Raw genomic sequence first — 60,948 nt, 5'->3', positions numbered from 1 at the left:
GAAGGAAGGGAATAGATGAGGACACGATGATAGGCTATAAGGGCAGGAAACAGAGAGATGAGAAAAGGACAGGGGAAGTGATGAGAGAGGAAAAGAAAGTGCCACAGCTCGACGAGATGTTGCTTCATTAAAAAGCTTGTCGCAGCTATTTCCCTGTCATCCTTTCCCCACTATTCAGAGCTTTTCCCTCGCTGTGAATACATTCAATTAGAGGAGTCTGAGTGATGCTATGACCGTTAGACCAACAGCGTGTCCCTCCTCTATCTCCAGCAGGCAGACCTGCGCCTAATTTTCCCATCTGCTCGATGAATATTAGCCCAATTGCCGTCCATATCGATTTGTGCTAAGGTTAAAAGCTTGCAAGACCTTGGCTTGAATATGGGTTGCCTGGCAACTGCTCCATTCGACCCCCCTAAACCCCACCTTGTTCCAGCCTACACGGACAGCTTCACGTGGGATGTGAATGAGGCTGAAGGTGATGGGGGTGGGCGGGTCCGGCCTAGCCAGATAGCAGAAGCCCGGACCTTGATTTCCAGCCCCATCAGTGATTAAAAGCTCCCCCTTCTGCCTGACACTGTGACCTTAACCCCCGGACCTCCGTGCTCCAGGGTCACTTAACCTTGAACCCAATTACAAGATAAGGTTACTTAAGTGTGACCCGCACCGTGCTCCTCACTCAGTTAATAGGACAGGCTCTGGGAGAAAAGGGCCAGCGTGGCTGATACGCCTCTCGGTTAATTCGCTGGGTTGACAAAGGTCGCGGGCAGCGGCCATAAAGAACGGGATTGCACTTCGATTTCTCATGCAAAGTGAGACTCAGCAATACGATATCGCGGTGGGAGCCAAAGAGCAGAGGCAGCAGAGCCTGTGTTCTGATAAGATGGTTTCATCGCCATCGCCAGGTGCCATTGCTGAGCCCATACTTTGGTCCAACTATGCAAAAAGCTGCCTCTGCATAGAGTCGCTCATTCTAATAACTTCATAGATGTCCCTATGGATACACTACTTTAATGTTTTGTATGAGTGTGCTGTTTGAAAAGTTCATCCTCAAAAAAAAAATTATATTACATATATACACACACACATTTTGAATTAAAATTACATGAAGTGCATTTTTCTTTTTTTTTTCTTTCATCCACCCAAGACCCCTTAAAGGAACATTGTGTAATACATTAAAGAAAACATACTTATTAACGTTATATTCCATTTCTGCCCGTAGATCCCCGAATTGTTACACACTGGTCCTTTAAAGTTAGCCATTAATTCCCTGGTTTAAAACAGTGAATGTTATTTGTGAACAAGCAAATTATGCACAATAAAATAATCATAAACAAGATCAAACCAAAAATATATTATCAGCTAAACAATGATTCTTTTTTTTAACATTAACTAGTGTATGTATGTTGTGTGGGAGACATATTCTTCAAGTACTATGTCATGTTTTGGAATAAACAGTAAAGCCTCTTATACTATCTCTTCATATTGTTACCAACTAGTGCAACATATTGAGAGTTAAGGCGTCTCTGCTTAACTAAGCCAATAACGTGTGACCGGTTTGTTTTGTCCGGTGTCACGTCCTGGCTGTATCGTGGTAAACTCTTACACTGCCTCTAACCCCTTCAATCTGGCATTATCCCTCTTGGATCAAAGCCAATGGCCTGGCTTAACAAGCTCGGCCACATCAGAGCAGACAGGCATGGGGGGTGAAGGGTTGCAAACATGCACTGTATATCATGGCAAAGCCCGCTGTGACATCGCCAGTGATTTGGTGAAGCCGAAACAACAACAGTTCACTTTAGCACTTACTGTAGCAGTTGCTTATTGAGTTGTTCTTCCACTGGGGAGTTTCCTCTTCAACCACAAAGTCGGTGGTAAAATTCACCCAAGAGCAACAAAGCCGAGGTCATTCTGTCCAAAAAGAAAAAGGCGAGATGATCAGTAAAACATCAAGAAATTGATAGTTAATCTCCAAAAAGTAAGTAAAGTAATTTCTCTGGTATACAGGCTAAAACATCTGGTCAATTAAAGTGATTCAACGATTTATTTTAGAAACAAAGCCTCAATAAGCTTCACCTTCGTTCTATGTTTTGTTCTTTTGGCTAGTAGTTTTTGGCCGAACTGTCAGGTCAGACAGGAAACAGCTGCTTAGAAATAATAAAGCTGGTCATTGTACATAAAGCAATTAGTTATACAGTGCATTTGCCAGACAGACTGTATTAACATTAACAGGATAACTCAATATTTGTTAAATGGATGAGTGAAAACGTGAACACTAGGGCTATTCTGGGTAAAGTCAGCCTTTGATTTATAACAAGAACCAGTGTTTGAAGTGGAGAAACAAATAAGTGCCAGTACTCCTCTTATTCACATACTGTATGTATCGGCCGGTATCAGTAATATCCTGTGATTTATTCCTGTTTATTCATTATTTCTTTAAGCGTGTTACACTGTGTCAGTCATAACCAGCTGTGGTTTTATTGCTATTATTATACTTGGACTATGCATCTTCTACAGTAGGCCTATAATACTCCAATAATATTCACATTGGAACATTATAGGGTTAAGGTGGTGTGTTTAGTGCTAATAGTTAAAGTCCTTTCCTGTGTTATTTGTAGCCTATAGTAGGGTATCATTCAGGTCCCAGTCAGGATGCTCTTACATACTATGCAACAGGATGAAGGGACACATTCTGAATTTCTACAGTAAATAATAAGATAGTGGGAGATATTGGGTTTGGGGGTCCTCCCACCAAGAAAATCTGAAGGTTTTTGACATAAAACTATGCAATTTTACATCATTTTGGACCATTATTATTATTACAAGTTAAATGATTATTTCATTATTTACACATCTACACCAACTCATTTAATTAATCTAGAAATGTTTGCCCTGTAAAATCATATTATATAAATCAGTTCACTAATTAATTTACAAAAATGACGTGAACATTGTATATATGTATAAATTACATCACCGAGCTATAGAGTGAATGAAGAGAGGGAGCGGCGTTAGTGAGTAGGGATGTCACAAGAACCGGTGCTAGGTCGATGCCAAAATTCTGAAAACGTGACGTTACTCGTGTTTTAATAGTATCGCAGGTACCGTCAGGATTCGAGACTATCGAGTCCTGTCCTGAAAATGTGTAAAGGACGCAAACTAATTTTTCCCTGATAATGATACACTGCGAACAACAAATCCGTGTTGAAATCGGCAGGACGAGAGCTGGTTAACGTTAGCTCCGTGCAGTACTGTGCTGCTTACCGGGTGCTAACAGCTAACATTAACTAGCCCTGCTGATTTCAACACAGGAGTTGCAATTGATGTACACTATGATGCGTTCAGTTCTATTTAGTAAAAATGAGCAAAGGTACATTCTAGCATTATCATGATGTATTCAAATGCAATCATGAAAAATTTTATTTTTTGGTGAGAAACTTGAATAAATCCAGTTGTTTGAAGGAGAACAAAGCAGTGAATCAGAGAAATAAAATGTTATTGCTGAAGCCCAGAAACGTCCCGAACACAGCAAAGTAAGAAGAAAAGAGCAAATACAGGAAGAGGGCTGCGTCTCTGCAGATAAAGACACCACAACACACTCCCAGTGGGTCAGAAGTGATTATTGAGAGGGATTATTTTAGTATCAGTCTATACATTGTTTTTTAAGGAAATTCCTGCATATCATACCTTTAATCTTAGTCAGGTCAGGTCGGCCACTTTGCGCGGCACTGCCCAAAAACAAGGCTCTCAGATCGAGTCCCGACACTCTCGGCACCACTTTGTTTGAGGTCAGCTGCTGAAATAGGTCATCGTTTTCCTGTAATGAGAGACAAAGGGGTTTCTGATTAAATTTCTGCAGCCATAACGGTCATCAGGCTCACGGCACACGCTAGTCAAGCAGAAAAAGGACTGTATGTCCTCATCAAAATTCCAATCATAAAACCAAAACAAAAGCTTTCAGGTTCATTTATATGATGCGGATAAATGACCTGAAAAAAAAAAAAGAAAAAAAAGGATTAGTGTTGAGTCAGTTCAAGCCACCAAATCAAAACCTTTGGCTTTCAGGGACAAGCTGTTTGCATTATGTGCTGAAAAAAAGAGGAAAACAGAGGAAAATCATATTAAAAATTAACTCTCAATTTAACAAACTATTTCTGCAACAGGCAGTGAAGGACTTTCTGCGCTAACACCTGCACATATTTTCACTCATTGACTCTGAAGTTTTATTTCTCAGCGTTCGTTTGATCGAAGCTGAGACACGAATGTTAGAATGAGTAAAAAAAAAAATTGTTTTTGTAGACTTTTTCTGCCACCTGATTGATTCACAACCTGGGTCAAACAGAAGGCAAAAGATCAGCTGAGAGAAACATCGAAGAGGGGAAGAGTTTGAGTAAAACAGAGAGCTGTATGCAAAGAAAGAGAGAGTGTGTGTGGGTGGGTGTGTGGGGGGTTGGTATTAGAGAGTAAGAGCAGAGAGAGAGAGAGAGAGAAGCTGCTCTAACAGTGGCCCGCTGACCGCCAGCTGAACCTCTCCATGAACTGAAGATGAACTCTAAACTTGAGGATCTTCGGTCACGGATCTCCCTGGGAGCTACAAACCGCGGCAGCTAGCCTACGGGATGATGCTCACACACACACACACACACACACACACATAGAAAACAAACAGCGCACACACTTTACCAATGTTACACGCAGATAATTCCATCATCACTGTGGCGGAAACAACTCCACTCATTCTACTGGTGTGAAATTTGCACACACACACACACACACACAAAAACACCCACACATGCACACGCACACTCATTGATCCACTGAACATGCATGTTCACCTTGCCCTTTGCCCTACGCACCCTTATAGCAGGCAGATGCTAATCCGCAGAGCTTTTGCAATCATGTAGAAAAGTAACACGCACACGAACCTAAAGGTGTGCCATGTACACGCACACACCGACACAAAAATACACGCACGCTTTTGTGCATATAACAAAACACACCACCAGACGTGTCAGAGGTTGTGGTAGCTCTTTATCTACCCCCACTGTGGCACACCCATGAGGGCACAGCAGAATGCACTGTGGGGTCACGGACCGGTCACCACAACACATAATGATCCTGGTTCTGTTTTGTGCTCAGCTGACAGACAGACGGAGAGAAGAGGGAGGGGCGGCGGGGGGGGGTGATGATGGCTGAGGTTAAAAAAAAAACACAAGGGCATTTACTGTTTCATTCTGCATTCAAATCTAGAATTTTACATCGCTCTTTTTCGTTTTTGAAGGCTGCGGTAGAAGATGTCGCCCCGGGGTGTAAAGTAAGGTTTGTTTTTTTGTGTGTACCCTCGCCCCCCCCTCTCAGGCCACTCCTACGCTGTCAGTTCTGCTTTAGGACTGACTTAAGATGTCAACATGCCACAACAAAGTGCTTACACATACCAGATCTACACTGTCCTTCCAATCCCTGACTCAGATTTCTTCTTTTTGTTTTTCACCCGTTTATTCTTAAATCCTTTGTAAATTCTGGTGAGCTGTCGTCTCAAATCTGATTGGATGCTGCAAAAATGTCGGGGTGTAACAATACATCGATCTGGGTCGATGTCTCGATTCAATGATCAACGATACAAAATATCATTGGTGCAAAGCAGGGCTGGGCGATAGGGATGCACCGATCTGACCTTTTCAGTCCAGAGTACCGATCTGATACCAGAGTTTAATTAATCAGCTGGGTGCCTCACTTTTATGTGTAAGGCAACATCAGGCTCGACTTAAATATTGCTTTCCTAACTTTGTAAAACAAAATGTAACAAATAAATACATCGATATAAATTTACTGAACTGTTATTTATTATCAAAATAATCAATTGTACATCAACAACCTGGTAATTTTTTTTTTTTTTTTAAATTAACAGGAATTACAATTCAGGTGTGAAACTTTTTAATGCAACAAAATTGGTCAAAACTTAAAAAGGTAATTAAAATTCCAGTCTATATTGTATATGGCACTGAATTGAATAGATTGACCCCATTTTCACCGATACCCGATCCAACTATTTGAGTCAGTATCAGTATCGGTGCATCCTTACTGGGCGATATGGAGAAAATCAAATATCACGATATGTTTGACCAAACACCTCGATATATCGATATTGATATTGCGACAATATTGTAGGGTTGACTATTGGTGCTTTTACAAAATATTGCTATATACGATATTACGATATCCAAAATCTAAGACGATATCTAGTCTCATATCATAATATCGATATATTGCCCAGCACGAATGCAAAGTGAAAATATCGCTACTTATCATCTTTAAGATATGCCTTTATTTTGAAATTTTATATTTTTTATTTTTATCAAAAATAGATTTTTTATTTAAATGTCTGAAAGAACCCAGTAATACAATTTGTCAAATCATATTTTAGTGGCTTTTTTTGAGTTGATATAAATGTAACTGATTGTGTTAAATGGGCGTATGATATTGTCTCATATCAATCGCAGGCCCCTGAATTGATATAAATCAAAATCGTATTGTGGCAGATTTTGGGATATTAGCAAATATCGTTGTCCAAAGAATCAATATATTATTATTGTATCGTGATGAAACTTTGATTTAAACCCTTACTAAAATGGTGCTTGTTTAAACAATATTCAGACTAGTGAAAAACATGGAGGATGGGGCAGTTTGTAATTAGATCAAAATTGATGATGCCGTTAATTACAGACAACGTAGAATGTAAAGGTAAAACGTTATTATGGGTCTGCATGCTACATCCTCCTATCCACAATATTCAGATGGAAGTTCTATATTTGCACCTTAATGACGTATAGTACTGCTGCCCCATTACAGTAGATATGCATTAAAAATAAATATGTTAACATCAATAATTTAAATAAATGATAAATGTGTAAATTGAATTCCTGTAAGTCGCAGAGTGGTGTGTGTCCTCTGCTCCTTTATTTGACAGACTTCAAACACTAAGCAAAAGAAATATTTCATGGCAACAGAAACACATTAAACAGCTCCTCGTATGGGACACAACTACCCCCTCACCTTCCTCTTTGAGCTGGGAGTAACCTGAGTTTTACATTCAGCTAGTTGGCGAAATAAAGACTTCCCTCTGATGACTTATTCATATCCCACAGGTACAACGCCAGGTCGAAAAGTGCCATGAGTGGAAGTCTGTATTTCTACAAATGGACCTTAAAAGGAAATGGTAAGTCAGTTGTCAATGTTAAAGAATTTTTTAACCTTTATCCTGAGAGCATGCATGCTCAGTTTCATTTTACCAGCATGCCTCACAGTTATACTTTTACACACATTCACTCCAGGGAGCTGCTCAACACAACCACAGCCTACGACTGCAGGCTGCTGAGCAGCTCCAGCCAGGCAACTGGGGGTCAAGGGCATCTCGACGGTGGTTGTTGAGGGGCAGATTGGCATCTTAGTTATACAAACATTTCTCAGAGCTTCTCTGGAGGCCAAAATAATGTCCTTGGTTGAGTTAAACCACAAAGTGCAGAGGCAAGGAAAGCAAGTTTCAACAGGGCGATTCAAAGTAAACTGCTTTACATGAAACATAAAAAAGGCATTAAGACAACATATAAAAGAAACAAGGTGATAAAGGGATAGATAAATAGGATTTAAATGATTAAAATAAAACCGATTGTACCGTTCGCTACTCCGTTCGCTACTCCGTTCGCTACTCCGTACGCTACTCCGTTCGCTACTCCGTTCGCTACTCCGTACGCTACTCCGTACGCTACTCCGTACGCTACTCCGTTCGCTACTCCGTACGCTACTCCGTACGCTACTCCGTACGCTACTCCGTACGCTACTTACTCCGTACGCTACTTACTCCGTACGCTACTACTCTGTACAAAAAAAAATAAAAGATATACCGTGTGATAATATTATACATTAACTTCTTTTTATGCAACACTGCTCATCTATATTAGTTTGTCTTTGTTCTAAAAGCTGTGACTGGAATTATATTATTTCCCCCCCTGGTGGTTTAATACTGGTGGGAAAACGATTTTCTATATTATTATCAGCACCATCATTAAGTGCAGGATGGGAAAGGATGCAGATGAAACATGACAGTCATCGTAATATTTCATTGTTGTGTTGACAGCCGTGTGCCGATGTTGTGTGACAGCATTGCGTCCAAAAGCCACAAACCGCTCGTGTATTAAAGCTAATGATGTTTCACTAAATCTATATTGTATTGATTTTAAAATACTTTTAATAAAGACTCAACACTCGTCAGAATCCACATAGAGAAACTCCTCTTTCACAGAATAGCCCAAATCTTCTTCTTATTTGGGCTGAAAACTTTACGGACTGTTGTGTGGCCGTCCACATCACATGTCTAAACTAACAAATTGCATCAGCTGATTAAAGGCTGGCCGGACAAAGCTCAAAGAAACAATGTGTGAATTCAGTTTGAAGCTCCTTGAAGTTCTTCTGAACAGAGCGGAAGGATTTGGTCACTGTGGCAACACCGCTGTGAATACAAGGCAGCTTTTCTCAAAGTCAATGAAAAAAAATACAAACAAATGTCCATCCGTCCATCCAGTCTCTTAACATATACTAATATAAAGTTTATCTTTAAGGCACCACAGTGATCAATTAGTAAATATAAATTAACTTTTAAAGGTTTAAATGTTCCTTTCTGTTTGGGTTTCTCATCAAAATAACAAGGTGTCTCTTTTTTATTTGTGTTTTATAGTCTGTTGGTGATGAGCCATATGTGGCGCAAGGCAAGTCTATTTGTAAAGCACCTGTCAAACACAGACGCAATTCAAAGCGCTTTACATGAGGTGAAACAATAAAAATAAAAATAAAAATGGAAAAAAAATCAATTAAATTATAACAAAATTAGATAAGATAAAAAATAAAAAATAAAAAATAAAAATGGACAAAAAAATAAATCAAAAATAGAATTACTACGTGGTTACTGGTTACAGTGCAATAATAAGTTTGCCCCTAATTCCATTAATCAAGTTTTTAATTTACAATAGGACAGACATGGACAGACAGACAGACATACCCTCTGAAAAATTAATAAAAAATGACTAGATTGCTGACAATTAATTGATTAATTAATTAGTTGTCAACTATTAAATTAATCTCCAACTATCTTGATAATCAATTAATCAGTTTGAGTAAATATTTTCTTTTCTTAAATGTGAATATTTTCTGGTTTCTTTCCTCCTCTATGACAGTAAACTGAATATCTTTGTATTGTCGACAAAACAAGACATTTGAGGACGTCTTCTCGGGCTTTGGAAAACACTGATCAACATTTTTAGTACATGTTTGTAAACACTGTTGCTAAGCCTATTATAGAGGTTATTGAGAGGTTATTGAGAGGTTATTGAGAGGTTATTGAGAGGTTATTGAGAGGTTATTGAGAGGTGACTGTATGTGGTGGCCCAGCTCTGTATCATACCCTGTAATGACCCTGCTGTTTGTTTAGACACTGACCATGTTAAATGCATTACTCAGTCATATAAACATGGACATTTGCATTTCAGGCACATGCTGGTGGATATTAAGACGGCCGTGTGGGATGAAAAGAGGATTTCTGATTGATCCCCTTGTTGTTTAATAACTCTGCATCAACACTGTTCTCTACTGTAAGGTCACAGAGTGTGTCAGCCAGAGGTCACGGGGGCGCTGTGTGCGTGTGCGTGTGCGTGTGCGTGTGCGTGTGCGTGTGCGTGTGCGTGTGTGTGTGTGTGTGTGTGTGCGTGTGACACGTGGACCACATGCTGGTGTCCAGCCTGGAGGGCATCACAACAGAGTTCTGCCAGAACAAGTTGTGTTACTTGTGCTACCACACACATCGTATGTGAAAAGGTCACAGAGCTGTCCCTGGAGGAATGGCTGGGAGACCCTGTGTTGGTCATAGACTGACACCGTGTCCCACTTCTACAACATATTTACTAACACTGTGAAGTCCATGTGTTTTTTAAGTTTGTATACAATGAATGAATGTGTTGTAACACCGTGTTAATGCCTTCAAACTATAGAGAAAAGTCAGAAGAAATAATCATATTTTGTTTAGCCGGCTTTTTTCAGGTCCTTTTCCTGGTAATTATCTCGAGACCCCTAAAGGCTTTTACACACCGGCAGCGTAGTTTTCATGCAATTAATTCGCACATCAGTATATGTTTCGAAACTGTTGTTTTTGTCTTGAGTACTTGATATTTTGCGGCAAAAAAGTTACACTTTTTTTTCAAAAGGAGGTCCATTTTTCGGAGCTTTCGCACCGCTAATAAAAGGCATCAACCAATCACGTTGAGCTGAACGTGTTGAGTTGCCCCTATATTCATGTAACAACGACACGGAGGCTCCGTAGTCCGAACCAAGTCGTCAACCTTCACAAAGGCAGCGCAGACCAGATCCACTCCTTCCGTTCTTAACTTTCACAATAAAAGCCCAAGACATATGATATTCACAGGCGAGTATTTTTCATTTTCTGGCCACATGCGAGCGCGCATGGGATCCCGACCCAGTAGATTTGTACGTGTAAAAAGTTACAAACAGTCCCTTTAACTAAAAAAATAAAAAATAAATAATAAAACATTTTTTAGAAATAACTATAAATAATTACTAAAATATCAGAAATAACAACAAAACCTTACATTTTTTAAGCTTACTTTTCGTTTTGTGAGCTGTATCAAGCTGAAAACTTGTATTTGATTGCTGCACTGTACTATCTGAAATTTGTTTCCCAGTTTTTTTCCCATCGTGAGTAATATCCATGGTGTTGCTGCATTGTGTCCATGAACATAAGAGTGTCCTACATCAGCGGTTCCCAGATGAAGTAATATCTGTTTTTGACCCCTCCTCACTGGGTATTGGCTGTGACCATTTCACAATGTGATTTCAGTCTTTACTTTATTTTTAGAGGCCTTAAGAGATACATTTCCCCAGTAAAAATAATCATATTTTGTTTAGCAGACTGTTTTTTCTGGACCATTCCCTGGCGATTATCTCACGACCCCTCAGATTTATCCTACGACCCTTGTGGGGATCCTGACACCCAGTTTTGGAATCAACATCCCCATGCTTCAACATCAAGCTGAAGCTGCTCTAACATACATGCATTTCAGTATACTTCATTTTGTAATTTTAAAAATAAGTTCCAGTTAATGATCATTGACTGGAAACTAATGACCATTATTAAACAGGTCAACAATCAAGCAATCTGATTCATAGCCGTGATATAATAACCACATGCAACTGCTATGATGTCTAATTCCTTTGCACTTCAGTATCACTCCGCGTCTGAGAAAAAAAAAAAAAGTCAAGACTAATGTGTTGTCATGGTTGCTTAGCGACAGGGTCACAGGGAGGGCGATCACTTCCGCCAACACAGAACAGGTTACAGATAGAAAGGAACACAGTTAGCTGCTAAAACTCGTTACAAAATGGAAACATTTAAGTTTAACTTCTATGGAGGAGTGAATGCATAGACGTATAAAGAGAACTGGATCCAGCGTTGGAGGCGGGGCCCCATTCATTCCTATGCTCAGTGGCGCATTAAGCCAAAATGGCTCGACTTCCGTCTGGAAAAGTACCCAGATCTTGGGCACATGGAACATGCGCAATAGCGTCCGCTCGGTCACATGACTCGATCACGGGGTCCCAACGTCACGCTGTCGTCAAAGCTTACTCTGTCGTCACAGCCTACTCTGTCGTCATGGTCTGGGTCTCATTCACATGAACGGAGGAAGGGAAATAACTCAGGATTCGGCTATTAGTGCGTTTTACAACATTTAGGACCTAATGATTTAAATAAGGACTATTAGAGTGTTCGTACAGGAAAGTTGATTTACCTAAAAGAAATTATCCGCTGAGTTACAGACGTCTCTTTCCCAATGTAAGTCTATGGGGAAAAGTCTTTTTGGGCCCAATGGCATCACGTGACGGACACGGAAGTTGCAGTACCACCGTTTGGCCACTACGAAAATTGGGATCAACGACCGGTGCTCTTCCTGGGGTCTTGGGTGGATGGAGCAGTGCCCATCTCCAGAAAAAAATCCACCTGCTAAACCAGTGGGCTACCTCGGAGTCTGAAAAGTGAAGCCAATGCTGAAGTGCCTTAAACTTGCATTCTTTCTAACAGCCAGCAGGGGGCGACTCCACTGGTTGGAAAATGACGTCAGACTGTATAGAAGTCTATGAGAAAATTGGCCTACTTCTCATGATGCCCACAACCACTTCCCACACACAGGCTGCCCTTTCCCCTCTGCCCTGCAGGTGTCACTGTTGAGGCATTTTAATCAGAATTTGAATAATGGATTTTTTCCAAAGAAGAAAGAAAAATTATTTCATAAATGATACGGAGATTTGGTGATGGTTTATTTTAACCAATTACTCTTTTTTATAATTCAAACTCCCTCTTGCCTCTCAAAAAAATAGAAGAGGAGAAACCTCCTCTGCCTCTATGGACCAGCCTCCACTGATATATATATAAACTGTATATGGCAAGTTTTTTTTATTTTGTATTTCACTCTTTTCTTTTTTACTTTTTAGAGCAGCTAGATTTTGTATTGGTGGCAATGACCTGGGTCTGAACTTTGTGGACAGCTCCGAGTAAATTGGCCCAGACGTGAGTCAAGCCGTTGTCAGTGTCCCTTGTTAAACCCAGGTCCCGTAATGTAAAGAGGATTAGTCTAGGTCTGGGAAATCATGTCTCTATCTCTCACTGAAGGATTTTGGACAGATCATGCTGAACTACTAGAGAGCTAGTACAAAATGTTACAGGCTTTACGCTGCTAAATCCTCCAAGACTGATGCCTCACTCCTACGCTATTAGTGACTATTCCATTAGTCAGTGCACCCTGAGGTCATGACAGGTGGTGGTGTCCCGGGGCTGTGACAGTGGAAACAACTGCCATGGAGACCAGGCAGTGGACTCCCAGGCCGGGTGTAGACTGACAGGTGGTCAGTTGGGGGGGGGGGGCCGGTGTCGGCATCACCTATCATGACCTGGGATGGGGTTTCACCTCTAGGGCCAAATGGGGGTCAGTGTTTCCAGGTCCAAGAAGTTTCCATTGTAAATCTACTTTTCTTGGTTTTCATTGCATTATTTTGTTGATATCATTTCTCAACGTGATTCTAACAACATGGACAAATAAGTGTCCTGATCTTTATAACTTTCATAATCTTGAGTGTTTTTGATGTATTAATGTGGTTTCATTTGAACTGAGGCCGGTGCTACGAAGCAGGATCTGGGGTTAGCGAGGTAACTTCAGGTCTAACTCTGGGTTTTCAGTCCTTCGACGGTGGTTCATTTCTTACCGCCATAGTAACTTATACTGAACACCTAACCTGCTCCGAAGCAGGCTGCAACCCCGGCAGTACGGACTTGGGAGCAAATCAAAAATAGAACATAATGGCTTCATTCACAACGTTGCCATTCAAATTTGATAAAGATAAAAATAACATTTATATAACAACATTAACACAGAATCAGTATTTATCCTCTGATATATTCAGATCATATATCCACTTACGCTATCGGAATCAGTTTCTTGAGCTGTACAGTATGTAGCTGTGAGACACGTCGGTTTTGGTGCGTTTAAAGTCCCGCAGACATTGCCTTGCGTTACTTTGCTACCGGTACTTTTATGTTGGTGACCATAAGATATGAAAGTAAGCCTGCTTACTGCTTTGGGAGCAAATAAAAATATATATAAGAGCATAATTCAAAGTCCGTTTCACACCGTCCGGGTTACAGCTGACGTAAGAAGGCTAATATTGTCATACGCGGCATAATTTACCCAAGTGGATGAATAAAGTGTCTTTTATTCTATTCTATAAGAATACATCTAAGCAACACATCAACAGAATACACAAATGTAATTATAGTCAGATCTATCGTGCACTAAATGGGGCAGTGATATTACAAAACTATTAATTGACACATTCACACAGTCGGGGATCTTTGCCAGCTGTCCTTTCTTCAAGTTCACTGGCGGCTGCTTCCCCGCGTTGGAAAACGACTGACCATTCAGAGTTTAGGAAGCAGGATTAAGAACAGGGACATCATTCTTCTACATGGCTAGCTAGCTACGTAGCTACATCCAAATTAGTGTCAAGAAAAATAAATAAAGTACCAATCTAATAAGATACAGTTTCAATCTGTTCATCTCAGAGTTTTCATCCACATATCTTGAGACGAGAGGTCGAGGGACCCATTTGAAAATGGCCATGCCAATTTTTCCTCACCAAAATTTAGCGTAACTATGGAATGTCGATCTCGAAAGATTGAATATCGGCTGGAATTTTTTTTAAGAGGTTAATTAAAAATACAGTTTTTTTGAGAATCGATACAGTATCACAAAACATGTAATCACGATACTCCTGTGTATTGATATTTTCTTACACCCCAAATACCATTGTCTTTACTCTAGCTTTAAGACTGATTGGATTGTTAAGAGGTTAATAGTTTATATAATAAAAGATCGTTACTTGACGTCCCGATATTGCCACGCAAAATATCGCAATGCTGTGCTTTATCGATTTTTTTCCCTCCAACCCTAGGAAGAGTTGTGTGTGTCTCACAGTTTACCTGTTTATTTATACCCCTAACCTTAATCCGGAGTGCCCTTCACTGCTGCGAGTGTGGCTTCATGCAGAGTGACAATCTGTAGGTGGAGAGGAAGCAGTTTGGGTAAAAGCCAAGCTGAGTTCTGATCTTCCCCTTATCGTATTTCTCATAGTCTGAATGCTAATAGCTGCCACTTCTACAGAGATAAAGCAGTGACTGTGTGGTACACTCACTTTGTTTTTAGTGGTCCAACAAAGGTGCACAGTCTGTAGAGCTCATGTCTTTGTAGCTCAGGGACAGAAGAGGCAACTCTGGGACAAACTGTCAGTCGCCAACACTGAAAAAAAACACAAACACTAGCCAGCAACGAGAGCACCCGCATACTGTCCGTATACAACCGGTGTAAGTCGGAACAATTGTTCACAGATTGTACTGTACACACACGTACACACACAGCTGCATCACCCAGCACCAATTACCACAGCTGTGACCTCACACGTCCGGGTCAGTGATTCCCACAAAATGGACAAAAAGAAACTTGTCCTGGAATCTCGGCTCCCAATTACGCTGCACTGAGCTCCCCGGGCGGACAATGCTGCAGGTGAGAAGTTGGACGGGGCCCTGTCACAGCTTGGCAGAGGCACAATGGAGCCCTGTGGCTGCGCCTGGGATGGCTGCAAGTCTGTTTACAGATGAAGTGCCAGGATAGAACTTCTTTCGAAACAGGGTTTGCAAAATGTGCTATCTTTATTCTCTGTGTTTTGTTTCCATGAGCTTTATTTCACTGTGTTTGTGAGCAAAGACCGTCGAGATGGTTCCACTTCATTTTAAGCATTGACAGACTTCACATGCTGAAGTGAGTGTAAGTGCCAGGACAACAAGAATCAGAGGGAGTTGTTACCCTTTGAAACAATCAAAAGGATAAAGTGAAGACAAGTCATTTTATCTAATAAAACCCTGCTACTAATATGCAGCCTAGTCATACTCATAGTGCATAACTCTAATTTCTTTAACGAATTAACACGCTTGTGATTTTTCGGTTGTAGTTGGCTCAGTTTTAAATAGAGTGAAGATCGAATATGGTATCACAAAACATAATATCGCAATACTCATGTGTATCAATAATTTCTTACACCCCTACTACTATGAGGAACTTTCATTTTGTGTTGATTTTGGCGGTCCCTGTGGACAGAAGTGGGAGTGTTTCCGAGCACCAGAGTCCCTTTAGAAAACCTCTAATTTTACTGCAGCGGGGTCTGACAGCCCCGCGCCGTCCTGGTTCCAGTTCTCCCGTGCCTCCTTTCCCTCCAGCGGGTCCAGCAAAGTGGCCTGGGCCTCCAGCAGCGTGGTGTCGCTGTTGGTTCCCAGCGAGGACCGGCGGAGCAGCGAGGCCAAGCTCTGCTCCTGACCGAAGGAGGAGCCGCTGCTGCAAGGCACGGAGCTCTTCACCTCCCACCAGAGCTCCGACTGCAGGTCGCTGCTGGAGGCCCCGCTGCGAAGCCGCATGCCGCAAATGGATTTGTCTGATTTTGTGGGGAATCGGACCCGATGACAGGTATTAAGAATAACTACATAGAAATAGCAAATATTCTCGCTGATGGTCTTGTTTGCTTATGTAGGTCATAAAGAGGCGTCAGTATTAAATTGAGACTGAACCAGATAAAAGTTCCTTGTATACTTTAAACTATTTATGAATTTAATTTTAACCAATTTTGTAAGGAAAAATCTTACCATATAATAGGTCGTATTGAGTAGAATTTATTTTTACTTTATGAGGAAAACCTAAATGGAATGAGGGCGGGAGAAGAGAGAAGCAGAGCAGGGGATGAGCATGGATACTGTAGGAGTTCTGTCTTTAGGAAACAGAACAGCAGTATGTGTTGCAGAGAACGGCTAAGGTCAACAACAGAGCCGTGCATTGATTCCACATATGTGGTAAGGTCAAAAACTATCATGGGACCTTTGCCCCTGGGCAGTTTCCAATCGTTCAGTTTCTCATAATCTGTGGAAAACTTGTCTGCTTTTCACAGTTCAATGACCACTCGTCTCTGCAGCAATTACAGTGCCCTCTTTGCACCCAGTCGGGTCAATGCCATGTACAAGTGATCTAATGTCATTTAGATTCCCACTGCTTTAAGCACACTGAATAAGATAAGATAATCCTTTATTAGTCCCACAGTGGGGAAATTGCAAATATATTATATTTACACTACTCTTCAGGACGATTATATTCACATTACAGTGAGTAGATGCAAGCAACCTAATAAAGAGTTGTAAAAGAAGATAATGAATATGTCTCCGCAGACAGCTCCCTAAGGAACAGTATGGTGTTTAAAGAGTTTAATGGCTCATTGATTTGTAAACACAAGCAGCTAAAACTGAGCTTTATGGAAACTAGCACACAGTGAACCCTGACTGGTAGATAACTGACATTACAGCCAAGTATAAAGTATGTTTAATGTCAGCACAGCCGATACATGTCCTGTATGTTGTTGGATGTGTTAACAGTCAGTTGGCAACCAATTATGGTGGCCCCCTTCTGCACACAACACTCAATTGATAAACCCCGGGGGCCATGTGGAGATGACTTAGTGGGTCAAATGCAGCCTGCAGTTATCGCAGATAGTGAGAGATGCACCAACACACACACACACACACACACCGCGCAGCGCATGCACAAAGTGGAAACAGACGGCGCTAAAAATAAACCATCTGAAATATTTAACTTACTGACCCAGAAAACAGCCTCAGTGTAATATGTTTGCACAAGCAGAGGACACCACGGCGACAGAGCCATGATATCATTAGGGCTGACGGTAACTCTTGATAAAATGCATGCTACATGCTGTACCGTCCGCCGCAGGTTAATGCATCAAAGTCACATGCAAATGAAGCATGTTGTTTAGTCAATTATGTAAGGATGACAAAATCATGCAAAGAGTGATTCAATCAGGTCACTTGGCTCATATGTCCTTAAAGGGGCACCCCAGCATTTTAGTACTGCACTTCCATAAAGTCACAAGAGACAGATTAAGAAAAAAGAACATCCCTAAGCATGCTCCAAAAACACTGGATCCTATGTTTCACATAATGCAATCAATGGCATGCAAGTGTGAGGACCTAATGACTTAGAAGCATCTTATGTTGTAATTTTTTATAGTAAATGCAGATACAGTAAATATAACATTTATGCTACAATAAATACAACAAATCATGACTTGTTCTGTGTTTGCTGAGCCCATGGATCAAACATTTCCCAATCCAGTGCTCTTAGTATCTAAGGATTACATCTTTGAAATCCCAAACCCAGAAGTTGAATGCCATCCACCTTCAAACAAGACTAAAGGTCTTTGCCCAACAAGACAACACAACCAACACATTAGCAAGAAGCTATCGTTTAGCTGCCTGGAGGACAATCACTACTATCTAATCTTTCCAACATCCTTTGTTTTGCAACCATCCCTGATTCCAAACTGTTCTGCAATCACCTGCATCATCAATCTATCTTTATCTATCTATCTTAATCTCTCTTTAAATTCTGCATCTACAGTATGTATTCATTTATTTCTTTGTTGTAAAATGCTTTGTGCTGGGATCATCAGTTTATCAGATGCCAATTTGGATGATGACGTTTGCACGGACGGTGGCTTCGAGTGGTCAAACAATCATCTTTTGCCTTTTCCACAGAAAAATCCGTTCCGAAAACTTAAATGACGGATGAAAGTTTCTGAGTCGGTGTGTAAACATGATTGTGAGGTTGTATTTATTTTTAAATGTGCAACAATTTCAGATAGGGATGTTAATAATTAACTGTTTAACCGTTAACTGACATTAAGCATTTTAACCAATTGACGCTATCGGTTAAAACGGTTAAAATAAACATTAATAATTAATTAAGTGCGGCTCATCAGTTTAAGGAGAAAAGCTGGTTAGCAGCTGGTTAGCAGCCCACCTTAAGAGAGTCTTAGCCGGCGTTGCAAGATACAGGAAGTTGGCTCCGGTCTTGAGCGGAGCACAGAGCGGAGAAGTTGTAGCCTCGTAGCATTTATTCACCGACAAATAATCTGTACATAAACATTAGCTAATTAGCAATAAACAAAAAGTGTTCTGCTGATGTGTTCATTCGTTGTCATTTGTTTTGCAGATATTTAGTCATAAACCAAAGTATTGGACAAATTAAAATTCACCTTGGCACTAGAGGAAAAGTCAGAGGATCTCCAAAGTTATTACAGTTCCTCCTGGGGAGACCATGAATGTGTGCACTAAATTTCATGGCAATCCGTCCAATAGTTGTTGAGACATTTCGATTAAAACCAAAAATGTTAATCGTATTGTGGCACTACAGAAACCATCAGGGGATCACCAAAGTCAGTCGGCTTCATCACCATGAATATTTGTACCAAATTTCCCAGCAATCCATCCGAACAGTTGTTGATATATTTCAGTCTGGACCCAAGTGGTTGTTGGACCGACTGGCTGACAGACAGGCTGACATTGCCATCCCCAGAGCCATGGCTAAAAAGACAAAATATCTTTTCAGCCATCCTTGCCACAGGTAAGACCCATGAAATGAATTTAAAATGATTCTTGATGGTACGTCTTGGTCGGGTCTCCTTTGAAAAGCATCTTTAATCTCATTGGGCCTGTCCTGGGAAAAGTTCATTAGAAGAATCAAATCAAATGAAGTGAGAGTCAAAGTTCCTCAGTGACCCCCGACGTGCCCTTCTTAGGTTGGTCAGGTTGACGAAGAGGACACGATGATTGGCATGGCCTCCCGTCCTGCTTGCTGCTAAACAGCCATGTCCATATTCAGCAATGATATTGGCCTCTAACCCCTAGTCCAGATGCCATTACCATTTTAGAGCGTCCGGGCTGGTGCACAACACTATCAATATTAATGTTCTGTGACTGAGGCGGCTTTGGAAGAACTTTCTCCCACATCAATATTGATGGTGTTGCCATACATTGGAGTCGGGGCCCTCTTTAAGGATTTATAAGAGGAACGCTGGTGGGGGGGGGGTGCTGTCTGTATGAGAAGGGGGCCAATGACATTTTTGGTCTGCACCTCAATAATGTACATTTTCCTGCCGTTCAGAGCAATTTCCGTGGGAGAGCGGTGACTCCAACCCACGCTTGATGAGATCTGAGTGGAGAGGGGCGGTGCGCAGACAGATCCAATTCCCCCGCAATGCTTTGCCGGAGATGATAGTTATGGAAAAATGAACGTTTCATTTCAGGGGATCTGGGAATGCTAAATGGGGGTCTGTTGATTCTGGAGAAGGGGGTATTGCTTTTGGGACATCTTCACAAACAGTCCACTGTTGGGCCACACACGTAGACACAGATCCAATTCATTATAATATTAGCTTTGGAGACGCATTGCTCTATATATCAAGTGTCGAGAGGGCGTGCTCGCTAAAGAGTTTCAGGCCTGGCTCTTTTGTCATGCATTCAAATATAAATCATACAGAGAAAAAAAACAAGCGGAAATTAATGAAACTCAAAATGAACTTTGGCTTTGTCTTGTTCCCTGAAACCATTTGCAAAGCCTACACTGGTGGTTGACATTTTCAGCTGCATTTGTCATGCTACATGAAATATTATGTGTTGTAGAAGCCATGGAAAGCTAAAGGACTCTGAGTGTTTTGTAATGCGGTGACATGTAAGCAAAAGATGTGAAAATAACCATTTCATTGGAAGCTGTTGAATATCACTCAGACTAGTAAAATAAGGATTATTAAAGCAGTATTAGTAGATGTTTTTGGCCATTTGGGGACAGCGGAACGAGCTGTAAACACAACAATGACATACCGTATTACTGCCTTACGTGTATAAAGTAAAAATGGTGTTTACACAGTGAGTATAACTAGCATTAATTTGGAGTCATGTTTCTGGCCACCTGATGAATGTAAGTCCAGTATTCACTCTCCTTTAGCTCAAGTCTGGTCTCAAACAACTCCTAAGAAATATATCTGGCTCTTTAGCTGCTAAATACGTTCACCAGCTAGTCGCTAACTTAATAAAAATCAAAAATGTTATGCCGTCAATGTTGAGTAAATTGTTCCCCGTGGTATTGAAAATGGTATTGAATATCGATATTTTTCAAGCTACTGTATCAAAGTTAGAAATTCCAGTATCGTGACAACACTAGGAAATAGTAGTAATGTAGTAAAATAGTTTTATTGGGCGTCAACCTCACATTTACACGCGTATTGTAAAAAAAATAGACTTGAAGCGTAAATAAACACTTCAGGTTGCGATTACGCCGGTGAGACGCGAGCCTGCACGGAGCCGGTGCAGACAGCTGCATAGATTAATATCAGAGCGTATCTGTTACGTGAGACGTGCAGTAAAAAACCCGTTGGACATGTTTGCGGTCTGGACACGGGGTTACGCCCACCGACCGTACAATGATAAGAAACAGATTTTAATGCTTGTTCATTTTACTTGATAAATGACTAAAACAATGATCAGAAATGTAAATCAATGCAGTTTGTGTTGAGCGAGTCATTGATTACATCGACTCATTGTAGACTGCAATGCTTCCACCCACCTGCCACAGTCAGATGTGCACTCAGCTAAGCAGAAAGACTCCATAGTCAGTCTGTTTAACATTTAGATAGAATTAAGCAACAACAGCCTCATCACATCTCATCAGGTTATTGATCCTTCAAAAGACCAGTGTCAGTGTCAAGCGTACAGCGTCTCTCAGGACAACTGAGAATAAACATGTTGCAAAACAGAAAGCCTCGCCGCTCTGACAAGACAAGGGTCACCGATACAACTGTCCGGCCTCCTCCCCCTTCACTCCCTCCCTTTCTCTTAATACCCCGCTACATTTTGATAGTGAGCCAGTAAGTGGGACCTCTTTGGGGAGACAAAGAGTGACCTCAATTCAATCTGACATCCCACCTATCGATCTGAGCTGCCGTATCCCCCAGAGATGGACGTCTAGCTCGACTTTGTACTGCCAACATTCACATTTAGCAACAAGACAAAACATGCCTTTTTTTTATTAAACAAAATCCGTCCACACGTCTCGCCTCCTCTACCCAAGTCTAAATTACACACACGCCGACCTGCTTTCCCAGGCCTTTCTCCTCCCACGAAGGGCACTGTTCATCTTCGGTGGGGCCCTTTTGCTAAATTGAAAGTGTGTCATAACAAATAGAGGAGGTGTCTGGCTTAAATGCATGTGACTGGCGCCGATGTCATCTCTGTCAAAGGAGCATCCCTTGTATTTTTAACAGGGGGGACTGTGACACGGACCCAGGACAATTACTGTCAGAGCACACGGGGTGATGAATCTGCTGCCTTATTGTGTTTGTCATCTCGACCTCTGGCTGGGACCTGATTGGTATGGTCGTCTGCCTACAGACGGCTCGGATGGATGCATTGTTTCTGTCCTGCATGTGTAAATGTGTGCATCATAGCACTGCGCTGCAACCTAATCGACCCTCCCTTGGTTTGGTGGAGTACTCTCGTGTCATGGGGTGAAATATGGACGCCAAAATGAGTCATACATGTGAAAACAAATGTGAGAACTGCGCTTAAATGATCGGTAGCAGCATACACTATGTGTATTAGCTTTTATGGACATATTATACAGTAGTACTTTTTAGTACTTTTTGTTGGGACTAGAACATTTTCTTAAATTTCGAAAGTACTTAACACTCAGTTTTTTAGTGTGGGCTACCTCCGGGTCTGAAAAGAGAAGCCAATGCGGAAGTGCCTTAAACTTGCATTCTTTCTAATAGCCAGCAGGAGGCGACTCCTCTGGTTGCAAAAAGAAGTCTGATTGTATAGAAGTCTCTGAGAAAATGAGTCTACTTCTCACTCGATTTATTACCTCAGTGAACATTGTAAACATGAGTTTATGGTTTCAATCACTAGTTTCAAGTCTTCTTCAATACAGCATGATGTTCATTTAGTAAATGATGGTCCCATTTAGAGTCAAATAGACCATAAAGCAGGGGATGCTTTAGGGCGGGGCTACCTTGTGATTGACAGGTCACTACCACGGCCTTTTCGTCGTAGAACTTTAACCCTTTCACAGTGTGCTTTCAGTTCATGAAAGTTAATTGTAATATTTTGGTTGCTAAAAATGTTTTATTCAGCGTTCGGTTGTACTTAGCTCCACCCTCTCGTGTCACTTCTGGTTGCAAAAAACCCAGATGGCGACAACCAAAATGCCAAACTCGAGGCTACAAAACGTCAGTTCACAAACCAATAGGTGACGTCACAGTGACTACGCCCACTTCTTATATACAGTCTGTGCTTTTCACCCAGATTGTTGTGTTTTCTGGTGCAAGAAGACTATGAATATGATCACCATATTTTACCGTGCATTATTACTGAGAATATGTTTCCACGGATAGAAAGTGTAGAGGGACATGGAGAAATGGTTAAAGTAGAAGAGCTATTTAATTCCAAATTATATGTTTAAAAAACTATTTTCACCTAGTCTGTGGTATTATTGATTTTCTGCTCACTTTTTTTTGGTATTCAAAATAAACACGAGTTGTTCCAACAAAGTAAGAAATCTGCACTAAATTCCCACATATTAGCGCATCATGTAGACCTACAATAATAACCACAGTAATGTAATACGCAAAGTAATTTTACCCACAAACAAATAACCTGCAACCGCTGCACCTCGTTCGGATATTTACTGGCTCTGATTTGTATCTTGAAGCAACATATTTTGCTTTTATGGTTTATGCTGAGCCCAGTGTTTGCCATAAATGGCAGGTGTGCAAAATTGAAGTGCAAAAGTAATTCAGCTCCTGCCATTCAAAGGAGCTGTGTCAGTTTGATTTACCTGTACACATAAACATGCGCGCGCACACACACACACACACTCACGCACACACACACACACAAACACACACACACACACACACACACCTTTGGGCCACATGTGTTTTTTATATTCATATGGTGAAGGGAAGAAAAAAAATGTGCCCCTCCAAAATGGAGGTTGAGAGGTCATGGTGTTTGGCCAGGAGTGACAGCTCCGAAATGAAGGCATAAGTCAATCGGCTACTCTTCATACGCACGCACACACACACACACGCACACACACACACACACTAACACACACACATGGGGAGGCGGGATGGCGGTGGGCGTGCAGGATCGAGGGTGGGGATTGGGGGAGGTAGTTGGAGGAGGGGAGGCTGGGTGTAAGGGGCACAAGGTTACCATGTGGGGGGAGTGTGTGTGTGTGTGTGTGTGTGTGTGTGTGTGTGTGTGGTGGGAAGGAGGGAACTTGACATGTTTGAGAGTCAAAATGCACAAACCTGTACTTGTCTATGTCCCTGTCTTTCTTTTTAGTCTCTGTCTGACTGTTAACACTGAGAGCTACCAGCAGCTATATTTACCCAAACTTTAACACACAACCACACACACACACACACAACCACACACACACACACACCTTGAACCCAAAGGTCAAAGACCATGTGTGTTCTTTCTCTCTCAGTGTCTCCCCCCTCCACACACACACACACACACACACACACACTGGGTCGTGGTGTTTGCTTACTTTCTGTCACGCACCAAGCAGGCCTGTATCAACATTTGGGCTGCATCCCAGCGTGAGTACGGGGCGACCCCCACTTGGTTTAAAATCATTGACTGATCCACACTATTGATTGGCACATGTGCCTCTTTTTCCCTCATCGAATCAAAGTGCTCTTTGGATAAAGAAAATATCTACGAAGCGAGCAGCAGCAGGGTTCTCCTTCTTTTCTAGAGATCCTTTTCCAGGACTTTTCCAGGACATTGTCAGTGATGATCTCTAGCTGCTATGACAGACAGTAATCACGTAATACACCAGTATGTTCCCCTCTCTGTGGAAGTCTGATTTAAAAGACATGCGGATATTACTTATCTATGAAATCATTTCTTACATGCTTAGATATTATGACAAATTGATCATATAATAATGCAAACACACCTGCAGATGTACAACACTTCACTTGATTGTGAAGCTACTGTTACAAAAGTTAAACATGTCATGTTATGGTTCGTTTTACCTCAAAAACGCAGCGTTGCATTTGAAGAGACAATGCTAGCGAAGTCAAAAAGTAACGTTTATTTGTCGGTGAATAAATGCTACGAGGCTACAACTCCTCCGCTCAAGCGAGCTATAGACGGGAGCCAACTTCCTGTATCTGTAACGCCGGCTCAGACTCTCTTAAGGTGGACTCTTAAGGTGGATCAGCTTTTCTCCTTAAAGTGACGAGTTTTTCTCAGCTTCTTAATTAATTATTAACATTTCTTTTAACCGTTTTAACCGATAGTGTTAATCGGTTATGATGCTTAATGTCGGTTAACGGTTAAACAGTTAATTATTAACATCCCTAATACACAGTTGAGCTCCCATTCATTGTCTTGACCCCGGCTTCCCATTCATTATTATCCAACTCTCTCTCAACAATGCCCAACTCACATTTGGAACCATTGCTCCGAGCCAGAGTTGAACCACAAATCTTAAACCCAGGCAAAACGAGCTAGCAAGCAACTGAACCAATTTAACATTGTTCAACTGTTTAAAACAAGTTGGGAAGAAAGTAACGTTCAAAAATAGCAATGTCATGTCATTCTGCCTGTATGTGCTACCATGTGATGGGACTTGGGGGTGTGTTCACTGCGTGTCCACAACATGACCGAGAGAAGCCTATTCAAAATACTCCTGTTCATAAACTACCATTTGAACGTTAATATGATCCTGAACATAACTTAAGCCTTTCAGGTGGCAATGTTTGGGGAGCTCTGATAGATAGCCTAGTAGTTCATTCTTAACTAGGAGGAAAATAGGAATTTTCATTGACTGGAAAATTGGTGAACTGTTTTACACGTTACAAGTAACTACGAAAGTATCAGCATCAAAATGTATGCGTAAGTACCAAAAGTAAAAGTGCTCATTATGCAGAAAGGTCCATTTCAGAATCATATATATATATATATATATATATATATACATATATTACTGGATTATTTCATTTGTGCTTTATTGTGTACATCACTTTAATGTTGCAGCTGATTGAGATGAAGCTCATTTTAATTACCGGTATTTAATACACTGCTGTGTAGCTTAAACTATAATAATACATCATAATTTATTAGTTTTATTTATATTTTGTATTAATAATCTGAATCTGCAAAGTAACTAAAGCTTTAAGATCAATATAGGCCTAGTGAAGCCGAAGTCATACTGATTGTTATAATTATCTCACACTGATGGACTTTTTATGTATTGTGTTGTTTTATGTAGTGTAGCCTATTTATTGTCTACCAGGGACAACAGATGTAAATTTGCTTCTAGCTAACACTAGTGCAATTAGTTTTTATTTTGCACTCCCTACAAAAAATAAACCAAAAATAAATAGCATAAAATGGAAATACTTACTTAGTACAAGTAAGTCAGAATTGTACTGTGCAGCTCTTGAGTAAATGCACTTAGTTACCCTGCCAAACCAACAATTAATTCATTTTCTAATTGATATTTGCAGCCTGTGCATACTGTATGTCTGATTTATCAAATATAGAAAAACAACAACCACTTTCTGTACAGCAGCCCCGCAACAACTCACAAGAGGAGACAAAACTTAAAACAATAACACTGAAATGGCCGACAATAAATAAAAAGAGCTATGGACACACCGTACTGTTGTTGTACTCACCAGTCTGAACTTCATTCTGGTGGTCCGGTGCTCCAAGAAGTCCTCCTCAATCTGCAGATAAACTTCTCTGCTCGTTCATTCTCCAAGCATTATATAACCAGGCCTCTCTGTCCCAGTATAACCAGTCCACTCAGCCTCTCTGTCCCAGTATAACCAGTCCACTCAGCCTCTCTGTCCCAGTATAACCAAGCCTCTCTGTCCCACTATAACCAGTCCACTTGGCCTGGCAGTCCCAGTATAACCAGTCCACTCTGCCTCTCTGTTCCACCGAGCTTCCCAAATTCAAAAAGCTCAGGTGTATTTGATTTTGTTTTGATTTCTTCTTCTTCTTCTTCTTCTTCTTCTTCTTCTTCTTCTTCTTCTTCTTCGGTGTTTATGGCGGTTGGTAAACTAGCTTAACGATGCATTACCATCACCTACTGGACTGGAGTGTGGAGCAGTAGATTGGCAGGAAAAAAATAATATATAAATAAAATAAATAATAATAATAATAATAATAATAACTACTAAATCTAAAATAATAATAATAATAATAACTAAAATAAAATTAATAATAATACTAACAATAATTAAATTCTCTCCATTATTCCTGTTACCCTTTTAAGTAATTAATTAGAAGAGCGTGTACTTTCTTAGATGTCTTTCCTAGCAGATTCCCCAATGCAATATTTCCATCATCTACTCCTGATAGCAATTCCCTTCTTTCTTCGTCATACTTCGTCATACTCTATAAGAACATGCTTGACTGTTTCCGGTTTATCACAGTGCGTAGTGCATAGTTGTCCAGTTGGGTGCTTTCCTATTCTATGGAGTGTTTGGTTTAATCCTGTATGTCCTATTCTACACCGTCATTCCAACTATATGTATAAGGATTTGTATAGCCCTATAAGTAACTGTATAGTGTTTAGTTTTATTTTATTCTATTGTTATTTAAATATTTGTATATTTATGTTCCATGTGTGTGTAGCGGGAAGAGGCTCCAACGTACATTTCATTGTGCAACCCTGTGTTGTAAAATGACAAATAAATGAACCTTGTAAACTTGTGATGCAACCTCCTTTTTTGTCGAAATGAACCCAGAAATGAGTCAGCATTTTAGCACTTCCGGTTCCCTCGTCTCGAAGTCAATGTTTTTTTTTTAATGGGTTTTTAGTTAGATGCCTGAAATAAGGTCTGTGGTTAACACAACCTGAAGAGATTTTAATGTTTTGTTCTACGACATAAAATACGTCAGTCTTAAGAAAGGCGGTTGCTAACAAGTGGCTAACTGAGACTACTAAACGTCATCACACCAACAACAATACGTCGCCTCGTTGTGTATACTCGTGTTCATGCGACTGTGGTGTAGTAACGCTTTTTACTTCTGCCGATTTCATTCACACTTCAATAATCATAAAAGTGTTGTTTGTGGGGATTATTTTACGGATTAAAACGTGTAGCTTTGAGTTTATGGAAAAATCCCATTGCCTTTTTGTGGAGGGAACCAGGGCGATGGTAACTTCCTGGTTGGCCTACAAAAATATATCATCCCTAGAGCACTCTATAATGCTAATCTTAACCATAACCCATTATGACGTGATCCTTAATTTTATCGCATTGTTGTATATTTTTTTTGTACTGCTCAAACTCAGCATGTATCTCCTACAGAGAGTCAGCTGAGTGCAGACTGTCACCTCTCTGGACATGACGCTCTATGGAGCTCTTTTCACATATAATTTTTCCAATTGACAATGTGTATCTGTTTTGAACATATTGAAATTGTTTCGGATTTATATATGACAGTAAAAGACAGCAGAAAACTTACTGTGAACAACAGAATTTTATTTCAATTAATGGATAATCCATATTTCCAAACAAAAGTAGAGGGGATAAAAACAAACTCATAGGAACTTTCTGTGAATTCATTTATCAACAGACGGCTGTCTAAGGTCCCAGATGGCTTTTCCAATACCAATGTCGATACTATAGTGCCATGTTGGAAATGTGAGACAAACTTGCTTCCGCCGAGGGGAAGAAAAAAACAAAACAACTTAAAATAGTCCTAAACTAAGTCACAGTCATAAGTCCAACTGGGATAATATTGTAACATAGACTGAGGTTTTCAGAGGTTAGTGATACTTTTCTCTACGGTATCAGTACGATAAGCTCAAATGACATGAGTCAAGGGGGTTTTCCCTACATGACAATATCATCAGGAAGAGGAAAAGAACTCACATGAGGTTTAAAATAATGAAAGTGCTGATGATGTTAACAGAAATGTCTGTTCTCTCTATTGAGTTTGCATCACTTATCTATGAATTCATGTGCACGTTAATCATTTTTACATCATGCGAGTTCATTTCCTCTCCTGACGGGACATAATACCTGTTATAACAGGTAACGAGAGATTATGGCACAGTCATAAGATAAATGCTCAGTGACAAAATCTTTGTTCTAAGGCAAGTACAGCTAGTTTTGTAAAATGCTCCCCCGCCCCACCCGGTCCAAAAGGTTCCAATGTTGACAATCGAGACAATAGAACAATAATGAGGACGAGCTGCGTCGCTCCTGTGATAACAACATGTAAGACGTTTTAATGGGCCTTTTGAATAAGTAAAAAAACGTAGATCGATCAAATGGCGAAGCAAGAATCTACCAGTGCTGTGATGTTACAGGAGTGAGTAAGTGTCAGTTCTGACTAGTTTACAATGCAAGTGCCTAAGCTTTTATTTGTTTTTTTCAAACTCCTTCTCTCCTCCTGAGACCCCCCAAAAAAAGTATATAGTCAAATTATAGACAAACCAAACATTAAATTTTCATCACCAACACTACCACAAAAATATCCAAACAATATGCATTTGTCAGCTTTGGCACTGGCTGCTGATAAGTGTAAATTTGTACTGGGTTTGTCTTTTTGCTCTGCTATTGGCATGTCTGTCTGTCTGTCTACCCCACCCTTTGAACCTGAGCTTTTCCCATTGAACCCTAATATGCTATAGATGCCTATGAATCAACGATATACTGTACATATGGACACAATCATGAGTTTTCTCTCCATATAAACAGTGCTAATACAAACACACACATTAAAACATGTCCTCTGCAAAAGTCCAAGACATTTTGGCGTTTGTCTTTTTTTTTTAATGGCTTCTGGCTTTCGAAAATTGGTAAATATACAGCGGGCTTTGTGCTCTTGGTTGTAGAGTCCCATTGGCAAAGCCCTTGCTCAGTATTTGCCATACTGAGGTGCTTGCACACAGCCTCTGTAAATGTAGGCATAGCACCAGCAATAAAGCAAATGTTTTGTCTTTTTCTGCCCCTGTTTTCGTGGGCTTTGAGACTGACATCTGAAGTGAGTCCAACAGACCTGCTGGTGAACTGCGCAATAACCCGTTCTACCAACGTCTCGTAGTCACATCTCAAATGTAGGCCGTGCCGTCGGCTGAGGGACTGCAACGGGCCACCGAGTCTCTGCAATGGCCGTGGTGGATGATTGGCTGGCTTGTGTAACCGGGACGGTAACGGGCTATATCGTCAGTCTGTTTTTTTTGAGCGGAATGGTGAGGGAGATATGCTTCCTCTGGGAAAGCTGTGTGAGCGAATGAAGGGAAGGATGGATGGATGAGTAGTTAGATGAACGTTCAGCCTGATTTTCTCCTCTCCTTCGTCTGTCCCTGCACCTCAGGGCCCGTTCTCGTTGTAGTGGAGGGAGATGGGCCGGTCGCGCTGCACGGCGGGCATGTAGGGCCAGTTGTAGCTGGAGCCTGAGAGCAGCATGTCACGCAGCAGCGTCTCGATGGGCGTCTTGCCTACCAGGCGGACAAAAAACAGCTGCTCGATGACCGGAGAGGAGACGATGCGCAGGGAGGGCAGGCGGAGGAGAAGACGTCCGAAGCGGTTTGGCTGGCTGGGGTACTGGTTCCTTACGTACTCCTCCAGGGCGCACTGGGACTTCTCCTGGATGCTCTCCACGTGGGCAACGTCTGACAGCCCCATAGCATCTAGAGGGGAGGAAGATAGATCTATCAAACAGAATCCAGATTATAAAGTCTGAATCACCCTGCAAGAAGGTAAACTGAACCTACAAAATATTAGCAACAACACACTACATGGGACAAATGACACATTGTCACGTCTGTTATTTATTATCATTCCCAATGAGGTTTAGATTTAGCAAGAATTTAACTTGGACTTGGTGGATGATAAGTGGGTGGCTCAATGTGAGGTCTTGACCTGATGCTTTGCATGTACTTTGAATCTCATCTCGTTGATTGACGGGGATAAATGCTGACACAGAAGGGAAATAAAATGAAATAAAGAGCTGACGATTCTTTTTTTTAAAATTTCAAATTCCTCAAGTCAGAGGGAATCGAGGCTGTCACTGCGGAGATACGCATCTCCTACACCCCTGTGGTCCGTGTTCACAGCACACTACAGCGTTCCCTTTCCTCGCAGCTGGAGGTCATGTCCTGCCTCCCGCCTCCTCACACCTCCCCTCCTTGCTGGCCCCCGCTTTGGCAAAGAGTCTCGCACAGCCGATAGAGTGTGTAACACTGTGCGCGATACTTTTCGCACCCTCTGTGTGCAGGGGAGAGCGCGGGGGATTTAGCAAAGGAGGTCAGATATGTGTGAACTCAAAACAAAGACACATTTCACTGTACTCTGCCACATACTGTACGTTCGGTGGGAGTGCTCTCTGACTCTGCCCCCTGAATGAACCCTCATTTAGAAGACAGGTTTTTCGATGAGGCAATTTCTTCTCAAGCGCGTTCTTTCAGTCTAAAAGCGCTGGCCCGTAGGTTTTAACCTGTCGCCTCGCATCGTAGGTCCCCTTTGTCATCTCACACTTTGATCTGTCCCCTGTGTAAACCCTGCTGGGCCTGAGCTCCATACAACGGAAAAATTTAATTTACGTCATATTTTAATCGAGTGTGTCAACCCCTCCCCGCCCCCAACGGCCACTGTTCTCATCATTCTGAGTGAATAATTGCTCCCTCTTCAGCTGTATTTCCCCCCCACTCGGGGGGCAGCTGGACTGCTTTTTTGTCGGGCCGCCGTTTTGGGTCCTGCGTGACAAGGCAGTCCCTGCCTAGTTGGGATTAGTAAAGCTGTCTGTGGGACTGAAACCACATCGCGTGCCGAAGCGACAGCTCTGTGGGCGCCCTTACACGCCAAGCAGCGTGTTCTTTTGTCTGATCCTTGGGCACACACCGGGTCAGTGGGGGTGAGGGATCAGGGTGGCAGCACTGAGATGCCCGTCCTCTGATGTGGCTTGATGGGACTGGGCTTCACAGGAGGAGCGGAGGGAGGGAACTCAGAGGGAGGTGAGAGACGATTGGTGTTTGTCTAAGCTTGTTAGCTCATCCTACCAAGTCTGCAGGAGTCAGGTTTATTAACGGGTCTATCTAGTGTGTGCGTGTGTGCATGTCCGTCTCCATTAAATTCATATTTCTGTGTTAATATCTGCATGTTTCACTAAATGTATTTTCTTCTTTTGGCAAGACATTTGCAGTTTTTTTGCGACGCGTATACATGTGGGTACATCTGCGCACATACAGGGGAGTCACATGGGATGCTCAGGGCTACAGGGGTTATGTAGGTCACGGCCGGGGCTGTTGCGAATCCTCCGTCTCACTGAAACCCACCATACATAATTCAACTCCCGCGGTGGGGGCAGGGGTCCCGGGGCCTGGGCTGGGCTTGGGGTTGGGTTTGGGGAGCGTAGGGAGGAGGGGTGGATGACTGGTTTCAATAATAGATGGGATCATGGAGGAGAGATGGCTGATGAAAAGCAAGGAAGAGAGGGGAGAGGTGGCTCCACAGACACCCACATACATGGAGGAGAGACGCTAGGTGCACGCAGAGTGAATGTGACAAGGCATGCACGGAAGGAAAGAGGGAAATGCAATAAAAAAAAACAGGGACGAGAGACATCTCAGTGTTGGCTTCTTCGCCATCCGTTTCCCCCTGGGTCACAAAGCATGATCTCTCAGTGAAGTATCCCAGATGTGACAGTATTTTGGCTGGCACTGGAGCCCGGTGACTGCTGGGATAAACCTCAACAGGGTTTGTATATAAGCAGTATCAAAACAATGCCTATCTCGTGGGTTTCCTCAAGATGTAACACCATTGTATTTTGATTTAAGGGTGTCTGCAGCTCAGTGGGGAGAACATGATAAGACACAGTGGGGTGTGAGGCTCAAGTGCCCTGTTTGGTTTTAAAGAGCTTTGGATGCAAACATCTGTAAATAGACAAACCTATGGTAGCATAAAGGTATATTCTTTGTCATTAGGTCCAACTGAGAGTGATTTAATTCAAGTAAGAAATTACCATCAACATCAAAAATATAAGATTACAGACAACGTAACATGTTAACTAAATGTCACAGGGAAGCAATTTTAGCAGATCGTAGCTGCTGGCTCCTTTTTTGTGAAAAGAGGTAGTAAACATGGTTTGTTTGTTTCAGATAGCATAAGTGTATCTATTAGGGCTGTCAAAGTTAACGTGATAATAACGCATAAACGCCACTACTTTCTTTAACGCGTTAACGCAACTTGGGATATTTTTTTGTAGCTGGCTCAGTTTTAAAGCTAGAGTTAGAATACTAACATCATACGAAACTAGAAAACCTAATGAATTCATGTCATACTAACTTGTCAGGAAGGAGGTTCAATAACGCTGCAAACTTGCGCTAAATTTTGGCGGTTTCAAAGGGGTCCTTTGAACTCTGACCTCAAGATCAGTGAATGTAAATGGGTTCTATGGGTACCCACGAGTCTCCCCTTTACAGACATGCCCACTTTATGGTAATCAAATGCAGTTTTGGGGCAAGTCATAGTCAAGTCAGCACACTGACACACTGACAGCTGTTGTTGCCTGTTGGGCTGCAGTTTGCCATGTTATGATTTGAGCATATTGTTTTATGCTAAATGCAGTACCTGTGAGGGTTTCTGGACAATATCTGTCATTGATTTGTGTTGTTAATTGAGTTCCAATAATAAATATATACATATATTTGCATAAAGCGGCATATTTTTGTCACTCCCATGTTGATAAGAGTGTTAAATACTTGACAAATCTCCCTTTAAGGTACAGGAACAGATACAAAATTTGCAATTAATTTGGAATTAATCACGATTAACTACGGACAATCATATGATTAATCGCAATTAAATATTTTAATCGATTGATAGCCCTAATATCTATATAAATAATGGATATGTCTCTATGTTTCTTTTGGTATAAATAAAAAAGTAATTTACTTGTCTATCATTCTTTCCCACAAAATGTATTACATGGGCAGAAATCAAAATACAACTAAGCAAAGGAGCACTCAAAGATAAATATTGAGGTAAAAACTTTCAAATAAAACTCCAGCAAAACATAATGATCTAAGTGAGGCACGAGCAGCTACTCACGGGGTCAATAGCGGTCTTTTACAGTATGAGAGAGCGATCAAATTACAGTGAAATTCATGGAGGGTAGAGACCATGACTGACGAGTGGGAGGACTGTAGCAGCAGCATTTACATATGGAGCCAATGAGACGATATCTGCTGCAGCATTAGAGGTCACGTCTCGGTCACGCTCAGCGGAGGTGAAAAGGTTGCGGGTTAAGTGCAGTTGAAGTCGGTGAGCTCATGTGAGCTCAAACTGGATTCCAACGCAGCGGATGGAAGAAATGTTTCTTGGCGCTAAGAACTTCTTATTCTGCGGTTAAATCATCAAGTAATGGTCAAAATCTACTATCATGAGCAGGAATTTGGTTCTCTCTTGGTCTGTGTGTCACACAGTAGTCGACCCCTTTCATAACAGACAAAATGTATGCTTGAAGCTTCTCTCAATAAACAATAATGCTGCTAATTAGTGAGCTTTTTGACATAAATAAGTAATATTGCTGGCTTCATGTATGGCTTTAGACAATTATGTTCACATTTTCTCACTGATTTTTGCATCAAAACTTTAATTTCCGACCATTTTCAGTGCAAGAGATGCCCGCCTCCTCTTCTTCTTCTCTTTTACACTTTTATACTGTCCAACAGTGCACAAGACGTTAATTTAGATACTCATATTAATTCCTATTTGCTCACATGCTGTATGTAAAGCATTTTTGCCAGATATTCCTGCACATCCTGCTCTGCCGATGGATCCAACATGAGACGTATCTCCTCGACAACTTCTAATTATTAAAGTAATTCTATTGTTTTGTGCAAAGGAGATGATGATTTGAGAGATTTATTACAGTGTGCACATTTCATTTCTTCCTGTGCATGTTTCACGTCGTGCTGCTGCAGCCTTTACGTTGATCTGATGGCATTCAGTTCAGACTTGTCGTGTTGAAAGTGTTGCAGAAATGTTTCTAGGTCCGATCCACTAAGATCGCTGTGATGACTTTTACATAAAAGTGACTCAACACATATTTACATTAATTATTATTATTATTATTATTATATAATTAAATGTGTGTATCTGCAGGACAGAATAACCGTCCTATTGGCCATTTCTCTAACTCCGGTTGAGCTGTTTACATGTGCTTTGATACCCTGCGATTAAGTGTCCCCGTCAACATGAATAAACCAATTAACAGAATGTCCCCGTGCCAACGGAAGTCAGCTCACCCACCTGCTAATTCCTGCCCTTCTGCCTGAGCAATAGTAAAGTTACTCACAGGAGAGAGGTGATGTTTGTGTTGACATCAGAATCTACCCATAATCCTCTGGGAGTCTGAGTTTGAGTAGAGGGTAAAGATCAAGTGAGGGCACTGTTTGCTAGTTAGTGTCAACCAATAACTGATCATCTGATCCTTTTTTTTTTACCCATATTTGATTTATAGTACCAAAATTCAATTTATAATAATGCTACTGTTAAACTTTATTTTATTATGCTTACAGATGTCTGTTTATGTCATCTTTTCCCGTCTGGCAGGATTGTTCTTAGACATTTTTGGTCATGAATTTCTAATAATTTTTAAGCTTTTTTTTTAAGTCATCCACCAGTTAAATTCTGCTTCAACGTATTCAATTTCGTACAGTTTCCTCGTGACTCTCTGTTCACTGTTTATATGACACACGTGCTTCATTCAAACTCACCAGACGTGAAGAGCACGATGGACTTGAGGCAGGAGTATTCGGCCGTGTCGACCTGCAGGGCCTTCAGCTTCTCCACCTGCTCTTGGAAGACGCGGATGTGGTCCATGAAGGCCACCACGCGCTCTGCTGACATGGGTGACGCGTGCAGGCCCGCCGCTGCCAGCAGAGGGGCCACATGGAGCGGCATGGAGCACTGGGCGGCGTTGAGGACGAAGAGCTCGCTCCATGACATGCGCAGCAGAGCCACCTAGGATACAAGCAGCACAGAGGGGTTATTAGGAGGAAATCATTTTCACTCCTGTTCGACTGTCAGGATATCTCACAAACAGATGTAAATCATATGTGGTTCGCAGATCTGGATTTGAGATTTCTAGGATAAGAGAAATATTGTTTTTTATGAAATTAATGGAGACAAAGAATTGATTCCAAATACTAAAGGTCTAGGGTCAAATCAATTCATATTTATCATCAGGAGTGATGTTTAAAAATGTTACAGCACGTTTGAGAATCGCTCCAGGTTTGCACACTTCAAGTGCCTACAGTACAGCAGGCTTTAGATCCCATTTCCACCCAGCATTAACACGAGTCAAACTGTAATTCAACAGCACAATTACACACTAATTCTAAGTGTAAAGGGACTCGAGATGCACCAAACATCCAATAATCCAAACTTCCTTTGGAGATGGTCAGAATTTGGTCACATTATCAAAGAGGAAATGCAAACTAGATAGAGGACAGGAGCTCCATTCATGCACATTTGTTTCCAACAATTACTATATTCATTGACTGAAGGCAGACGGAAGCATAACACAAACCAGGCACATGGCCCACAGAGAGCTCCTAACCGTCTAGAACTGATTGTAAGGATGAATTACAGTAATACAACCGAACGTTTATTGCCAGTTTTAAAGGTCATAAAGATTACAAGAGGATATGACAAGCTGTGTTATGACAGGAAGAAGAGAAATATGCTTTTAACATATAATATGATTTTTTTTAAATGTTCTTTTATAATGATATTGCATCTTCTCTGTTTGTTGTTGTTTTGTTGTACTTTTCTTTGTTTTGTAATTGACTCATTGTAAACAAGGGTTGCCCCTCAATGATTTCTCTAGTATAAATAAGGTTAAATGAATGTATTAATGAATGAAAGGGCGTTTACATTATTTTGTCTACCCTGGATAATACAGATGCATAATGAAAATGTTAGATGACACATGTTGATGCCATGTGTAAACACAGTCTTTTAAAAAGAGGGTTTATAGAAAACGATGGTGCAACCCTAAAGCACTTACTGAGAGAGACAGGACCGATATCTTCTACATGTTGACATGATGTTAATGATATATTAATGACACGGTGCAGCCACAGCGTGACATATTTGTGATGTCCGCCCAAGGTGCATGTGAATATTTCAGGCGACTGCTTCGTGCCAAGACTTTACAGCCGGTATCAATCTGTCTGTTGTGTCTGCTTCAGTGAAAAATATCACAACAGATGTCTGTTTATATGCCACAATGAGTGATGATGATTCACAAATAAGGAAAAGATCAATTATGTATAAGCCCAATTATTTTTTTAAAAGTGTAAAGGGAGGGTGAGATGTCATAAAGAATGTGTTTATTGATCAGGAGACTGTGGTCTTTCATTGGATTACAGCTTTCTTTTGGTTTCGATGTAGTCGAACAGGAGAATCTAATTGTGTTTGTGGCATCAAATATTTTGTTTACTGGCTCTACATTTCTTTAAAAGCAGATATGAGCTGAAGGAATGTGACATGTTGCAAAGTTTTGGGTTGATATTTAATAAAGGCACACAGTATTTTACATACTGTATATACTTCCTGATGCTAAGTTTCTACATTTGGAGGCCAAAAGCTAAAAAATGGGTCCAACGATGACGTATTCTTGTCGGCCAACCAGGAAGTTAGCATCGCCCTGGTTCCCTCGACAAAAAGCCAATGGGATTGTTCCATTGGGTTTTGGATTATCCCAGAAAATAAGCTCTGTGGCAAACAAACGTTTATGATACTTATGATATGATACTTAAGTTAAACAAACTACCACAGTCGCATTAACGCGGGTATACACAACAAGGCTGTAAAAGGAGGACGAGTCTGCGTGATGACGTTTTGTTGTCTCATTTAGCCACTTGTTAGCAAACCGCCTTTTAAACCGACGTATTTTATATCGCAGAAGAAAACATTAGATCTCTTCAGCTTGTGTGAACCACAGACCTTATTTCAGACATCTAACTAAAAAACCTTTGACTTCCAGACGAGGGAACCAGAAGAGCTAAAATGCTGCTAACTCATTTCCAGGTTTAAGGACTCATTCCTGCAGCACTCAATCCCCTCTCGCAGTACGTTCCCCTTGCATGTTCTATTGAAGGAACAATTCAACATTAGACTTAGTTGAAATCTAAATATAAAGCTACAGGTAACACTTCAGTTTTTGAACATATCAAACAAATTAGACATGACAGTCAATGAGCTTCAGAGGAGCTGGTAGGTGGAGTTTGTTAGTTTTGAACAGAGCAAGGCCAGCTGTTTCTCCCTGTTTGCAGTCTTTATGCTAAGCTAGGCTAACTAGCTGCTGGCCATAGCTTTGTATCTACAAGTTTATAATAGTTTAGAATTTTCAATTAGTTTTTCTTTTATTTTAGTTTTGACTTTTCAATTTCATTTTAGTTAAGTTTCGGTTAGTTTTCAGAGTGCGTTTTTAGTTTTAGTTTAGTTCCTGTTTTTCAGAAAGGTTTAGTTTTTATATGTTTAGTTTTTAATTGTCCTTTAATTTTCTGTTGTTCAACGCTACGAGAGTTGACGGAAATTCATGCTGTCTCCTTTTTTCAGTAGTGATATATCATAGCTAAAAAAAAAACTAAAACTGTTTTTAACGGGGCAATGTTGTATCAGTTTAGTTCTTGTTTTTCTTAAAGGTTTTATTTAGTTTAACTTCACTAAAAATGTTTTTCACTGCTTATTTTCATTGTATTTTCAGTTTTAGTTTACTATAATAACCCTGTACTGTACAGACGCGAGAGTGGTTTTGATCTTCTCATCGAACTCTTGGGAACAAAGTGACAAAACCCAAAACCTCAAACTGTTCCTTTAAAGTTGCTGGTTGGATATTTTAACATAAATTCTAGTCAGTCATCAAAATGGCTGACTCACCTGGTCCATGAGCTGCAGATCAGGGAAGAAAGGGATGTTCTTGGCCCACTCAACGGCGCTGAAGAGCAGCCTGGCCGCCAGCTCGCAGATGTTCTCAATGCCCATCAGGTTGTTTCCCTGCATGCACTGGGCCCCGTAGCGAGACGTCGGGTAGGGCTCGGCGCGCAGCAACAGAGAGATGAAGCCGGACAGGTAGGGCTGGCCGTTGTACGGGTCGGTGCCGTTGGTCAGGTACTGTCCGGGGCTGGTCTGGGAGTTCGATGTACGTCCTCGTTGTACAGCTGATGGAAAACAAGACAGGTGGAGGTGAGAATTTCGCCTGAACTGAACTCATGAATATGCAACATGTTCCAGTGTTTCTCTCTGCGTACAGTGTGTCTTCATCTCAGTCCAACTTTTAACAGGCCATAAATATGTGTCATCAGGTTTTTATTACTCTTTAATGATTTAGGAGGCCTGCTATAACAGTATGTTATACGCTTAAGCATCCAAACTGAAGTGAAATGAGAAACGAAAAAGGAATGGAATTGGGCATGTCAAATGAGTCGGGTGGAGGAGGAGGGGTGGTTACAGAATGGGGTCAAAGGGGCAAAAAGTGTGGAGACGGGAACATTTCTCTGACTCCTAAATATGTCAGCGCTCGTCTTTTCGGCGGAGCGGTGGAAAGCGGCCAGGCCAAGGCCATTCTGCACCGCTGTTGTGCATCAATGAGTAATGACAAGCAGCAGCTGGTAAAGATATACCACTTCTTCACACCTACATATGTTATGCACCCGCATATGCATACACACATGCATGCACCGCACATGAATACGGTAACATGCCCCCCCCTCTACTGGCAAATGGCTCAGCCTGAGGCGAAAAGGGCACGCAGAGGCCAAGCTCTCGTACACACACACACACACACCAACGCCCAACCCCCCTGTGGAGCGATGATGATGCGGCGAGCGCTCAAAGGCCCATTTGGAAAACACCTGTTCAGTCATCCCCACTGTCTGACTAATAACTCCATCTACTGTTACACAGAGAGATAGGGGGGAGGGAGGCAATGCGAAGTGGGTGGGAGGGGGCATGTGTGAGGGGAAAAATGAGGTAAAAGGGTGAAATGGCGAGATAAGGTGGAGAGGGAGAGAGTGAGAGGTGATAAGCTGAGAGAGGGGAGATTGAGGGCAGGGAGAGGGGAGAGAGGAAAGGTGCGGAGTTCAATGCATTTGAATACAGCCCGAGATGAGGCTTCAGATAGAGAGCAGTGGTTTACATAAAGAGACAGGTGGAAGCAGGAGGTGGAGAGAGGGGTGAAATAAAAAGGGAGGAGGAGGAGGAGGAGGAGGAGGAGGAGGAGGAGGAAGAGGAGGAGGAGGAGGAGGGGTTTGGAAAATGCTTTTCAACTCTGCATCACCTGTCACCTCACACACAGCAGCTGTGTCAATCGAACGCACCGTGGCACGTCTGAAAAACGAGAGGTCAAATCACTCAAGAGCGTTATAAAAATGCCTTTAATTCTAGCCTGTCCTCTGAGCAGAAAAAAAACATACCTCAGCACAAAAGGTGTTGACCTCCACCTACTAGTTTTTCCCTGTGAACTTGTGTCAACCCGTGTGTTCCCGGAAAAGAATGCGGTCTCCTTTGGCAAACAGCACAGTCTCGCTCAGCTATGGAGAGGTGTTGCTCGTCACAAAGACGTTGCACAACGGGACATTCCTTGTCACTGGCACTCTCCGGCAGCTCTTGTCTTGCTTTGCAAAGGACGGCTGTCAGATTAGCCACACGTGTCTGTCTTCGCAGGGTTTCACAAACGAAAGAGAATGAAACACCGCCTTGAGCAGCGGGGGTGAAAGTAGTCTAAGATTACCTGCTTAAATGTGTTTTCAGTCACTCTGAGGTGCCGCGAGTGTGAAGTGAAAGACTGCTAAAGCATACGGTGCTGTTGCTGTCAGTCAGAGAAGTTATTGTAATGCAGGTTTGTGAAAGACTCAACAAGTCGTCCACATTAAACATACTTGTTTGTAACTTCCCTTTAGAACACATTAAAGCATTTTATGTACTACAGGACATCATTTGTTTCCCTTCCTTAAAAATTCCCTACAAATTAGGGCTGTCAAAGTTAACGAGATAGTAACGCGTTAACACAATTTGTTTTAACGCCACTAATTTCTTTAACCCATTATGGAATCAATCTTTCGGAGGTTGTAGCGGGCTCAGTTTTAAAGCTCAAGTGAAGATGGTATCCTATAAAACTAGAAACCCTAATGAATCCTTTGGTACCAACCATGTCATGCTAGCTTGTCGCGAAGGAGGTTAAATAACGCTCTAAACTTACACTAAATTTTGTGAGGAAAAACTGGCATGGCCATTTTCAAAGGGGTCCCTTGACCTCTGACCTCCAGATATGAGAATGAAAATGGGTTCTATGGGTACCCACGAGTCTCCCCTTTACAGACATGCCCACTTTATGATAATCACATGCAGTTTGGGGCAAGTCATAGTCAAGTCAGCACACTGACACACTGACAGCTGTTGTTGCCTGTTGGGCTGCAGTTTGCCATGTTATGATTTGAGCATATTTGTAATGCTAATTGCAGTACCTGTGAGGGTTTCTGGACAATATTTGTCATTGTTTTGTGTTGTTAATTGATTTCCAATAATAAATATATACATACATTTGCATAAAGCAGCATATTTGCCCACTCGCATGATGATAAGAGTATTTAATACTTGACAAATCTCCCTTTAAGGTACATTTTGATACATACAGATAAATATGTGTGATTAATTTGCGATTAATTGCAATTAATCATGGACAATCTTGCGATTAATCAGGATAAATATTTTAATTGATTGACAGACCTACCAAAAATAAATCAGTTTTATTATCTGGTTAAGGTTTAGGCACAGAAACACCTTGGTTAGGGCTGGCGAATCATTGTGGTTTGGGTTAAAATAAGTACTTAGTAAAGGTTAGGTTGTGGTTACAATAATAAACATGTGGTAACGGACGTGGTCATGGTTAAAAGAAACTAACTTTGAGAGGGAGGAAACAGAATCTGACGTTTTGTTGGGAGGAGATCCCTGAAACTCTCCCTATGTGGCCTTTGCCGCTCTATAATAACATCACCCGACTTCCTCTTTTGATCACGAGGGACAACAGTCAGCTGCTGGAGGCCTTTGTGGCTTGAACTTGAGCGTGTGTCATTTTGGGGCACTTGCTGAAAGGACTGATTCTGTCATAAAAAAAAAAAAACTCTTCCCTGACTGTCCATATCTCAGTCAGAGCACTTCCCTAACCTAAAACTGTCACTCTGCCCCGGCTTGTTAATGTCATCTGAAAAAAATAAATCCCTCCTACAGGGATAAACTACCTGGTTTCCACTTCTTATTCTCACTAATGCAATGAACAACTTTGACTTTCATGGGGAACATACATCAAATTCTCCAATGACGTTCTGCAAATTCCTCGACCTGTTGCGACCCCGCTGCCTCTCGTGACTCCGATATGCGAATTCACGGCTATTAATCTGCTCTCATATTGATTCGTGGTTAATCCTGCAGATGGTGGCAAATCTACTTGATCCACTTGACTTTTCAAAAGCCTCATTGTCGGGGTCACTCGTGGCTGAGAGGAAGAGCACTTGAGTGCTTCTGACTGAGACACATCGCTCTCTGTTTCCCCTCGCCTACAGCTGGCTTGACGAGGCCGAGGAGCGGAGAGGAAGGAAAGGAAAAGAAAGGGAAGAGCGAGGGATGACTATGGAAAGGTCCAAAGAAAAAGAGAGACAAGTGTAGAGACAGAGAGATGTAGGATTGTGACATAGAGGAGGGCAGCAAAGAGAGTGAGAGAGACAGAAATGACATTAGAGAGAAACAGATGCCTGAGGATAAGACCAAAAAGGAAAGCAGGGTCAGAGAGATGGAGAATAAAGGGGGGATGGGAGTATAAAGTCAGATTTGGGTGTCTGCCATAAGCTGTTTTTCTGCTTTTTAATTGGTGCACTGTGGCTTAGCTGAATGTAATTGACTGAGCATGTCATCAGACAACAAGCTTGAAATCTTAACAATCTACAAAGTCGTTCTTCCTGGCGAACAAAATTATTCTGATACCAAACTGAGGGCAGAAAAAACACTAAAAAAAATAAATCCCTACAACCCAAAACAAAACAGCATCCCGTGTAGGTACGCAGGGCATGAAATGAGGGCAGGAGAATGAGGGAGAGGAGGAAAGTGCATGCAAACAGAGGTACCATGGGACATTTCAGCTGTGACTTTCAAAATGCCACTTCAGCAAATGGCAGCTGGCAGAGAGCACAGTTCGCTGCCTGGCTGGCCTGGATTAGCCTCTGGGTCAGACTGTTAGTGGAATTACAGCAGCTAAATACAATTAAGGCCTATCAACATTTGGACTAAAAGGTCACGGTGCCGGGGCAACACAGACGCATTATAGATTTGGCTCAGTCTGACAGTTGCGTTTAATAAGTAGATTTTCCATTTCTAAAGCTCGCACTGGCGAGAGCGAAAAATAAACACCATGCATGAACCTGCGCCTTTCTCTCCACGGCACATCTTGCAATCACCAAAATACCAAAACACATGGCTGTAAAGCTAAAAAAAGAAAGTAGTTTTATCTGCTGAAAGAAACATTTGGAAAATAAAAGACATATATCACTCTATATGCGTGCGTCACTGCAAGCAGTGTACGTGGGTACAAACCAGCTCGGAGGGCATCGTGTGACGTGACACCGAGGTAACGTCACCCTGTGGCTCCCCTAGTTTTATTTTGGCCCTGAACTTTGACCTGCGGGGTCACTGCTCTGCAGCAGGGCAAAGCTCCCAAAGAGAGTCAGATAGGCGGCAGCGAGGAGCTAATGTGTAAACCAGGAGAGAGTTAGAGATAAAGAGACAAACAACGTGACGTTACTGAGCAGAAAACGTTATTTGAATACCTGGTCTCGGCTCTGAAGTTCTCATATACGTATATTATCAATCAAACAGTCAGCGGGCATGCTCTACAGGGGTCACTGGACTGTGAATAACATTACTTGGTACTTATTTCTATGAAAAGGATGTGATATGTACAGATACTGCGGCTTCACACAGTCTGGTTGAGTCCATGGTCCACAATATTTGTCCCACTGTGGGCTATTGTGCAAGAGCGAGCTCTCATGACAGACTTCTGTTTATTCTACAGAAACATTTCATGCTGCCAGAATTTGTTTTTCTCACGTTAAACATCAACCGAACACTAGTTGTGTTCAGCAACACATTTCAAAATGGTTCTCCATTAAAGCTGCTATAATCAATATTTTTACATAAAAATGGATCACATGAGACAGAGATGTTTTTCAGCTCATTGTTTTGGTTTTCAAGCCAGTAAACTTTGCCGCCTTGATTTACTCTCACTTCTTTCAAAAAAGCTCTGAAAACCCACCGTACACGACCTGCTCAGCAACAGACAGTTAGCGACTAGCCGGTGAACATAGTGGAGCGTTTAGCAGCTAAAGCTCCGCCAATGGTTTGAAATGGTATACACTTCCTGTCTCTTAAGTGGGCGTGGTCATGGCGTGTTCACACTCAGAACCTGACGCTAGTCTTCTAAAAGGGGTGGGGACAGATACAGGACTAATACAGGACCGTCTTCTTTCTGAGCTGTCTCTGACCAGACATTTCCCTCAGGAGTTAAGTAGAAAGCAAAAGCTGGTTGTGTAAATAAGCAACTGTTTGCTAACAAGTTTGCCACATCAACTTTTTAAGCAGGTAATATGTCAGTGTTGTGTTTACAGCTTGTATCCACTTCCCCCAAGTGGTAAAAAACTACGCCCATTTTCAAAATTCATACATGTTATTCCTATGATCTAAGACAGTCCAAATAATATTAGTTAACATGAACAACTCTCTCCCAAATCCAAAAACCAGAGTGCTAGAACTCAAACTTGTGATGTCATCGGGTATAAAGTGTGGAGCTGCTCCATAGACAATGAATGGGGAAAGATGTTGTAGATGACGCTGAGAGCACCGAGGGGAATGTTCTGAGTATATGGGAACATTTTCCGTTTCACTGACAACTCTACAACAGAATAAAGCTCCTTTGGGTTTAAAAAAGAAAAACATTCTGTGGGTCCGCGAAATGAGTCTCCCATTCATTGTCTATAGAGCAGCTCCACACTTTATACCCTATGACATCACCAGTTTAAGACTTAAGGCTGTTACACACCGGAAATTAATTCTCTCTCTTGTCACAGAGCGCGAATATTACGCGGCGAAAAAGCAAGGTCATTTTTTTCCGGATTGAGGTTGATTTTCTGAGCTTTTGCACATAAATAAAAGCATTAACCGATCACGTTGTGCGGAACCAACTGAGTTTTGCCTAGGTCTCGTAATCGGTACTCGATACCTTAAAGTATTGATACCCAGCCCTTAAAGGTATCGAGTAACAAAGGCCGAAACAACCCAGTACGAAGTAGTATCGAAACTTCTCCAGTCAAACGACACCTGCAATCGATCCGTTTTGAGCCCAGATCCAACAAAAGATGACTGTTTTACTCACAGCCGATCATCGCCAGAGTTCTTTCGATTTATTGCGACATGTGATTGGCCTGCTGCCGCAGCAGCTGCAGCCCGTACAGCTGGAATTGCCTGCCTGCACACGGTTCTGAACACGGAGATGTCTGAGCCGACGGCTAGCAGCTAACGGTGCTTACAGCGCTAACGGCGGCAACAAGTGCCGACAGAGCTAACACTTTACCGTTCTTACCTTTCACAATAAAAGCCCTAGACATTTAATATTCACAGGCGGGTATTTTGCCTTTTCGTGTTGCGTATTCGTCATTCGTCATATTGGAATTCTTAATTCAAATTGGTGTTCCTCTTTAAAGATAATGTTGCAATGTGTTGATACCGGTTCTAACATAAAAGTATGTGAATGCTGGTGCACTTAATACATGTTTAACGGTACAAAAGGTTCTCCATATTGCAGTAGGGACTGCTGAAAGTTGTTCATTTAAAAAAAGGAAAGAAATAGAGGATAGCAAAATGGATATTTATTCATCCAAAAGTGTTGCTCATAACAACGTAACTACTCACCAAACCTTCCTAACAAGCCATCTGGCACACCAAAAGACCCTGTCCTCAGTCGTGTGTCGAACATGAAGGAGCAGAGAGGTATGCGGCGAAACGTGAGAGACACAACAGAACGAGAGTGCAGGAAAACCGGAGGCGGTGCGGGAACGAAAGGGAAAACAGTGACACAGACAGAGAGAGACAGCGACATGGAGGGGCAGAGAAGCTTTGCATGACAAAGTTTGGTAGCTTTTGCTGTGTGTGGATGCCGTTGCCTCAGTCTCTCTCTCTCTCTCTCTCTCTCTCTCTCTCTCTCTCTCTCAGACTTTGATGAGGCAGTTCCTGAATTAATTAGTTAACCCCGAACTCAGTGACTCTGTTTCACGCTGTCCTTATTTACACTTCTACACACACCCTCCCCTCTGCTCTTTATTTAACACACAGCAGGGCCATGTTCTTGTGTTTCCTGTGAGTTTGGAGATGACATTTGAGCATAAATGTGTTCTTTTAAACACCTCTTAGCTGCCTGGCTTTATTTGGAGTTTCACAGCTTCGTCATACAGTAAAAATAGAGAATAGGACTTGAATTATATGAGTTTTTCAAAGCTGATTTGTAAACCAATTTTTGTGCAGGAGTTACCTTTACTTTAACAAATGTTTTTTACAGTAAGATGGGCAATACATTTAAAGGACCAGTTCACCCAGACTCCAACTTATCCCTAGTGGTACCTACATGTAGCCATGCAGTGGAAGTGAGTGGGTTTTTGTTTCTGGTGCTCAAATCCAAAACTATCCACCCCAAAAGAGAGCTGCTAACCAACCTACATGTCCGTCATCTTTAGTTTGTGTTGCAGCACAAAGTTTTCAAGCTATTTCAGAGTTGTTTCTGTTCTGTGGTGAAGAAATGAATTGATAAAAAACAGCATATTTTAACATTTACTCTTAGCATTGCTTAACCGTACTTCCTGTTGTATATATGCAGGTCTCATTGGCGGACCTCAAAACCCGAGCAAATAAAACCAAAACCACTGTATCTGCATGGACGGAAACTACAAGGGGTTAAGTGGGGACATGTTTTGGTGGGATTAAGATGAAATAACTCTCTGATAATATAACCGTGGTCAGAGAGGAGCTCCATCATATTAGAAGTGGAAGACATGACTGGTAGGGGTGGGTCATAAAATCGATACAGCATAGTATCGCGATATTTTGCGTGGCAATATTGTATCGATAAACAGACGTCAAGTATCGATCTTCTATTATATAAACTATTGTAAATATAAACTATATACATACTTTATATTGCAAATACAATGTACGCTCTAATACAAACAATTCAGTTTGTCAGGTGCTTTATGCAACATTTATGTTTTTATGACAGTGTTGTTCAGTCTGTCTGCTTGACTGACAATCCCAAACAGACGTTGACAAACTGCATAATTTGCAGTTGTAAAAAGGTAATAAATCACAATATCGCTAAATGTTTAAAATCGCAATAAGATTGTATCGTGACATAAGTATTGTGATATCGTATTTTGGGGTCTCTGGTGATTTCCACCCCAAATGACAGGCCAACATCCCATATTTGTTTGTTCCAAATGGGGACAAATAGGAAAGGCTGTGGCTTCTTCTGCTTCCGTTTCATTTGTCATTACTACAGCTGCACTCCCACCGAGTGAGCGTGTATAAGATCATCAACAAGATGCCTAAATTATAAATGCGCACAGATTCCCCCCACAGCGCTGTATTAGAGAACGAATGTGTGACGGACTGAAGGAGAAGCGTCGTTTGTGGCTTAAATGTTACCAGAAAATTCTGTGCCTCTTTCTCCAGTGTGTGTTACAAGTGACCCGAGTGACAAGAAACAGGTTGAGCTACTTAAAAGTCTCAAGCAAAACAGTCCTGTTTGTTTGAGTGATTGAATGAATGCACCTGAGAAGATCACCTGACTTTTGTCACATACAGCGGGATGTGCAGAAAGATAGGTATAGAGAGCTACAGGGATGAGTCCTAAAGCCCGGAAATGAGTTTGCATTTTAGCACTTCTGGTTCCCTCATCTGGAAGTCAATGGGTTTTTATTCAGATGCCTGAAATAAGGTCTGTGGTTAACACAAGCTGAGGAGATTTTAACGTTTTGTTCTACGACATTAAACACATCAATAAATATCCCACTCTTGAATTTTGAAGCTTTTACGTGTCTTCAAAAAGGCGGTTGCTAACAAGTGGCTAAATGAGACTACTAAACGTCATCACGCCGACTCGTCCGCCTTTACAGCCTCGTTGTGTTTACTCACGTTTATGCGACCGTCGTTTATAGCCTAATGTTAGCTTGTTACTTCTGGCAAATGCATTCACACTTGTGCATTCCACTCATTTGTGGAGATTATCTTGCGGAACAAAAAGTGTAAGTATCTTAAATGTTTGTTTGCCACAGAGCTGATTTTTTTCAATAATCCAAAACCCAATAGAAAGATCTCCATTGTCTTTTTGTCGAGGGAACCCAAGACGATGCTAACTTCCTGTTTGGCGGACAAAAATCCGTCATCCCTGGAGCACTCTATGAGGAAGAGGTCATTGTGTGTTATATTGCGACGTGAAAGCCTCGTCACCTTGATGCGTCCGAAAGCATTAAAAGACAGCATCATTCATCTATTCTGTGATATTAAAGTTAGCCTTGGAGATAACGTCACCGCTCCAGTGTATCACTTTAATGGAGGCTGGGCAGTACTGAGCGATATGTGAATGGGAGCCATTTTCCTCTGAGAGGCCTCCGTTGATGGCTACGAGCGTGGTGACAGGGGTTAAGTATTTGAATCTGTCAATAGCTAAATTACTGGGATAAGTTTTTCAGAGCCAAAAAGGAGGCCAGACTGCAGTGTTTTTGGGAGTATGGATTAGTCAATACACGCTGTCTGTTAGACTTTAGTGGGGAATTTACTCCCGGCCGGTTCACACATTTGGACTTTGACTTGTCTGTTATTAATGTTTTAGTTTGGGTTGACCTATATTTCCCGCTGCTGTTGGTGTTTTGTCAGAGTGCACTATGGGTGAGAGGAGGCAGCAGCCCTTCCCACTGCGCTCGTTCAATGTGGGTTTAATAGATTCCTGTGACACAAATGGATGCTGAGACTATTTACTATCACTTCTAACCGTGTGTGTCTGCGTTGCACTCGTAGCTGACCAGGTGTAATGATTCAAGACAACAGACGAGATGACATTATCGTCGTGTATACACGTGCATTAATCAGAGCAGCAAACCGGCACACGTGTCCTCAGTGAAGTCAGAGGCTCGTCCTTGTGGGCTGCTTCAAAATTAAAACATTCAAAGGAACTGTCAGGCTGATTCTCTTTGCCTCTCCGCTCCCTATTCAACCTAGAAACTGTGCTGACAGAGAAACAAGAAGAGGCTCTGTGTAGCTGCGTGGAGAGACAATGACACTAATGCTGCCAAGGTTTTTTTGTTTTTTTGTTTTGGGGGTTTGATTCTTCCTGAGGCCAGCACAGAAATGTTTGCTGAAAGGTGCTTTGGATAAAGGTCTCCAACAAATGATATTATGTTCTGCACAGAAAGGGGTCAAACGTCCTCCTTTGGGGGGGAGAAAAAAGAAACAAAGCGAAGTAGTTTCTAAATCTGACGCCGTCCACTCATGAAACTTTTAGCATGTCTTCTCAGGAAGCTAAATATGAATTCAGTCTAAACAGAGAAGTCGTGCAGCACTGTTAGTGATATCAAACGATGCTGGGATTTGTTCTTTATAACAGATATCAAACTTTCTTCTGCTGATGTTCTGTTTGCTTTACGTATCCTAACGTATTTCCTTTTTGAATAAAACCAGTCAACACATTCATTATAACTTGTTCCACCCACTAGCACTTTCCCTCACACTGTTTGTACTTGAGATGTGAAGTACATTATGTTTTTTTAAATGATTAATAGCATGCATTTGTAATCATCTGCTTTATTTCGACAGAATCTTTTCGGGAACTTTCACATATTATTTGAAATGTAAATATCCAATGCATATTTCATCTGGATCATAACTGAGGATAAACACTTTCCTCCCCTTGACAACCTTAGGTGAACCTGTTGAATAATGCAGAGGAAACATGACTTATGTCCTCAGGGGAGGAGGACAGCAGCTGTGTGCTTTAACAGTCCAATATCTGGATGTTTAATTTACTTGAGATGTTACGATAAAATAATGATGCCAGTATTTTCTTTCAAATGTTCATTAATATTTTACACAAATATTTAAATATATGTCTTTGTTGTGACTTTTACTTCATTAAAACAAAGGGAGTCGTGATTAAATAACTAAAGGACAATTAAATGTGATTTAATTAATTCACGCACAATATTTATAATTAATTATGATAAGCCTAATATATGATAATAAATTCTATTTTTTAATTCTCTATACTTTTCCAATTTGACGGACAGTTCTTGTATCCAAAGAAAAATTGTATCCTCAGTAGACAAATGATTGCTGATGAACAGAAGTCAGCCACAAAGAGGATTTAAGGACACTGTTTAATCCTGCTGACCTCAAATGCACCAACAGATGAGCTCAGCCAATGTAAGTTGACCTGCTCCACATTTAAGCCTTTTGCGCACAACTATAAGCCAGCACTGCAAAAAAAAGGAAAAGATAATGAGCAGATAATGAGTTTTAAAACCTTATTATTTCTAAAAACATGCTTTTATATTGAACATTTTTCAATGCATTTTTTTTTTTTAATTACATTTTGTAATTATCATAAATTGAAAGAAATATTTCCTGCCAACTGGAAACATTTTCACTTATTTTAGGAGACTAAATTATTTGTTAGGATTAATATTTTTTGCAGAGTAGACTAGTCTACAGCATCGTAATGTTATCTCATCTAAACAGCAACACCAATTCCTTTTAGTCGTATAAGATATCTCATGTCTCATGAACAACACGAAGGTCTGCACTGCAAAAAATTACATTTTTAACTCAACTTTTACAAATTGAACTGAATGCTAGAAACTTTTTCCCCTTCGAAAAAAAAAAAAAGATTTGCCACAGGAAGTGAAATAAACATTTTGCGTTTTTTGTTTTTTTTAACTCTACTCTTTCTTTTTGTCATTATTATTATTATTGTTATTTCTTTTCCTGGTTTTGTTTCGGTTTTGAATGTTGAGGTTGTTTTCTCTATAGTGTACTTGGTGGGTTTGTCTGTAAGCTCATCTACTTAAAAGTTGGTTTATAGACTGTTGTAATTACAAACAGTGGATTGCATATAAATTAAAACAGCCTTGAAAAAAGGGAAAAATAAAGTATAAAAAAAAGAAATAAACATTTGATTTTGCGCGCAAAAATATATTTTTGGGGTATTTAATTGTGTTAATTTATCTCCAAAAATAAGACAAATAAGACGATGCTGCAATAAAAATAAAATTAAAAAAATCTCTCCTCTAGTGATATTTTTTCTTCTGTTTGTTGTTTTTAGAATTTAACTTTCAACACCAAACTGAATCAGAAATGTTTTGCAGTAAACTGGCTGTGGGGTATTTTAACGTGAGGTAAGACTGTGTGTACAGTGTACACACACACACACACACACACACACACACACACACACACAGTCAGAGAGCAGTGCACTATTGGGAACCCTGGAGGGATCATCTGAGGCTTTAAAGAGGAGGACGGGTATTTCCACTGTCGGTCTGCGTATTGACATTTGGGCTCAGAGAACAAAGAGCTGTGGCTCGTTGAGACACTTTGTGTCCTTCAACATCTCACTGCCGAAGTGTCCTTGAGCAAGATTACTCACTGGGATGCTGCAGCTGACCTTATTAAGTCCTCTGAGAGGGAAAATAAACTGGACGTCTTCATTAAAGACTCAGACTTTTGAGGATAAGCGCATTTTTGTTGCACTCAGATGACAGTTGAAGCGTCATCGCTCATGATGACTCACCTGAGTAAAGGGGTGTGATAGTTAGAGGTGTTGTCATTTTTATTCATTTCCCAAAAGAGATTACAAAAAAATCATATATTTCTGCCTTTTGAATATACTTGGATTGTGATTACTAATTGGCCTTTTATAATGCTCATTGTAACAGTCTTCTCATGGATTTTATCTTGGTCTCTGTCTGTGGATGTTTAAGAGTTTGTTGTCTGCTCTGTTGACCTGTTTTTATTCTGTTTTTATTCTGCCTATGTCTGTAAAGCACTCTGGTCAGCTCATGTTGTTTTAAATGTGCTATAGAAATAATTTTGACTTGACTTGACTTGATAAGATCCGTCGCTTCTCTAAATGATGGCCTGAGTTCAGTAATCCAAAAACCCCATTGCCTTTTGGTCGTGTCATAAATTACAGAAGTACTGGTCTGAAATATTATGTGCAATGGAAAATATATTTGATAAGGATTTCGAAATGAATTTTTGATTTTGGGAATCCCAAGTACAAATATAAACTACTGCAGCCAACAAAAAGGTTATATAACATTCTTACATTTGCTGCTAGAAACGATATATTACTACAGTGGATCAGTGATAAGAAACCCTCTGGTCAAGGCTGAAGAAAAGTCATATTTGAGATGGCCCCTTTGGGATATCTCACAAATATTCTACATGCAAAAGTAGACACACTATTTGTCAGCCCTATCTGAATAATATTGGACCTGATCTCTCCTCCATTATCTCACAAGGAGTCTCTTGATCATGAACTCATATGACTACCCTGCACTATATGGACTATTTCCTACGACCACCTATATATCATTTTTTTATCTGAGCTGTACCAGTGTTTGTTGTTGTTTTGTTTTTATTATTCTTATTGTGTTTGTGAAAATAAGAAAACCCAATAAACATATTAGTGGAGAACAAAAACAAAAATGAACCCATCTGTAACTCTGCAAAGACAGATGTTTAGATAAAAGACATTTGAAATTTAAAATATGCACCATCTCCTCTCTCTCATGAAGCTGCTGAATGATAATTAATACCAACATGTTTCCACTGCTCCTCTCTTTGGCACCAACTGACCCGTGTGTTAATCCAACACAATACAACAAATGTAGCAGCATCCTCTTCTAGCAGCTCTGGGTGTCGGTGAGCAAACAGCAGAATTAAACCAGAGGCACAAAAGAGGGATTTCACATGCAGGACTGGAGCTCACCATGCAGGGTGAATGAAGGGTTAAAGATCTGCTGAATGAATGTGGAATGAGCATTGTGGCTGCTGCAGGTGGTGGCTGATTATTTACCCATAATAACAACAACTGTGGATTTAAACTGTGTCGCACATTTGGATCAACAGGCATCACGACGTGACGCGTAATTTACGCACACAATCTCTCACTGGCACGTTTTCAGATGGACATGTGAGAGGGAAAATTACAAAAAACTTTGGGTAGCATCGATACCTAAATGCGTCAGCTCATGCATTCCTGCTTTAAAACTTGCACAGATGTTATTGTTGTTGTTGTCTTGTTTACTTGCATAAAAAAGTTACTTGTGCACGTGTTAAGAGATAAACAACCCTGCTATTCCTTGATGTTCTAGATGTGTGCTTGATGGTATGTTTATAGATTTGAGTCGACTACCTAACCAGTTTTAGTGGTGTAGATTCGTCATCCTAGATGTTCGTCTTCTTCTGCCAAGCTGACAAGTTGATAGTTTTATTTCTGGTAGACATTTGCTACTTTTGAGTCGCAATTCTTATTTTTAAATTCACTTTTTGTACTTTAAGAGTAGTAATGTGTATTTTCTACATCTTTTTTTCAATTACCTGCAACATAAGCTAAGAAAAAAACTGTTACATTTCATATCATATGTCATGAAAGATCTGTCAACGTGGTGAAATAACAGTTTCCAATCCAAATCTCACAATTTCCTTAAATGTTTCCTTTTCCAAATGAGATGATCTGCACTTTTAGACTTTGTTGTAAATATTGTTTCTAGAAAAAACAATCAAATAAGTGAAAGAGCATCAGAAATTAGAGCCTCAAGAGTTGTTTTAAACCAGTAAAATCTTTAACTTCCAGACTTAATGGCCTGTTAATGTGGATATTTCACAACATTACGCACACAAGAAACACGATTAAGTAAAGAAATGGCACAATCTCACACTGTTTGTACTTGAGATGCGAAGTACATTGTGTTTTTTAAATGATTAATAGCAACTGTGTCATGACAAATCTGTCAACGTTTCCAATCCAAATCTCATAATTCCCTAAAATGTTTCCATTGCTACAAATGAGACTTTGTTGCAAATATTGTTTCTAGAAAAACAATCAAATAAGTGAAAGAGCACCAAAAATTAGAGCCTTAAATGTTTCCTTACTACAAATTAGATAATCTATGCTTTAAGACTTTGTTGCAAATATTGTTTCAAAATAGAATAAGTGAAAGAGCATCAGAAATTAGAGCCTCGAGAGTCGTTTTAAAACAGTAAATTCTTTAACTTCCAGACTTAATGGCCTGTTAATGTGGATATTTCACAACATTACGCAGACAGAAACACAATTAGTAAAGAAATGCACCACAACCTCTCACTGACACCTTATATAGTCACACACCTATTGTCTTACCCTCTCTTCTCATGCCGACCTTCAGGCACTTCTTCAGGCGGCAGTACTGGCACTGGTTCCGGTGGTGCTGGTCGATGGGACAGTCCCGGTTCCCCCTGCAGGTGTACGACAGGTTCCGCCTCACCGAGCGCTTAAAGAAGCTCTTGCATCCCTCGCAGGTGAACTGGCCGTAATGCTTCCCGCTGGACTTGTCCCCGCACACCATGCAGTCCACGTTGGGGATCTTGTCCCCGGATAGCGTGTCGTTTCCCGGGGTGGACCCGTTGGGGGTTCCCGGTTGGGGGTTCTCCTGGCCGCACATCTGGAGCTGAGACCCTGCAGGATCTGCAGAAATGTTCTCTGGCCACTGGTTTACTACCATTGCCATGCTATCACCACAAACACTTTGGTTCTTTTGTTTAAATCACAGAAGGAGACACTGAGTGATAGAGATCCGTCCTGATGTCTTAGGAGAGAGAGAAAAAAAGGCGCTTCCCACTTTCCTCCAGATCAATCTGAGCTTATCTGCGTGTTTGTATTTGATTTATCTAATATTACTGAGTTCTTTTCTGTAAAACATCTATCAAAGTTCACAGCAACAGCGAGGTTTCAACATGATCGATGCAGAAGAAGCGCGCAGCCGAAAACTCCCGGTGCGCGTCGCTGCGCAGAGATCCATAAACACGTTGTTCTGCAGAGTGGAACCTCTTGGAACGTTGTTCTTGAGAATGGAACCTCTTGGAACGTTGTTCTTCAGATTAGAACGTTGTTCTCGAGAATGGAACCTCTAGTGGAACGTTGTTCTTGAGAATGGAACCTCTTGGAACGTTGTTCTTGAGAATGGAACCTCTTGGAACGTTGTTCTTCAGATTAGAACGTTGTTCTCGAGAATGGAACCTCTAGTGGAACGTTGTTCTTCAGAATGGAACCTCTTGGAAAAAGTCAGTCCAAATAAGTCGGCGTGTCGAAAATAAAACCCTAATTCTTCTTTGCCTCTAGAATAATAGGGATATAATAAACAGACGACAACCTCTCAGCCGGTCGCTCCAGTCTTATCCAGCGCTCAATAGCCGACTGCGTTTGGATTCACGCAAGATCTAATGTGAGTCCTGAAAGACCGCATTTCATGTTGTCCTTTTAGTCCTCAGCAAGCTCTTTGGAGACAGCAACAAAAAGCGCAGTCCCGAGACAATCCTTGTTCCTCTCGTTCCTGTGTTTTTGGAGAGCGACGTCTGATCTTTTACGCAACACGCAGTCTAAATATCCTCCTGTGCGTATGTTGGAGACTCTCCAAGCAAGAGCGACTTTTACGCACCAGCACAACACTCTTTTCTTGCAGCTCGACTGTGTCTGTGTCGCTTCAACCCTCCGACTGTCTGCTCTCCGTCTCCGAGAGGCAAAGCTACAATGTTTGTGGGGAAAGTGTCAGCAGCAGGCTGGCCCCCTCTGGCGGCGCTCCATATAAGGTCATGTATGCCAAATAAGGTCAAATCCCCTCCCCTCAGTTGGAGAGGTGAGACATGAAGGGCCGGCTGTGATTGGTCCTAAAAGTCTGTTAAAAAGTAAGGAGTGTTCTGATTGGACGGCGGTGGATTAGGGATGTGGCTGACTGACAGGAGAGGTTGTTGTGATACAAGTACTTTATTATTTTTTTTTTTATTTATTTAATTTTTTTTTATTGTGTTATAAAGTGATTACAAAACAAGTGAAGACATGTGCAGGGACATATATAAAAAAAGACCAAAATATGTTATACAGAGAAAGACAAATAACAAAGTACAAAAACAAAACAAAACTAAACTAAACTAAAACAACACAAGAGGATAAAAGCAGGTTGAAGAACGTGTGTGTGTGTGTGTGTGTGTGTGTGTGGATAATGGGTGTGTGTTTGGCATTGAATGAGGCTAGATGGTCAAATATGACATATATCTACTCTTAAACACATACACACATCCTTCCTTTTATGTGTAGAGCATAGGGGGAACAAAAACAAAAAAAATAAAAGAAATGAGTAAAATAAATATATAATACAGTATACACACATACACATATATATGAATAATAATAAAATACTAGTACTTTAAAGTGGACTACATCAGTGTGCTATTGGAAATAAAACGGTGTAATAAACCTGCTGTTAGTATGTAATTAGAAACACTTCAAAAGATTAAATAGGCTCTGGAAACTATTTATATTCTGTTGAACCAGTTTTATATTTTATATTGACTTTACATAAATCTTTATAATAATGAGGGAAGAGATTTAAAGTTCCTTTATTTTCATAATTTTTCAGTAAGGTAGAAGAAGTTTAAACGAAGCAAATTCACTTTTTTTGTGTGGAGGAAACTGTAGTTGCTGTATAGGCTATATATTATCCAAAGCAGTGTATTTCATATGTTTTTAAAAAACAAAAACTGTCTTTACGATATAAGAACGGCTGTCTGATTCTCTGGTTTTTTAAGAGTATTTGATGACTTAAAATAAAAATTAATGTTGTTTTTTTTTCTTTCTGAAAATAAATGCTGTTTATTGTTTTGCCCTCAGATCAACTGACTGAAGGTCACAGTTTACCAGCCGTTTTATCTCCCATGCAGCACAGCGTTGTCATCAGTCAGCTGTCAGTGTATGCAATCCCCCAAACTGCTGGTTTCTAACTGGTATAAATCCTATTTAACCCCACCTATACGTTTAAGATTAAACTGTGCCAAAAAAACTAATCTTGCAGAAAAATACATTTTACATATTCCAGGTTAAGACCCCTCTCAGCTGCACAACAACAACAACAAAAGGTGCCAAACTTCTCACCAAGCCATAAAAAAGCCCCTCTTAAATGGTTTACCAGTCGAGAAAGTGTTGATTCTGTCGGTTTCTTGTGTTATATAGTCTCTGGCAGCGCACAAAAGGCCAGTGCGGTAATTAACAGTGACAGTGTTGTTCTCTAATGGGGTTCTTTTTCTACTCTGAGAGCAGCAGGGACCTGATTATTTCCCCAGATAGGCTCCTTGATTTGTCATGTGAAGGTAATCCCAACAACACCGCTGCCAGGGGGTCGAGTGTCCCACCGCCTCCAAATACTGCTGGATGGACCCACCTCTGAAGAGTCATAATGTGTTTAGACACGCTCTCACACTTCCCTGACATGAATATATGATCTATCTATCTATCTGTCTGTCTATCCATCTATCTATCTATCTATCTACCTATCTATCTATCTATCTATCTATCTATCCATCCATCTCTCTATCTATCTATATTTCTATCTATCTATCTATTGTATCCATCTATCTATTTATCTATCTATCTATCCATCTATCTATCTATCTATCTATCTATCTGCTCCTATTCCCAATAGGAAACTCCATAATAAATGATAAATAATAAATATGTTCATGACAATTAATAATAGTAATGATGATATAATAATAATAATAATAATAATAATAATAACAACAATAATACAAGTAAAGTGAAACTGCTGATAAATAAGGATTTTTTTGGCTGTATTTAAATAACCAGAGCCCAACAAGAGCAGCTGAACACAAAAGTAACTTAACTAACATAATATATAACTTATATAATATATAATATAATATATATATATATATTTATATATATATATATATATATATAATATATATACACAGACAAAAAAGGGAGGGAACTGTTATTATTCCAAACTTGCTTCTCCCCCCCAGAAGGAAAGAAAGCGCTAAAAACAGACAACCCCTCACTTCGGGGTCCTGAATGCAGAGCCGGGCTCGAGGCCCGAGGCCATGAGGTTGGCCCCTGCGCGCGGCTTAATTGCTGTCACATGTAACCTTACCTGTCTCCCAATTAGCCCAGTGACTCGCTATTAGGAGATTCCACGAGCTGCAGGCCAGCCACCAAGGGCACCTCAGGGTTTGGGTCCTAATAATTAGAGTGTAACTCTATACAGCTGAGGCTTAGATGATGAATTTGACCAGAAAGGGGGTTAATTAAATGAGGATCAACTGCAGGTTTAGTAATGTATGTGATGTCCAACCATTAATCTCTCAATAAAGACAATACACCCTATACGCTGGCATGTATGTGTTTCACAACAACAGATTAAATAACATTTATAAGTAATAGATCTCTCTGGAGACACATCCAGTGAGCAAGAACACTTTAATGTGTTGGATATTTTCAGTAAGTAAAAGTATGCAAGTATTATCAAAAATGTACTTAAAGTATTAAAAGTAAAAGTACTCATTCTGCAGTAAAATGTTCCCTGTCAGTGTTTTAGTATTATATATGTTTCTGGATTAATATTACTGCTGCATTATGTTTAATTATAACTATACTATATACTTCTATAAGATCATCATGTGTTTGTAGCGTCGCTGTCCCGTGAGAATGCATTTTCCAGCTGATCCAAGAGGTGTTTTTAAATTGTTTATTTAGCTGAAGAAGTAGGAGAATTTTCTAAACACATAAAGAAACACTTCATCCTTCGGTTTGTCAGAAAAATTAAAATTCAAAATCACCAACTCTGGAAATACATGGTTTTTACTGGACAGGAAGGGGATGAAAAACTGTAATCTGACAAATGTAGTGAAGTAGAAAAGTACATTATTAGAAAAGTTTCTTGTTATAACAAGATGTTTTCACATTATTACTTTTCTTCTATTAGCAATATACTCTTTATCTTGTTATAACATGAACATTTTCATGTTAAAATGTGATAACTTGTTGTTATAACATAAAACGTTTCACGTTATAAAATTATCACTTTTATTGTTAAAACGTGAAATGTTTCACGTTTTAATAATGGTCAAGATAAATAGTATATTGTGAAACTTTTCTTGTTATAACAATATACTATTTATCTTGAACATTATCAAAACGTGAAATGTTTCACGTTTTAACAATTTTAAGTTTTACGTTATAACAATAAGTTATCACGTTTTAACTTGAAAAGTTTCATGTTATAAGTTTCAAGATAAATAGTATATTGTTATAACTTTTCTTGTTATAACAATACACTATTTATCTTGAAACTTATAACATGAAACTTTTCAAGTTAAAACGTGATAACTTATTGTTATAACGTAAAACTTAAAATTGTTAAAATTGTTAACAATTGTTAAAAATGTGAAAAACATCTTGTTATAACAATAAACTTTTCACGCTGCCGTACAGATCCCCTCTGAATGTGATTCCAATAGAAGTGATGGATGAACAGTCCAGGAGGACAGGAGGAACAGTTACAGCGACCAAACACTGTTTGGGTGCATACATACATACTGTATGTGGGTATGTGAGCATTGTTTTAAGATAGACCTAAAAAAATGTGAGCCTATCCTTTGAGAGGTTTTGTTATAAAATATATGTTTGAAGATTTAAATTTCAGAAGTCACTTTAAAACTTCAAACTGAGGATCAGAACCCTAAACCTGCTTAGCCAAACAACACTTGTAAGTTTCCTCCTACAACGAGGCGTACGCGGGTGTCCAAGGTCACATAGCACCGTAAAAGTGTTTCAGGGAGTTCAAACACTGAGAAGAAAATTAATTTAACATCTTTTCCGTGACTGATTCAGCTGACGCACCTTGAATCGTCTAAACCTATCAGCGCTATCACACTTAAATAAGCATAAATAAAAACTAAATGCACAGAATAGTTTTTTGCCAGTTTGTTTTTGATGCTCAGTGATGGATGGCTGGACCAACTGGTGTGGTGAAGCTCTGACACACGAGGGTGTCAGGGTGGGGGCAAGGGGTGGTAAACATGACCGCACCGGATGGCCTAGGAAATGCAGAGGCCACCGGTTTGCTTGTTAATTTATGGACGGCCTGACAACACACCAGAGCCCACAATGCAACGCTCCGCTTCGGACGATGCTAAATATGATCCCATTGCGGAAAGGAGCCGTCAGGCCACCAGGTACGTAACCTGAAGCGTGCCACCGAAATAGAAATTCAAAGCTAAGAATGACATGTTTGTTAGGAGGTCTTACGTCCGTGTCTTGCATGACCCGTGAACAGATCCTATCTGGATGCTCGCGGGAGGTTAATCGCTGATGCACTGCTCTAGAGAGGCTCGCTGATGGACAGACAAGGAAAAAGTAAATTGTAGTTTACAAAGAAATGTGTACACAAAAAGAGACATCCTGTGAAGAAGTGAGTGAACCTAAATGTTAGCATCTGAATCAGGGGACTTCCTTTTTTGTAAAGCGCATTGTTGTAATTCAATTCCCATCATGCATTTCTACACACACACACAGCACTGGGTTAACACTGTGTGAATGTGCGAGGGTGTTTACTCACTGCAGAGCCACAGATGATAGTTTTTTGAAAGTCAGCGCCGTTTCCTTTGGCCGATTGGGGTTGATTAAGAGGTTAACTGTGGAGAGGGCATTGGCGTCTTTAAGGGAGATTTATCTGTTCCTGCTCTGACCCCTCGGGGGTAGCTTCCCTCACCCCCAGTGTCCCCAGGATTTATTTAGTTATTTGTTTATCTGCTGGAAGGGGTCACCCTTTTCTCTGCACTACATCTCAGCCCTGTTTGTGCATCTCAAACCCATTTTTCATGTCGTTCCTTGTGGGATCGCGGCGCTGGTTCCGTTTGCTGACTAAGCGAAGAGGACACGAGCGAAGGCCCCGCCGAGTCTCGTGACCTTTGACATCTGGCAGCGATACACTCCCAAAATTGGTTATTTTCATTTAACACGTATTTTGCTATCTGTTCAACTTTGGCCCCCGTTTGGAGGAATTATGGTGTTTTCCTAATTGCCTCCTGACAGTTTTAATTCAGCTTCACTTTAATTTATGGTCTTTTATTTCCTATTTTTGCATCATTTCATTGAAGTGCTTGCGTATGTTTCACAAAGGCAGCGAACCA

At 40.8% G+C, this 60,948-nt stretch overlaps 1 protein-coding gene and 1 long non-coding RNA gene across 9 annotated transcripts; both read right to left on the bottom strand.

Annotated features, from left to right (window-relative positions):
- Positions 1-1,805: 1,805 nt before the first annotated feature.
- Positions 1,806-26,597, bottom strand: LOC141778445 (uncharacterized). The gene is made up of 3 exons (XR_012596066.1): positions 26,257-26,597; positions 3,685-3,814; positions 1,806-1,908 (listed from the first exon to the last, which is right to left on the bottom strand). It is a non-coding gene; the product is annotated as an uncharacterized LOC141778445 (long non-coding RNA).
- A 1,459-nt stretch (positions 26,598-28,056) lies between these two features.
- Positions 28,057-55,474, bottom strand: nr2f5 (nuclear receptor subfamily 2, group F, member 5). Of its 8 annotated transcripts, none has more exons than XM_074652739.1 (5): positions 54,933-55,474; positions 54,095-54,872; positions 38,497-38,777; positions 35,325-35,571; positions 28,057-30,236 (listed from the first exon to the last, which is right to left on the bottom strand). In XM_074652739.1, exons 2-5 carry the CDS (start codon positions 54,471-54,473, stop codon positions 29,917-29,919), a joined length of 1,227 nt encoding a protein of 408 aa, XP_074508840.1. In that variant the 5' UTR covers positions 54,474-54,872; positions 54,933-55,474; the 3' UTR covers positions 28,057-29,916. The 8 variants fall into 8 exon arrangements, with proteins under 8 accessions (XP_074508840.1, XP_074508837.1, XP_074508836.1 ...); XM_074652736.1 differs by having other exon boundaries at positions 54,095-54,932; positions 54,995-55,474; XM_074652735.1 differs by having other exon boundaries at positions 54,095-54,902; positions 54,995-55,474.
- Between the last annotated feature and the right edge of the window lie 5,474 nt (positions 55,475-60,948).

The sequence above is a fragment of the Sebastes fasciatus genome, chromosome 12 (genome assembly GCF_043250625.1).
Source record: "Sebastes fasciatus isolate fSebFas1 chromosome 12, fSebFas1.pri, whole genome shotgun sequence".
NCBI classification, from domain to species: Eukaryota; Metazoa; Chordata; class Actinopteri; order Perciformes; family Sebastidae; genus Sebastes; species Sebastes fasciatus.
The sequence above is the reverse complement of the archived record's forward strand: the minus strand, read 5'-3'. Positions and strand labels throughout refer to the sequence as shown.

Bases quoted from the DNA above. Each gene is read 5' to 3' on its own strand.
- nr2f5 (XM_074652739.1), bottom strand. From the start codon at position 54,473: ATGGCAATGGTAGTAAACCAGTGGCCAGAGAACATTTCTGCAGATCCT. The intron at 38,778-54,094 runs GTGTGTGACTAT...GTTTTCCATCAG, and splicing joins AAGAGAGGGTAAGACAATAG to CTGTACAACGAGGACGTACA. The intron at 35,572-38,496 runs GTGAGTCAGCCA...CTTGTATCCTAG, and splicing joins ATCTGCAGCTCATGGACCAG to GTGGCTCTGCTGCGCATGTC.